The following is a 60,948-nucleotide window of genomic DNA, read 5'->3' as shown; positions in this document are numbered from 1 at the left end:
GATGGTGAAACCAATTCATGACAATAGCCAGGATGTTTCATAGTGACTTCTGGCTTACACAGCACTTTAACATATATTATTTTCTTGGACCACTAGTGCAGGGATCTTTCCTTTCTGATGGTTAGCTTGTAGCTCTCCATCATGCTCAGTTGGTTATTAGCTTGTTGCTGGCCCAGCAGATTTTAAGATATAAATAGATGCACTTGTTGTCTGCCTGATTCTTTTCCTGGAGTCAGACACATTTACCGCTGCTAGGAACCAAGGCGTTCCCTTCTTGGCTCAGGTTAAGAAGGCAGCTTTATGAGGCCTCAAGAATGCCCCTGATGGGTTTCCTATACTTCTATGGCACAGAAAAGCTCTTCAGGTCAGCACCAAAGTGCCAGAGCTCCAGGGACAGTTTGGGGTGGGGAGATGGCATATAAAGGGTTGCAGCTGTATTTCCAACTATATTACCTTGCATGACTTTCTTCTGCTCCCTCAGCTATTTTCTAATTTCAAATAGTATCCAGTGGCTAGAAGAGAGAGGGAGAAGGACGGTTTCTTTTCCATACACAACTTCCACTTCACAGCTTTTGTCTGTACTGTATAATTTTGTAATTCTCATCTTCACTTGAGATCTCTATCTGCTGCTTCCCTGCTTTCCATCCTCAAGAAGGGACTTAAATGACAGCATGTCTTCTCATTAGGAGGGCTGGACGTCTGAGGTTCATTATGGGAACTGCCTACAGGCAGAAGGTGCTGCAGTTGGTTCTTTCGAGTTCTCCCTGCTATCTAATGAGTGCCTCGCCCACAGTGAGTGTCCCAAATACTTGTTGGCCATGAATGTCTTAAAGATCTTGGAAGTTTTCAGAGATAAAGAACTCAGAAGTAAAGCAAAATAAATACCATGTTCTTGCTTTTTAAATAGAATTTTATTATGATCCTTGAAAGTATACAGAAAAAAATGAATTGTATGAACATTCATATGCCCAAATGCCACATATTTCAACAATTGTTTGCCATATATTGTGTGTGTGTGTACCGGGGATTAAACTCAGAGCACCCGACCACTGAACCACATCCCCAGCTGTGATTTGAATTTTATTTAGAGACAGGGTCTTACTGAGTTGTGTAGCACCTCGCTTTTCCTGAGGCTGGCTTTGAACTTGAGGTCCTCCTGGCCTCAGCCTCCCAAGCTGCTGGGATTAGAGGTTGTTCGCCATATTTGCTTCATCTGTTTATTTTCATCAATTTTACTGAAACACTAGAAAATAAAAGATTGACAATAGCATACTTCTCCCTAACATCTTTAAAAACTAAAGACATTCTCCTAATTGCTGTAGTACCACTACCACATCTAAAACAAGTTAACTATAACTTCCTGAAATCAATCATTACAGTTCACATTAGAACGTCCCTGTCTCCATATCTTTTGTTTTTTGGAACCAGAGTAAATAAAAGTCCACACATTGCATTTGACTCTTTCAAGTTCCTTTTGATCCAAAGCAGGAGAATCTTTCCTGTAAAGGATCAGAAATACTTAATTCCGCTCTGGAAACACAAGTCATAGACAAACAGCCATAGATAGTACTGAAAGGAATGGGCATGGCTGTGGGTGTACTATTAAAACTTTTATTAAGTTGGCTGTTGCCTAGATTTAGACCTCAGATTGTAATTTGCCTACCTGATACGGAAAAGTCCCTCTTCCCCTCATGTATTTCTTTTAAAGAATATTTTAAAATTTAAATTTAGGTTGGGTGTGGTGGTGCACACCTGTTAATCCCAGCTATTCTGGATACCGAGGCAGTAAGATTGCAAGTTTGAGGCGAGCCTGGACAGCTTAGGAAGACAGTCTCAAAATAAAATTTTAAAAGGGCTGAGGATGTAACTCTGTAATAGAGGACTTGTTTACCATTTGTGATGTCCTGGGTTCAATCACCAGTACCGAAAAAAAATTATTTTTTTTTTGTCTAAGCAATATAGACTGATAATGACATAATGAAACCAGTAGTTCTATATCCCCCACACCTCCCTTAATTCCTTAATTCTCAAGATGTGACTCCTCAGAAGCAATCATAATGAAGTTCCGTTGTGGCCTGCCCCATTTTTAATGTTACATATTCTGTATCTGATTGCTTTCTGTGATTCTGGTAGATGGGATCCAAATGTTCAATTAAATGTGTAAAGTTTTTTTTTTTTTTTTTTTGGTCTGTACTGGGGATTGACCCCAGGCCCTCTCACAGGCTGGGCAAGCTCTGTACCACTGAGCTACATCTCCAAGACCCTTTTATTTTAAGACAGGGTCTCACTAAGTTGCCCAGTCTGGCCTCAAACTTGCAATCCTGCCTCAGCCTCCCAAATTGCTGAAATTACGGGGTGCACCACCATACCCAGCCCACACTTTTTATAAGAAATTTTCTCCCTGTTGCTAAGAGAAAAGGGCACACCTAAAATCTTTGGAATATGCCAGCACACTGGGTAAAGTGTGGTGAAGATCTCTTTCAGTCCCAAATCTTCATTTGCAGCAATAGACAAGGCTGATAGCACTAGACAATCTGATTCCTTCAGCCTTTAAAATCTCTTATTCCCCTCCACTGGTACTAACAGACACATCAAATTTTTGAGGAATTTATTGTCAGTCTCCATTGTTGTCTCATTTCCACTCCTAACTCTTAAGTAATCTGACACTGAATAATCAGGGGTTGTAGTGTTTATGAGCATTTGTTCGACTTTGGTCACTTTTATAAGGGATGCCATCAAAGCTATGCTAATAACAGTGTGTCTTCCAACTTTGAAGGCTGCATTTTCTGCTATGACATGAGTTGGTATTGTAATGGTTGTCTTGACCAGCTAACCTCAGGGGTACCAACATGGTAGGCTAGGAGTTCTTGGGAGCTATATCCAAAGCTATTGCTTGGTGGCCTGCTGGGTCTTGGGTTTGGTTTAAACCACAGAATAGAAAATATCAGCCTTGAGATCCTCAGGTTCTATGAGAAAGCTCTGGTGACAGCTATTCCAACCTGTCTCTGCAACTGATTTCTAGATTCAAACCATTTATTTATTTTTAAATTACAGGATTCCCTTTAGGTTACTAAGAAAATGTTCTAACATAGAGTAGCTTGCACTTTTCAGACTCATTGGTCACTGGCCTTAGTTAGAGGCAGTTCGCCTCCATTATTCTCATACCCCACTGTTCCAATGATTTAAATGGCATCAATCAAGTTCCTTAACCTGTTATCAGCTTCCTCATGTGTAAAGCAAGCAAGATGATAATATCTGTTAGAAAGGGTTGTTAGACTTCAGTTAATTAAAGGGCTTAGATCAGTGCTGGATACAGAGTAATACTCAATAAATGTTAATTATCCTTTTAGGCTTATTACTTTGAATTTTCCAATAAGTGATGGTGGACCAGAATTACAGCTTGTTAAAAGTAGTGCAGAGCTGTACTTAAAACTGTGCAAGATGTCCACTGCACAAAACCAAGGAATCAGGAGCAGACACCTCCTAGTCATTGACTTACAATACTGACAATTTTCTGGTACTTAGCATTACAATGTGTTGAAGGGGTAGCAGCATAAGGCTAAGTGGGAGTGTATGATCTTCAATTTCAATGTTGTACTGATAAAGTGGAATTTTCTTATATATCTTGGACTACAGAATTTTAAGAGGAAATTATCCAGGTGTAAAACCACTTGATTCAAAGTAACATTTTAAAAAACTGTTTACTGTGTGCAAAACTGTGCTAGTGAGTAGCTGGGATAGATAACTGTCTTAAGATAAGCTTCTGAAATGGTGGCTTTCTAATATTGTTGGTTAAACTGAAAATCACTGAATTGAAAGCAAACTGGCACTATTTTACACTTATATTCCCTTTGTCACAGTAATTCTACGTCTAGAAAATTGTCCTTATGTGTTTGCAGTGCTGGACATGGAACCTAGGCCTTCATGCATGCTAGGCAAGTGCTGTAGCACTGAGCTACAAACCCAGCCCTATCCCATTTAAACACAAGCACATGAAGATAAATGCACAAAGTCATTCACTGCAACAAACAAAACCACAACAAAATCCAAAAATTAGTATTTCAAAGGAAAGTACTAAATAGTAGAGATGCTTGAATATTGTTTTAGTTTTTTTGCTGCTGTAACCAAAAGACGTGACAAGAACAATTAGGAGAAAATGTTTATCTGGGGGCTCACAGTTTCAGAGGTCTCAGTTCACAGATGGTCAACTCCATTCCTCAGGGCCTGAGGTAAGGCCAAGACATCATGGTGAAAGTTCAGCAGAGGAAAGCAGCTGGGAACATCACACCAGGAAGCAGATAGAGAGACTAAGCTCACAAAATATATATACCAAAGGCACACCCCCCAATGACCCACCTCCTTTAGTCACACCCTACCACTTACAGTCACCACTCAGTTAATCCCTATCAGGGGATTAATTCACTCATTGGGTTAAGACTCTCATAACCCAATTGTCTCACCTGTAATCCTTCTTGCATGTCTCCCATGTGTTTTTGGGAACACCTAATATGTAAACCATAACAAATATGAAAAAATGATGAGGCTGGTATAAGTACCAGCACATCCTTGTTTATAGTCAACCAAAATAAGTCAAGGTCATGCTTGGCCACTTAAATTTATGGGATTAGTCGTAAGTTTATCATCTCACTGGTTTCTCTCAGATACTTCTGCATTGCATGTGTGCTTTTTGCTGTATGTTGTGTGCTGTTTCAAATGCTTCCACAAACTTAAACACAACTGCTTTTCCCCTTTTATACTAAATATGCACAGAACAGTAGCAGAAACAGCACTTTAATTCAAAAAACAAATTCTAATGGGAAACAATAATTTCAAATTTGCTTTATCTATGTAGAAAGAACATTGGTCAGATTGTGTCCAGTCCCAATGTGCTTGTGGCCTGATGGTTATCTTGGGCCATAAAATTAGGTTCTAGTTTGGAGAGCTGCAAAGCTAGGGTTAGGGGTGGACGATGGAAATCTTCCTAGTAGAAGTATTATCCCTTAACTACTGTGAGCTGGGAACTTGCCAAAAATGAAAATTCTGGCCAGTTGTGGTGGTGCACACCTGTAATCCCAGCTACTTGGGAGGCTGAAGTATGAGGATTCAAGTTTGAAACTATCCTTGGCAACTTTGAGACCCTGTCTCAAAACAAAAAAAGGTCTGGGGTTATAGCTCAGTGATAAGGCACACGATTAGCAAGTGTGAGGTCCTGGGTTCAGACCCCCTCCCCTAACCCCATGTCCTCCAGGTGTTTCTAATCCCTACCAATCATTCATTGTAATTCTAAAAAATTACTAAAAAACTTCTCCTTAAAACCCACCCAAGCATCACAATTATTAACTACTCCAGATCTCCAGGAAAATCTCATTGGCATTTGCTTTAATAAATGTTTTTGAACAAAACCTGAAGCTGGGAATGGTGACACACCTACAACCAGTAATTTGGGAGATGGAAGCAAGAGGATTATAAATTTGAGGACCGCGTTTCAAAATAAAAAGGGCTGGGGATGTGGTCGAGTGGTTAAGCACCCCTAGGTTTAATCCCCAGTACCAAACCAAACCAAACCTACTGAAAATAATCATCTACAAGCACTTGTTCACCATGCACATGAAGCCCTGGGTTCAATACCCAGTACTGGGGTGGGGGAGCACCCATACAGTTGTTGTATTTAAAAAATGGTTAACAATTTTTGACTTTTGGCGATGAGTTTACAGTTACTTGCCAGAGGACAAAGCAGATAAAAAACCTGGGGTTGAACAAAACGAACAGAACACTTAAGGCCTTCAAGTTAATGGGAGCTGGGGTTGTAGCTCAGTGGTAGTATACTTGCCTAGCACAGGTGAGGCATGGATTTGATCCTCAGTACCACATAAAAAATAAAGATTAAATTCTTTATTTTTTAAAAAAATTAATGGTGTTCTTAAGGCATTTGTGGAAAAACTAGAATAACTCTAATTCTTTAATCAGAATAACACATAAACCTAGTAATTTCTCCACAAGTCATACACTCACCACTGAGCATTAAAGGCCTATCATATGCAAGGAACAATTAGTGATAGGTAAGCAGAATTCTACCATTAGAGAGTGAAGCTGTCAAGGGATGCAGAAGAAATTTTGTAAAAACTCTTCACAAATACCTGAATTCTCAAAATACCATTGCAGACAAGGAAAAGCAGGTTCTGTGAGTTTAAATTATTTGCCCTAGTACTTTCCTACTATGTGTACCCTCACCCTATACTACCTGAGAGCTTGTTAAAAATTCTGTCATGGGTCCCCAACCTCTGATTGAGCTCTGTACTTTATAAAGGTCCCTAGATGACTCCCATGCACAAAAGTTTGAGACACTTGGGCCTACCATGTCATTTTAAGTGGTACAGTTGGGATGAAGAATGAGCCTAAGTCACATATTTAAAAGTGGCATGGAGAAGCAACAAAGGGTTGAAGAGAAAATGGGCAACAAAAGAAACGTTTCTGAAAGATTACTGAGACAGAGAACTGTAATAACTTCTGAGGTTAGAGGGACAGCTTAGCCAAGGCCCTGTAAACTGATTGAGAAACCAAAAAATTGAGCAGATTACAGAAATTTAATCCAGAAAATAGAAATTTATATTTCTTAAGAGGGCAAATGGAGAAACAAAGTTTTATTTTCAATAATGCTGGTTATTTAACCCAGAGCTTTGTGCATGCCAGCCAAGTGCTCTACCACTGAGCCACATCCCTAGCCATAGAATAAATGTTTTAAACAAGGATTAATTATTTTATGTGGCTCATAGAAAAGAATTCAAATTTACTGATCAGAACTAGGTATAGCTGAGTGCAGTGGCATGAGCCTATATTCTCACCTACCTAGGAGGCTGAGGTTTAAGGATCAATTGAGTCTATGAGAAAGACCTTAAGGCTTTCAAAACTAGGATTATTCAAAACTACTGAAGTTTTAGTTAACAGGTCATCAAAGGTGTTAAAACAACTGGGTGTGGTGTGGCTTGGGAGGCCGAGGCAGGAGGATTTAGAGTTCAAAGCCAGCCTCAGCAACTTAGTGAGACCCTGTCTCTAAATAAAATATAAAAAGGGCTGGGATTGTGACTCAGTGGTTTAGTGCCCCTGGGATCAATCTCTGGTATCAAAAGAAAAAGATAGATAGCTAGATAGATAGAAAGAACGAAAGAGTTAAAAACAAAATAACATTATTTCAAATCAAGAATGTGTCTGGGATGCTTACTACTGGGTACTGGAAAATGACATTTTTTTTCCCCTCAAAGCAAAATAACCACACTATTAAAGCTAACAGCAAACTAGGAAACTAAAGGAGTGTTACTGACTTGCTTGAGGTTACAAGAAAAGCAGAGATGGAACTCAAAGCTAGTCTCTCGCTTCTAGCCTCTTCCGTCTGCCAAATGCTTTTACTGAATTGCACTTCAGCATGATGTCCACAGCAAATAAAGAGGCAAGATACAATAGTCTGATAAACTTATGACTGTCATGACTATACAGAAAACAGGTTTCTGCTGACATAATAAATACTATTTTTAAATAGTAAAGATCTTTCTCTAGTATTCTTTGTTGTAGGTTTATGCCTCATTTCTACTGATATTTTATTTTCTCCAGTTGTTTTCCTTTAGTCCAAATGATGTTTTTTTCTTTCTACTCCTGGGAATTGAACCCAGGGTATTTTAATGAATAAATTACAAACACGGTTTCTTCCTTTTCTAGAAGATATCCTGAAATGTTTTGCTCACCTAGTTTAAGATCTGAACAAGAAACAAGTCTTTATATAAATAAATACACAGAGGCAGATATGAAAAATAGTTCAAAAAGGCAAGAGAAACACATTAATGAGGTACTTAAATTGGTCCATCTAATCATAATTTTAGCCTTCCAAAAGACTGTTTCAAATTAAGCATTCCATTAACAACTTTTCAACTATAATGATCAAAACAATAATCAGATGTCAAATAAAATATAGAAGAGACCAAAGATTGACTATGTAAAATATAATGAGATCACAGACCTGCCTTAAAATACAAAGAAAATATTTTATTTGTATATCAAAGACTAACAAATGCTGACATAATAAGGTTAACAAGAGTTGACACAGACAGTTTGAAAAGCTATAGATGATTAATCACTGTTTCATTCAACCTTCTCTTCACCATTTTAGAGAGCATCTCTGGCATACTCCCAACTGAATCTTAAGCATGATGTTTCCAGGTGCCAAAATTATGTTTCCTTTCCATTAGTCCTCACTGTCTTTCTTTTTCTTCTTCTTCTTCTTTTTCTCTGGACTCTGAAAATAATCAACAAGAATGCTTTTGAAAGAGCTGCAATTGTATACATGAGGAATAACTTTTCCATAAAACAGATTGATGTCCCATGAAAACAAATTTGGAAGAAAGATTAAAATCTAAAAATATAAAAATTATGCCTATAAAAATGAGTTTTAGGGCTGGCTGGGGTGTGGCTCAGTGGTACAGGACTTGCCTTACATGCATAAGGCTCTGGGTTCAATCCCCAGCACTGTGAAAAAATAAGAAAATAAAAATAAATCATCTTCTCTTCCTTCCTCAAAGCACACCGTTTCTTGTAGTAAAAACCAAATTTGGAAATTGGTCCTTAATACGGGCACAGTGGCACAAGGCTGTAATCCCAGCAGCTTGAAAGGCTGAGAGGCAGAATTTTCAAGTTCGAAGCCAGCCTCAGAAACTCAGGGAGATCCTCTATCAAAACAAAGCAAAACAAAAATAAAACCCTAGGATCAAACCCTGGGCTTTAATAGTACAGATACAATAAGATCATTTTATTTACTTCCCCATCAATTAAAATCATTTTTAAAAATGCTTGCTCATTTCTGATAGAGAAGAGATTAAAATATGGAGACCATGCCCACACTAAGACAGTACTGGTAATTAAAAACAGACAAACATACTGGAATTGCTGTGCTGGTGCATGGCTCTTCCTCAGAAAGTGGTTCTTCTTTAATGTGTTTCTTTTTATCCTTTTTCTTCTTCTTCTTCGTAGATGTCTCTTCTTCTACTAGTACTTCTTCTTCCTCCTCCTCTTCTTCAACTGAATTGGATAAGTATAAAGACCGAACAATTAACATTCAATCAGACCTCAATCTACCCAAAACCTTATTAGCTTTTTTGGGGGGAGTAGGGGGGTGGGGGGGGATGGGATTCTGGTCAACTATTCAATATTTATATCCATCTTATAACTGGAAATGTCCTTTGAGGCCTACTTTTTCTAATACCATAAATTTTACAAATTATAAAGTTCAGAGATACATAATTTTCTCACGATCATGCAGTTATGTATAAAAATTAGGATTAAAACAAAGGTTGTAGATCAATGTCATTGTTTTGGAGAGAAGGCAACTATATTAGAAATGGTTAGAGATTTTGTGTTTTGAAGTCAGAATATCTGGAGTTATTCTATCTGACATGACTCTTGAATAATTTATCCTCTGTAAAACTCCTTATTTGCATACATAAAGTTTAAGGATGTTAGCTGGGCATTGTGGCACATTCCTCTAATTCCAGTGACTAGGAAGGCTGAAGCAGGAGGATTGCAAATTCAAAGTCAGTCACAGCAACTCATAAATATTCTAAATATTTTATTAAGAAAATAAACAGGGGTGGGGATGTTATCTCAGTGGTTAAGCACCCCTGGGTTCAACCCCTGGTACCCCAAAAAAACAAACAGAAAAGGAAATGAATGACGGTATATGTGAAAGGAAACATTCCAAGGAGACAAGAGCAAATGGTTAAGATCCCAAATATCTGGGAAGGGGTGTTGATTAAGAAATAGCAAACAGGTCAATGTGGTTGGAATAGTCAGCAAAGAGTAGAAATTAGAAGATAACACAAAGCTAACATGCTGAAGCATGTAGTGTCTCTATGGCCACTACATATTTTCAAAGTAGAACAGAGAAAATTTGGTGCAAGAATAGATTTGGGAAGAAGAGAGTTGAGGTTGACAGCCAAAATAACAAAAATTGGCACTTATGAGATGGGAAAAATTCTAGGCAAAAAATTGGGAGTATGTAAAGATTCAGTCATATTAATTTTGAAAACTTACTGTTAAAAAAAAAAGGAAGGATTTTTTTTATTGTTAAAAAAAGATAAAATCTAAAATTCAGTGATTCAAATGCTAACAATGAGTTAGGGATTTCCTCGATTTTCAATAAAGAAACAAAAGGAATTAAAATAATTGTCTGTTTTATCTATGCAGGGCTGTGTCCATATTTTTTGACACTATGTTTTTGACAACTGAGCCATTTAGAAACCAAGTTGAATTGCTGCTTTGATGTTTTACATTTTTCTAGACTAGCAGGCACTCAATAAACAAGTGCAACTAGTAAATGGGGCACTGGTTTATTAACTTCATAAGACAGCCTAGTTCTCTGGTAAGTACCTATTAAATATCACTATAATAACCACCAAGCATGCAAATCTTCTAATTTATTAAACAGTGAAGAAAACCACTGCTGTTTATCAAGTCCACTTTCATTCTTAACCATATGAGTAAAATAATCTTAGCACTCAACTTAGAAATCATTCTTTTTCTTAAAATTCTTAATTGCTAAAATAATGCATGTAGTAGGAACTATTTTAGTATACCTAGTAAAACACTTAATTGTATATATTTGAAGATATGCTTCTCATATTCCTCTGAAATCTGATGCTTTTAATAATATCCCACCTATTCCCAGGGAACATAATGGCATATTAAAACATAACTGGATTTCAGTATGAGTTCAATGGTAAAGGTGGGTACTTTTCCAAGTGAAGCCTGTAATTCTTAAGTATAAGAGTAATTAGAGGGTCTGAGGTTGTGGCTCAGTGGTAGAGCGCTCGCCTGGAATGTGAGGCACTGGGTTCGATCCTCAGTTCCACATTAAAATTAAATAAAGGTATTCTGTCCACCTACAACTAAAAAATATAAAGAAAAAGAGTAATTACAAGAGTGTATCATCATAATAGTACAAATGGCATTTAAAAATTTTAAACCAACCTTTTACTTTAATCTTGGCTTTTTTTGCTTTCTTTTCAGTTACTTCCTCCTCTTTGTCTACCTGTTCTATTTTGCGTTTTTTAGAATAGGTTGGAAGTGTGGAATCACCAGAGGGATCATAAGTCTTCACTTCACTGAAAGAGTCAAAGAATTTTAGAAAATCTCTACAAATATCTGTAACTAAAATAATTCAAGAGAAAAGAAAATGTCATTAGATAATACACAAACATACAATGTGGTTTCATTTTAGTGGCTTTGGTGTACTTTATGAGACTTGAGTTTCTAAAAGGAAAAGCATTGCTGGGCATGGTGGGACATGCCTGTAATCCCAGCAACTCTGGAGGTTGAGGCAGGAGGATTGAGAGTTCAAAGTCAGCCCCAGCAGATTATTGAGGCACTTAGCAACTCAGTGAGACGCTGTCTCTAAAATATAAAAGGGCTGGGGATGTAGTTGAATGGTTAAGCACTCCTGGGTTCAATCTCCCATACCAAAAAAAAAAAAAAAAAGTAAAGCTATAATGTATTTTTTAAAGCATTAATATTTTTAAAATAAGTTGACCACATGCAAGACAAGTGCTGAGCTAAATGAACTGTCATTTAGTAATAAATGTAGTTACTACTGTACAGGAAAACAATTAGCATAGGGAGAAGATGGAGGAAACATCTTCACTACTAACTGGAAAGCAAAAACTCAATTCCATTTTAATATTGGATAATTAAATGGAAAAAAAAAAAAAAAAAAAAGAAAACCAAAGTTAATACAAACATCTTCATCACAATATCCCAAGCGGGTAGATACAGATTGCTTAAGTTAGGCACAGTGGTTACATGCCTGTAATCCCAGCTTCTTGGGAGGTTAAGGCAAGAGAACTTCAAGTCTAAAGTCATTCTGGGCAATTTAACTAGACACTGTTTTGGGGAAAAAAAAAAAAAAAAAAGATCTGGGGGAGTAGATCTGTGGTAGAGGGTCCCTTGGATCAACCCCTAGTAACCCGCCCCCACAAAGAATATGTGGCTATTGTAAACAACTTAGAAAATTCACAATAGAAATGTTAATGTCCATAATGTATGCATTTGGCTTTTTCAAAAGCATATAGGAAAAAAATTCTTAACATGTATATTTTAATATCTACATGTATAAATAGATACATAATTATATTGCTTTCTCTGACCAACTGTAGCATAAAATTTACCATTAAAATTCTTATAGTGCCAAAAGAATCTGCAAAGTAGAATTAGGTTAATGACTAGGAGCACTCTGAAGGAACCTGATGTATGTCAGTATCCCCAAAAAATTGTACCACTCTACTTGTGTCACCACAACCTGATGAATATGGAGCATTACCTCAAATGATAACTAACACACCCCTCCATACACAAATCTTGTTGACAGTGAGATCTGTATACTTCATTATGCCTATGAACCATTTTTAGACTTATCTTCTATCTTTGTTTAAGGGTTTCACTGTGGATTAAACCTGAGTAAACTTTCTTTCTGATAAACAGCAATAATATAGAGGAACTTTAAATGAAAAATATTTACTACCAATATCTGGAAGTTACAAACTAGAAATCAGAAGTGATTAGAAACTAGAAATGGGTTGGGCATGGAGGCACATACTTATAAACCTAGTGACTCAGGAGCCGAAGGCAGGAGGATTCAAACTCTGAAACCAGCCTCAGCAATATAGTGAGGCCCTAAGCAACTTAGCAAGATTCTGTCTCAAGAAAAATAAAGAGCTCAATATGTAAGATAATGCATGTTGGCTTAATTTAGCCATTCCACAATATACATATTTGTCAAAACAACATGTACACAATATATATAATTTTTGTAATAAAGTTAAAAAAAATTAGGGGGCTAATTGGGTGCTTAAATTTATAATTAAAAAATTGCTGTTGCTGGTTGTAGTGATGCATGCCTACAATCCCAGCTATATGGGAAGCTGATGAAGGAGGACTACAAAGTTGATCAAAGCCTGGACCCTGGGCAAATTCATGAAACCTCAATAAAAGAGAAAAAAAAAAAAAAAAAAAAAAAGTCAGGGGATGTATAGGTCTGTGTGTGCATGCTGTTGATAAGTAATTAACTTTTTTAAATAAACAAACTGTTCATCCATCCCTGTAAATGTACTCACCTTTTGTGTTCATATTTTTCTGTTTTTGCTAATGCTTTTCCTGTTCCACTTATTTTTCTTATCTAAGAAGAAAAATGGAGATTACTAATAAAATTCTAAGCATAATCTCTTTATAATACCTTATGTCTAGTGAGTTCAGTGGACTAGCAGGCAGTAACATCTGATAATTTTGATACTACGAACAGCGTATCTTAATGAGAAACATGGTTCAATACATCAATTCTTGGCAAATAAGAGAAACTTAACAGCAGGCACAAAAAATATTAGACATACTAAAATGTATCACAAAACAAATTTTGCAGGTGAAGTTCATAAGAGTACTCATTGTTTAATAGTTCATGGGAAATACTGTAGGAATATTCATAGGGTGTGGTTCTTACCCCTCTGTCCTCCAAGGTTCTTAATCGGGCCTCTAATTTGGCTCTATTCTCAACTCCCATTGCAGAACTGGAATCCTCACCAAAGGCATCATAACGTATAGCCAAAACAGTTTTGGCTGCTAGCATTCGAGAAATCTAATAGAAAACATGAAGCCAGAAGCAATCAAACTATATCCCAAGTGGAGATGTAAAATCCTCAATAATTTATTCATGAAAAAAATTATAGAAAATCAGCACATTACCATTCATTCTAGAACTTTTTTTTTTTTGGTGGTGCTGGGAAATCAAACCCAGGGCCTTATGCATGCTATGCAAGCAGTTATATCAGTGAGTTATACCCACCAGCCCTCATTGCAAGATCACGATCAAAAGTATTAAGTCAAAAAAAAAAAAAAAAAAAGTATTAAGTCATATAACTCAAATCACCTACTGTATTTTTTCTTCTTTGCTACAATATAATGGCTTACTGGTTATACATGACTGCCAATACTTTGGTGGACAAAAAGATGTTCTAATTATTATTTGTGTTTAAAAACCACCTCAAAAAAAAAATCTCCTCAAACTATTCTTCCAATGTCTTTGTTTAGTTTCTCACAGGGACACTACTTCAATGCCTTGAGAGGTCCTCCAGAAAACTACATTCTTTTTCCTCATTAAACAATCTTAACTGGGACTGAGGCTGTAGTTCAGTTGTAGAATGCTCACCTAGCACACTGGATTCGATCCTCAGCACCACATAAAAATAAATAAATAAAATAAAGGTACTGTGTCTATCCACAACTAAAAAATATTTAAAAAAAAAGTCTTAACTATTTGTGAGTCCTTTTTCAAACTGATACTGTTTCACTGAACACTATTTCCATTACTGTGCTCTTAAGTTTATAAAATTTCATTTATTTCTGTTAAATTATGAATCCTACAGAAACACTGGAAGTACTTAATTTATTAGATGTTTTCATCATCTGTGAAACAGAAACAACTCCATCTGGTTATTAAAGGACTCAATGAAGTTCTAAGTATTCAGCATAGTGAATATGCTATTATTACTATTATTTTAAATTTTAAGTCAGTGTCCCTCAAAGTTGCCCAGGTTGGCCTTGAATGGGATTCTCTTGCCTCGGCCTCCTGAGAAGATGGGATTACGGGTGTGTGCCACCATGCCTGGCCTAATGTGCTATTAGTTTTAGTAGTTCATCAATGTTAGATTGGCTTTCTTGCAAAACAGTATTTTTGGTGTATCATCCACAGGTAAATTCTAGAAAAAAACTAACAGTGAAAGAAAATGGCTACAGTTGAACCAAAAACAATTTCTTCTAATCTTTTCTTTCAGGGCACAGAAATAATTTTAATTTAAATGATGCACCACTCTAAATTAAATGATAAAGACAAAAGACTGTGCAGTATAATAAGACCAGGAGAACTGTGTTTTGGGAAATAACAGTAAAGAAAGAAAAATAAAATGCCTAAGCTGTAACTCACCTTCCCTTTGTGTTTGGGACTTGTCTGGCCCACAAGTGAAGCATGATAAATAAGACCATACTTAGGGGTATCCCGTCTAGACTTGAGGGCTCTGAAAAGTGCTTTTTCTGCTCCAAGAATCTGAACTGTAGAAGCTGCATGCTTGGCCAAATTCAAAAGAGAACCTACCAAAAATAATTAGTGGTCACAAATAACACACTACCAATGTGTACAATCCATGTATTAAATAAAAGACAGTTTAATGATTATAGTTAGAGTAATAAATAAAAAATCTCATATAATGCAGGATTATGTAATCTAGGACTGAGTTCCCTGAAAATACTAATGCTTCATTTGACTCTCAGCCAGAGATTTGTGATGAATGTCTATGACAAACTGAAGGTTAAGCTTAAATTCAATGCTACTTATTTGCCTGAGATGATTATTTCTATTCCATATTCATTAGCATACCATAAGAATGACAAATACAGGGAGCTGGGGCTGTAGCTCAGTGGTAGAGAACCTGTCTCACATGTGTGAAGCACTGGGTTCAATGTGTCCATCTACAACTAAAAAATATTAAAAATAGTGGTAAATATATGAACACAAGCATTTACATCACTCTATCCCTCATTTTCTGAGATTTTGGACATCAAATATTCCATTGCTCTAGATATGTATTAAGTAGTATCACCTGTGAATATCTTAGTAGTATTAACTATGTGAAAAATTATTCTCACTTTATTTACCCTTCTTATTTCAGATATGGATTAGGAAGCAATATGCCTGGAACTATTTACTAAGATGTTTTCTTGGATTTGTTGCAAAGAATATTTTCTGTCAAAAAACCCAACCAGGGTTGGGTATGTAGCTTAGTGGTAGAGCGCTTGCACAGCATTCCAAGTACCGCCACATAAAACAAAACAAAAAAACCACTTAACACCCATTGTTAATGTTATGAACTCATTACTGGAGACATGTTTAAAGTGCAACAACTCATATTTCTGTTAATCTATGTATGCATCTCTTATCACCACAAGTTTAGATGTATCTACAAAACTGGAAGTCAAGGAAACCAGGCCAGATGATTGTGATCCTGTAGTGAAGAGCACTTGAATGGAATATTATGTCTGATTAAAGATGCAGCTAAAAGAGTTATTCTAAACACTTTGATGTAGATGATTAAAAAGACCTGTGATGGATTAAAACAATATCTCTAATATTATAAAAATAAACTGGTACTTCAACTGTACTTCAGTTCAATTATACAATGATTTTTGTTGTAGCATATCATCCTTACATTACCATATACGCATGATAAGTTTTATTATAAATTAATTCTTCAAAATATTTTTTGAAAGTAAAATATATTAAAATAGCATATTCAACAATGAAACTGACACAATTGATCGATGGCTGTTGTCATTTTTTAATAACTATATTCATCTTGGTCTGATGAGGGTTTTTGTTTCTTTTGTGGTACTGGGAACTGAACCCAGGGCCTTGTGCATGCTAGGTGAGTGCTTTACCAGTGAACTACATCTCCCAAACTCATGACTTTTTCTCTTTCCACATTTTTTTATTGGTGCATTATAGTTACAAGAAATGATGATGAGATGTGTTACATATCCACACATATACACAACATAACAATATAATTTGGCCAATATCACTGCCCAGTACTTCCCTGCTCCCTCCTACCTTATTGTCCCTTCTACTACTCTCCTTTTGATTTTCATGCCCAAACTCATGACTTTTTCTTTTCTTCTTTTTTTAGGCAATGTTGAGGACTGAACCCAGGGTTCACTACTACTGAGCTACATCCCCAACGCTTTTTCCTTTTTTGAGACAGGGTCTTGCTAAACTGTTCAGGCTGGCCTTGAACTTGTAATCCTCCTGCCTCAGTCTACTGAGTAGCTGGGATTGCAGGTGTGTACCACTCTGCCTGGCTCTGTGTTAAGTTTTTAATATTATGAAAATGATAACTATATTCTTTTGTAATCATCTGATTTTCTGATGAACCATAGAAAATACCTGAAAATGGACCACAAGTGTCTCAGAAGAGGTAGTGACTAAAGATGCCTTCATTACCCAAAAGGAAATCAGGCAAACAAACAAAAAAATCATCATTGAACACTTGGCCGTTACTCTTAAAGATCAAAACCCAGAAAAATTAACTTTAAATACTCATGTTTACAAATTACATTAAAACTGTCACCTGCATGAGCAATAAGCCGTGCTCCAACTAATTCCCCAACCATGACTGTAACATTGGGTGCAATGGCCATCATTCGATTTTGTAGATATTCATACAGCTGAGTTCTATATTCCGAGATTTCAATCACCTAACAAAAGGAATAAAATGAGTAAGTCACAAATACCTATGAGTAAAATAGTGTGAAATTTACATGACTAAAACACTGGATTCCAACAGCTGGGCATAGTGGCATGTGCCTCTAGCCCAATTACTCAGGAGACTGAAGCAGATAGTCATATAAGGTTAGGAGTTCGAGGCCAGTGTGGGTTACATAGTGAGACCCTGTCTCAAATTAAAAAGGGCTAGATTATCAAAGAACAGTTGCTTGACTCTAGGCAAATTTACTCTTTTTTTTTTTTTTTGGGTGCTGGGGATTGAACCCAGGGCCTTGTGCTTACAAGGCAAGCACTCTACCAACTGAGCTATCTCCCCAGCCCTGGCAAATTTACTCTTAAGATCAGTTTTCTATAAAATCGCTTCTGTAAGGCTGTAATTAGACAAATTATGTAAACCACTTTCAGTACACCTTCTGGAAAAAATGTGTCGATACTATTCTAATAGTTTTCAGAATATTCCAAAGCTAGACACTTGTATCATCCTATCTGTGATTATTTTGTACATATTATCTTCAAATTTTGGGGGAAAAAAATTGCCAAGGGCTATAAACACAAAACTCCAATAACTCAAGCCACATTTCACGGACTCCTTAATAAATATGCCAGTAGTGCAAATTACTTCATTCCAGTATGTACTCCCCCCTGTAAGTATACCAAATAAGATGGCATCAGATGAGGTAGTGACTGAACACCTTCATATTGTTATCAGGTGAACAACAAGTGTAAAAATCATCATTGCCATCAGAAAATTATTACAGAGCTGGATACACTCAGCTGGATTCACTATGGATATAATTTACCTGGGTACAAAGATGCAGGATATTGCAAATATCTTCTTCAGAAACCTCTGTTCCCATAGATATCTCTGCAGCTGCCTTCACTTCAGCTTCAACTTCTTCTGGCAGCAGTTCAGACAGTGTGGCAGAGGCATAGTTCTTCCTATCACCTACGTGTTTGCAGAGGATGAGGGAGAATCACTCTTTTCAACAAATTACATAAAATCCACCACATGGTCAAAAGAAAAAGTAGACATAAGCCAATGAAAAGGATGCCTAAATGAAACAATAAGTAAGTTGGACCTACTAGTTTTCCTGATGTAAAGACTTGATTTTAGAGATAAATATCCCTCCACCATCTACCTCCAAAATATAATTGTGGTAAAAATAAGACAAAACATTCCATGAAAACTTAGTTCAAAAAGGTAGCAAAATTAAGTACAGGATTAATAATAATGTAAATTTTATATGAAAGATGGGGTCATTAATTTTGAGGATAGTAACATGAGACAAGAAATTCTTGTTTATTAGTAACTGTCAGGTCCCTCTACTCTTATAGTATTACTATGGTAATTGTACAGTACAGAATATAATACCAACAATATAGACAGCTATACTACTGTTAATATTAGTCACTGTTAATTATATAGTTAATATTAACAATATATTGTTAATATATTACAGGATGCCCCCAGTTTACAATTGCCCCTATTATTAATGAGCTCACCTTAAGAACTACTTAAAGAAAAACTCTGTTATATAGGCCATCAAATCAAAATTGATTTTAACTCTGAAATCTAACAGATAAGTTAATAAAATTTATGTTCCGACATGCAACCAAATTTACTTATTTTCAATGTCTTTAAGGATAAACAAATTTCTCACCAACTTTCTGTAAACACTTGCAGTATGTCAAATTATCTGAAATAATTTTTCCTAATTCAGGGAAATGCCAGCCATACCACTCTCTACATCGCATAATGTAGTTGTTTAGTTCTTTATCCAAGTCATCTAACAAGGCTGTAGATAAAAATGAGGGGGGGGGGAGAAACTTATGAGAAGTTTATTACAGTATAATATATGTAGTAACATAAAATTCACCTTTAATCATATTCAAAAGTACAAACCAGTGGCATTAAGTACACTCACAATATTTACATTCCATTTCAAAAAAAATTTTCATTATATGGAACTGAAAATTGCACATCCATCAAAACATAACTGTCTATTATGACCTTCCCAAGTCCCTACTAATGTATATACTACTTTGTCTCCATGAATTTGTCTATTCTAGAACTTCATGTAAGTGGAATCTTGTATTATCTATCCTTTTATGTTTGGTCTATCACAAGGTTCATACACAAAAGTTTATACACACTGTAAAATGTATCTGATATAGAATGTATCTAATGTGACCTTTCATTGTAAGTACAAATAATAGTTTTATGTATCCATTCATCTGTTAATGGATATTTTGGTTTTTTCCATCTTTGGCTATTGTGAATAATATTGCTATAAACATGGGTATAACAATATAGGGCGCAGGGTCCCTAACTTCAATTCTCTTGGTTATGTATAAAGGAATATAATCACCACTTAACAGCGATTTAAAAAATTGGAATAGGCTATAACGATGTTCCTAAAAATTGTCCTCCACGGAGAACAACAAATCATTAAAAAGCTAAGTGAAAAAGGCCACCACATAGATCCTACCCTAGTTTTCACATTATTCATAAAGAAAACAAATAGCTTCTATAGGAAGAAAAACTATGAAAAACAAAGAAACAGATCAGATCTTGCCATGTACTATACTTACAAATTGCCTGAACAATCATTGTATCCACCTTATCAGCACTAAACTTTAATCTGTATCGAGACAAGCTGAGGAGGAGAAAATAGCAAATTAGCAAAGCACTTAAATTAACATCTTAGGTATGCTGCAACATGCCTATAATCCAATGACTCAGGAGGCTGAGGCAGGAGGACCTCAAGTTCAAGGCCAGCCTGGGAAACTTAGCAAGACCCTGTCTCAAAATAAAAATAAAAAGTGTTGGGGATGTAGATGGGTAGTAAAAGTACCCTTGTGTTCAATTTCTAGTAGTGGCAAAAAAAAAAAAAAAAAAAAAAAAAAAAAATTAAAAAAAAATTAAAAAAAAAAAAATTTACATCTTAAAAAAAATTTAAATCCAAATCTCTGTCCTCAGTTATACTGTTTTCAGTTTTTCTAAGCAGAAAACCAAATTAAATACAAATGCTCTGTGAAAGATCACAAGACACACAATTAATAAGTACATCTGTCTTGCAACAACCTGTACTTCTATAACATGAATAAGTTTCTATGTGAATAACAAAATAATGTTGTGTAGAGTGAAAGTCATATTGGCTCATGTGATTTTTTTTTGCAGCACATCAAGACTTTATACCACCTCATGTAAGAAATATTGTAGTCTCTTAACATCTGAAAACAAAGCTACAGAACAATTTCTTAATCTTGGCAATATTTAAAATAATTATTACTTATAGGAGGGTGCCATGCTGTGCTTTGTAGTACATTTTCAGCATCCCTGATATTTACCAATTAGATGTTGGTATTATACATTATTCCATCAATTGTGGTAACTGAAAATATCTCTAGACAGATATCCCAGGGGAATATCTGATTGTCCTTCAGAGAACCACTGCTATACATGTGGTTGTTTAATCCTAAATGTGGGTAATGATCCAGTTTTACTACTTGTTCTATCTTAGAAAAAGCTCATTTAAAATTCTTCCTGGCCTTTGCTCTCAACTATAACCCAGCAGCTTCAACCTTTTCATTAGTCTATGTTCACTCCTCTCCTTACTCTGTAGGAAATCAAAGTTAGGGCCTCACAAATGCTAGACCAGCCCTATGCTCACCTTTTAAAATTTATATGTATAGACTACTATTATTGTAGTACTTCTTTCTTTGCAGGGATTGAACTGAGGTGTGCTCTACCACTAAGCTACGTCCCCAGCCTTTTTATTTTCAGACAAGGTCTCATTAAATTGTCCAGGCTGGCCTCCAACTTGCAATCCTCCTGCCTAGCCTCTGGCATTGCTAGAATTATAGGCATTTGCCACTACACCCAGTCTGTAGTATTTCTTTAATATAAACTTAACAAGTATATTTAACTGTGCTGTTTAGAATTATCATATTTTAAATTTGTTCTTTTTAGATATACATGACAGTAGGGTATATTGTGACACTGACTTATTCTAATTAGCATACCATTCTTGTGATTGTACATGAGGTGGAGTTACACTGGTCGTGTATTCATTCTTTCTACTGTCTTTCCTATTCCACCCCCTACACCTTCCCTTTGTAATTTTCTTTATCTAATCCAATGAACTTCGGTTCTTCCCCCTCCCCCTTATCGTGTGTTAACATCCTCATATCAGAGAACATTTGACCTTTAGTTTTTTGGGATTAGCTCATTTCACTTACCATAGTCTCCAGTTCCATCCATTTCATTCTTCCTTAGGGTTAAGTAATATTCCACTGTGTGTACATACCACATGTAGAAACATTTTTTTATTTTTTTTATTTTTGGCGGTACTGGGGATCGAACTCAGGTCCTTGTACTTGCGAGGCAAGCACTCTACCAGCTGAGCTATCTCCCCAGTCCAAGAAACATTTTTTTTTTTTTTTTTTTTTTGGGTGCTGGGGATCGAACCTAGGACCTTGTGTTTGCAAGGCAAGCACTCTACCGATTGAGCTATCTCCCCAGCCCCCCAAGAAACATTTTTAAAAATCTATTTTTAGTTGTTATTGGACCTTAATTAATTAATTAATATGCAGTGCTGAGAATCACACCCAGTGCCTCACACACTAGGCAAGCGCTCTACCACTAGGCTACAACCCTAGCTTACAGAATCATTTTTGATAGTGCTCTAATTATACAGTTACATAGATCTTAAGTATTCTACATATATAATACTTTACTTCCTTCACAAACTTTTTTTTTAGTATGATATCACAGAATATTAAGCTTTTGGTGAACACGGCACAGCAGCAATGTGCATGATAACAGAGTTCTGGTTTTAAACATGGGAGGGTTAAGGTGCCCTCTTCTAAAAGTTCATTAAAAACCAGTGTAAAACAATCAACACTGACACACACAGACACAAAATGGAAGGAGACCATAGCAGATATGAAAATTCTGGGAAGTGGCAGTGGGTGGAGGCACAGCACATGACTTAGCAGAGATAAAAGAAAATGAGGGATCCAACTAGAAGGGTAAAGAATTCCTATGATGAAATTTTAAGAGCCCAGGCAATAGAGCCAGGAAGCATGGGTTCAAATCCTAGCTTTATCACTTATCAATTTTACTATTCCTCGGTATCAGTTTCTTCATGAGATTAATACTACCATCACCCTCATAAGGTTGTTATGACGATTAAGTTAATATTTGTAACATTTTTATGTAAGCTGACTTTATTTTCCAGTAATTCTCACCTGTGGGCCAATCCAAGACACATGGCTGACATTTCACGTGGTTCTACCCCAGGGATTAATCCATCCATTTGTGATCGGATTCCCCTCATAAGTTCATTAACAACAGGACTATGGATACAACTGAGATTCAGTTTTTCCTACAAGAATAAGAACATTTCTATTAAATAAAGAAAAAAGATTTCCTGAAATTATTCCTTATATATTAAAATAGTACCAATTTAAGCACATGCATTTTCAGTTTGATGAAGTTAAGTTTCTTAAATGTTCACAGAAACATACTTGAGTATATTATGAATAGAAGTCAAACTTCTTGGGAGACAGCTTGGTTGTATGAATTAAAAACTGCAGATGATGAATATAATTTGACTTAGTTTTGTTTCTCTGTTTTTGCTCTAAGGATCTTTCCTTACTTTGTTATTTACCTTTAAAATGTAATTAATTAAAAATAAAAGTATGGGGGGAAATTAACAGAATGAATCAAACACCATTACCCTATGTAAATGTATGATTACACAAATGGTACGCCTCTACTTCATGTACAACCAGAGAAACATATTGTACCCCATTTGTTTACAATAATAAAAAAAAAAGTATAAAAGTAATACAATTTTAAAAAGTATAAAATAAAAGTATAAAGATTACAATGAAGCCCCCACACTTGTAATTCCAATGGCTTGGGAGGTTGAGGCAGGAGGATTGTCAAATTCAAATTACTCACAAATGGGATATTTTTTTTTCCCTGCAAACCTTTGTATTTCTATTGTGCAGTATATTTGCTAGCTACTTCACACAGATCTACATAGTTCTAGTCTATCTCATGCAAAAAAAACAATAGGCATGCAAAACACATTTAAGAATAATATATGGCTGGGTACACTGGCACATGCCTGTAATCCCAGCAATTTGAGAAGCTGAGGCAGGAGGATTCTAAGTTTCAGACTAACCTCAGCAACTTAGCAAGACCCTGTCTCAAAATAAAAAAAAAAATATATAGGACTGGGGATGTGACTTAGTGGTTAAGTGGTTCTGGGTTTAACCCCCAGTACATCTCCTCCAAATTTGGTATGTTATACATATGATAATCTATATAAAAATTTACTAAATAAATAATTTAAAAAGATACCCATCAGGGTGCTGGGATTGTGGCTCGGTGGTAGAGTACTTGCCCAGTATGTGAGGCACTTCACCCACAACTAAAAATTTATGTTTGGGGCGGGGGGGGGGGGGGGGATACCCATCATCTCACCAGTTCAGCAATATGCCCTTCTGCATGCCTTTGTAGGTATTCTTATACCACAGGTATGAACACTCATACTATTTACTATATTATAGTCTCTCAGGCTTTCATTCTCTAGAGTACAATGTCTACATGCAGAACTCAGCTTGGAATTAGAATACTTCAGTGCATAGGATACTGAAAACATCTGTTTCCTCCTAATGTGCTAAAAGTTATAGTTTTTAATGGAAAGTATAAAATTAAGCCTATGGGTACTTTAAAGGATATAGAGATTGAAATCATCAAGGAAAATCTCACTGCCTAACAGTATTAGAAGTAATCTATTTAAATGAACTTCTTAAATTAACCATTGTGACTTATTAAAGCTCTTAAATCTTTAGCACCTTGCTGCCATTTCACACAGTTCTTTCCTAACTTCATGAATCAGAGGTATGTTTTATGATCACAGTAATTAGCCTGTAGCAGAAATATTTACTATAACTACTAAACATCAATCCTATCTTGAATGGATCTCAAACTGTTCTGCTTTTTAACTTTGGTATGCTAGTTTTCCAGTCTTTCTTTCCATTCTCACTTTTGTTTTATTTTTAGCAAGTATCCCCTACTGAAGATTTCTAATAAACACATTTAAAAAATAAAATCATGACCACAATTTTGTTGAAACAAAAATGTGGCTAAATAAATATAGTACAGCAGGATATGCATAGGGTATAACAGATTACGAGTAGCAGGGATAGGACTAATTCATTTTTCTTGTTAATCTGTATTTTCTACAATGAACAGGAGTTACATGTGTGGTTCTGCTATCCTAGTGGAAATTATTATGTAGTTTAGAAAAAAAATATAATATGAGTACTTAAGACAAACAACTTATAAAGGCTAGGCTTTACATTGGCATCCTGTGACATCAGACTTGCAGGCATGAAAGAAAATCATGACTTTACATTCATTCATCCAAACATTTATTTTGGTGTTTGGGGGTCTAACACAGGGTTTTGTGCATGCTCAGCACATACTCTATCATACAGCCATACCTTCCCCACCCCTACTTTTACCTTTATGACTCCTCCTAGTTTAGCATCAGCCACAGCCAGAGGTTCATGCGCTTCTTTAACTATTTTCTTCAGAACTTTCTTCAACTGCTTATTGATTTTGCCCTCCATCAGAGCTGTGAATGCTTTTCAGGAAAAAGAAAAACACAAGTTACCTCAGATTTTAACTGCAAGAACTTATCTTAAAATTTAAAGCTAAACAAATAATTCCTTTTGAAAGGCCCAAATTTAATGTTATTTCTGAAACAAAATAATCAATGTGAATGTTTTATAAATTACATATTTTATAGGAAGGGCCTATCTTTATGTCATACAAATGTTCTCATAAACTCTGGGAGAGGATTGTAAAATCTGAGATTCACTCTCCTGTCATTTCACATGGGCTTATCTCCCGGACTGCAAAATACCCTAAAATCCTATCAAAATGGATATTTTAAAAAAGGGGGGCAGGGAGGCTCTGCAACAGTGTAAGCATGTTTGAGTGGGAAGGAAGCCTTCTTTTTGGTAATCCCCAAACCAGATTAGGTCAATGCTCGGAAACCTCATGTTCTAACCAACCCTTTCTTAGATGTATACTTCCATCTTCCAGACCCACATGGACTTAATACCTTGTCTGACATTTGTCTGAGGTTAAAAGTATGCCTGGCAGGAAGAAAGATCTGTCAGTTTCTAATGTCAAGCAGTTTGCTTTATCAGCCAGGTACGTGCTCTTCCCTCCTGATCCCATCTCATCCATTTGAATTACAAGTCCATTCCATCAGTTATCTGGGAAGATTAAAGGTGAGGACAAAAAGCATCTGGCTCTCACATAGCTTTTGCAGGGTCAGCTACACTTGAAGATGCTAGCCACTTTTGCCAAATTCTGAACTCTTATAATTTGTACATTGACTCATTAAAATCTACCCTTCTAAGAGTCTTCTTTGTATGCTAGTAATCCCAGTGATTCAGGAAGCTGAGGCCCTAAGCAATTTTAGTGAGACCCTGTCTCAAAATAAAAAAATAAAAAGGGTTAGGGATATATCTCAGTGGTAGAGGGAAAAAAAGAGAAAGAGAAAGAGAGAAAGAGAGAGAGAGAGAGAGAGAGAGAGAGAGAGAGAGAGGGGGCAAGTTCTTCCTTATATATATCTTTCCTTAAGTAAGGTTGAGTTGGGGAGTTCGGTTTGATATGCAGCATTACATACCTCCTACCTACACACATAGAAAAACCTCCTTAATTGAAAAGTTCAAATTTAACTTCCTGCTTCCTATTCTTAATCTTCTGTATCATCTAGTGTTCACCCTCATTTCTTATAAGTTAAGAATTTCTACTCTAGGTCTATTCTAATTTTTATACTTATCTTCCCTTCACCAAAATATTATTATACTTACTATAAAAAAAAATATGACCAAGAGTAAAAATAAGCCTCTCCATCCAAATGGCACATGTGATCTTTTGGGACCAATACAGAATCTTGGTTTTACACTCCAGTGGACTCTTTTAAAGCTATGGGATTTAAAATGTATACTGTGGCATCTACAGATACCAAATTTGGTAATGTCATATCAAAACTGGGATGAAGCAGCCCTCAGTATTACAAAACAAAACTCCAAAAAACAAACAAAAAAATGGCATTGTTACATGCAGTGGAAATCTAACTCTTAGAAAAGGATTCTATTCTCTTGATAAGGGGATGTTTCCCTTTCTAATAAAAATAGGAAAAAGTGCCACAGGTTTCTATGACTGGATTCCTTAGGGAACTTACTCTTTGATTCGCTTACCCCAAAATATTGATTCTAAACCCTCTACAGCTAGATGCTGTCCTGGAATCTAAGATTATGTTAGTTTAGAGCGGTCTCTACCTTGTGGAGGTTAGACCATGGCAACCTGACTTTTTTAATTTTTGGTGGTTCTGAGAACTGAACCCAGAACCCAATACATGCAAAATGTACACTCTACTACTGAGGTACTTTACCAGAGATTTGATTCTGATAACAATGTGGAGTGATGAGTACAAATTTGAGAGTTACTATGTGATAAATCTATTAGCTATTAGTAGTAAAATCTTGCTTTGCATTTGGACAAAGATTGGGCTCATCCATTTAATGTGTTTAATAAAAGCTGGTCAAAGTATTCCCAAAACATTAGAGATGATATGAAAAAAAGAATTCATAAGAAGACACTAGGGAATCAAGGACGCAACACTTCATAATTCAAGGAGGAGCTGATAATACCATGATCTATGCAAACAATGCCCCCTACTGTTGGGAGTATAGCTAACAATATCGTTTGAGATTTTACCAAATTTTTACCCATACTTAAAGCTATGATGAACAGATCTTTTACAGAATTCTCCAGGGCAACAATATCACCGTTGTGCTACATGTCTGTGGAAGGCTCTAATTACTATCCATGAAGGAGCCTCAGAACTACTTATTTAAAAAATAAAGAAATAGCCAGAGTGGGCAGTGGTGTAGGAATGTAATCCCAGCAACTCTCAGGAGGATCCCAAGTTCAAGGCCAGTTACAGCAACTTAGTGACAACTTGTCTCAAAATAAAAATAAAAGGATTGGGGATATGAATCAGTGGTAAAGCACCTCTGGGTTCAATCCCCAATACCAAAAACAAAAAACCAAAAAACCCTGCTCTCATTATTGGATCCTCCTTTAGCTTATCCCTCTGCAAGGAAAAGTGGTCCAATAATATTTATTTCCAATTTTCACTCAGAATCATTATTTTTTCTCATGGCTGATGAACAAATTATTGTCTGTCAAATTCTTACCTAATTTTAATATTCTTCCCTACAGACCTTCATTTTCTTTTATCACCCAAGGAGTTGGCTGATTTGCAATTCAGAACTTCAGCAACTTTATCTGTCCTTCCTCTTTTTTGCTAACCTAATATAAACAAAACTCTTGTGCCCCTCTGTAGTTTATTTTTAAAATTAAAAAAAAAAAAAAAAAACAACCTTTATTAGTTTTCCTTATCTAAACTAAAAATGTACATCCCTGGAGAGCCTTATTATTTATTTATTTATTTATTTTTTCAATTATGAATCCCAGCTATTCTCAAAACTATCAGAGAGCTGTGTACTTGACCACATTACCTTGGTCCCTTGTAGAACAGCTTTTACTGAATTGTGCTTCAGCATTATGCTGTTGGTTTCCACAGGGAGATCAATTTAACCACTTCTCACCTCTCATCACCAGCCCTATGGTGAAAAAAGCTAACTCAATGTTGTCTCAGTGGTAGTGACGAATTTGATTTAGATCACTTAAATTCAGTTCCATTAAAAGAATGCATCATTGACAACATTGAATAGGGTTAACTCAGGCAACTGAAGCAAAACAACCTTTTAATAAGGAAAATGAACTACCAATTGGCATCAACATTACCAAAACAAGCAAGCTTCTAGTGTCTTACTTTACCTGCTAATGCTTCTGCTGTATCCTGAAATTTCTCAAAATGCTTTAGCTTTACTCTAGAATTTAAAAGAAAAGAAATATTATGGAAGCACATTATTCTACGAAAGTCATGAGAAAAAGGTTGGTGTTTCCAAAGCACGGATCAATAAAAGAAATTTGCCTGTCACTGGGAATCAAAGTTAGAATATTCTTCATAAAGCGACCAATTATTCTAAATGTTGGGCTAGCAATGTCTGAACTGGTACAAAGTAAAGTCATACACTTTGAAGGAAACTTAGGTCAAAAACAAACACATTGAAGCTTCAACATAATCCTTGCTGCTTAAAGTTGGACAAAGGTGACTTTTACTACACAGCACAGAACTGACCCAAGGAAAAAATATTTAAATCCCTCTTAGGGAAGTTATTTTAAGACATTCATTTGTCTACCCAGTACAAATGTCTTTTAAAAAGTTTACTGTCACATTTATCTTTTTTTTTTTGGTTCCTTTTGTCCCCTACATGTTTATGTGCAGATTTACAATTTATGTAGAAAGAAATGTATACATGTATTCATAGTTGTCTCAGTGGTAGTGACGAATATTTGAGCTAGATCACTTAGATTCAGCAACTAGTAATACATCATTGACAACCATGAATTACATTAACCCAGCAAAGGATGACCCTCAAAAAAGGAAAATCAGTCTTCTATTTGCCTGAAACGGTTTTGTTTAAAAAAAAAATTGTAAGTATTAACACTTACTAATTGTATGTATTACAGTGTTAACTTAAATAAGATTTTCTTACCTGACAAGGGAACATGCTGGTGATCTCTTAAAAACACTTAAAAATATAAAAACTTGAGGGAAAAGTAATAATTTCATCTTTTTTTCTGCCCCACTATCCCCTGCATTTATCTTTCTTTTTTTAAAAAAGTATTTTTTAGTTGCAGATGGACACAATACCTTTATTTAATTATGTGAGCTGAGGACTGAAGCCAGGGCCTCACACATGCGAGACAAGAACTCTACTGCTGAGCCACAACCCCAGCCCCACATTTGTCTTTTGAAGTGGCATTTGTTCATCTCTCTCAATAATTGTAGATAAACAGACACTGCAAAAAATGGGATCACATTAAACAAACTACCCTGAAGCTTGCTTCTCAGAGTTTGATGAACATCTCTCTGAACTGTCAAGAGACAGTTCACAAACCTGTAATCCCAGTGGCTGGGGAGGCTGAGACAGGAGGATCTCAAGTTCAAAGCCAGTCTCAGCAAAAGTGAGGTGCTAAGCAACTCAGTGAGACTGTCTCTAAATAAAATACAAAATTGGGCTGGGGATGTGATTCAGTGGTTGAGTGCCCTGAGTTCAATCCCAGGTACCCCTCCCCCAAAAGAGAGATTTATGCAACAATATCATTACTGATGGACATTTAGGCTCTTTTTAAATTTGGGGGTTTTTCTACTACAAATGCTACAATCTGTATTTTGCTACTTTCATTGTTCAGTATGCCCTTTCTTTGGGTTTAACACTCTTCTGCAATAGTACCAAGTTTCTCCTTGGGACTGGAGGTGTAGCAGAGTGGTAGAATGTATTCTTAGCATACATGAGGCCCTGAATTCAATCTTCAGCACATATCCTCCTCCAAAAAGAAAAGTTTCCTTTTACTCTTTTGTGTTTTTGTCAGCAGTAACAGAGGTATTATCAAATATCCTTTGACATCCACAGACATAATCACATACAGATCCTTCCCAATCTGTAAGTATGAAGAGGGTCAGTGAGGTTCTTTCTAGGACCACATTTATCAAATGGGGCATTTCACAAGTTGAATCAGAGATGGCGGGATAACTACATTGACTCTACCTTAAGGAAATGCGAACTGTCTCTCTTATTACTCGTTTCTTCAGCTGAGCTATCAGTTATACTCTACTCTCTTGCTAAGAAATCTTGAGAGTCCAGTATACCTTTCTAGGATTTACTAGTTAATTCTTTTACTATACCAGAGAGAGCTAAGAAATAGAAGTCATGAAGAATGAATATGCTAAGTTAAAAAACATTCTAACATCAATGCAGAGAAACCAAGCAAATCGATATTCCATGCTTTGTACAATTACTTTTAACAGAAATTTATACTTCACATCAACTGTTTTCAAATACCTATAAAATATTCATTTTGGGGTACTGTTCACTCTGCAAATAATACAAATAAGCTGAGATGGTCTATTTTCCAAATAAAACATCCATAATAATTAGGCTTATATTACTATTGATCATAAAGCAGATTTCAAAACAAAAAACTGAATAACACTATACAAATGGGGGAGGAGGACATGAACTTAAATGATTTTTTTTATTTAAAATTTTTAAAGTTGTCAATGGATATATATTCAGTGCTGAGAACTGAACCCAGGGCCTCACACATGCCAGGCAAGTGCTCTACCACTCAGCCACAACTCCAGCCCCAATCTTAAATATTACCTATTAAATTCTTAGTTTCAAGATTACTTACATTTTATTTGCTTTCTCTGGAGTTTCAAATTCTTTCCACAAACTATCAACCTCTTGAAGTTTCTTCTCATTTAGAACCTGCAATAAAACATTTAAATAGTTTTCTTCAAATGGACCAGCTCAGGCAAGTGCTACATTCTTCAAGTACTATACATTATAAAATAAGGGCGGTGAAGGCTATTTTTCTAACTGAAATAATGAACTAGGTTTTTATGCAGTACAAACTTTTGATCAAATTACCAGTTCATGCTGGATCTAGCTGGGGTCTTTGAGAACCTTCAAGCTGTTCATGCATACTTTCAGGAGTCACACTATGCACTTATCTTTGCATATAAAAATGAATTATACCATCATTTTTGCTTTGAGAATGTCTAACTTTTCCTTTTAAATACTTCAGAGAACATTATCTTTCAGCTGGTGCAGTGGTACAAGCCTGTAATCCCAGCAACTCAGGAAGATGAGGCTGGATTGCCGGTTTAAAGCTAGTCTCAGCAACTTGGCAATACCCTGCCTCAAAATTTAAAATTAAAATAAAAGGGGGTTGGGGATGTGGCTCACAGGTAAAGCACCCCTGGGTTCAATCCCCTGTACCAAAACAAAAAGATCTTTGTACCTACATATGTTATGTTCTACAGGACAAGTTACTGAAAGTGGAGTTAACTGATCATGTAAAACAGGCTTATCTTGACAGATGTGGCCACATTACTTTTAAGAGATTTTATCGGTTTCACTTAAATCAAGGGAGTAAATAAAAGCCACGTACTGTGGCCTGTGCCTGCAATTCCCCAGCTACTCCAGAGGTTGAGGCAGAAGGACTGAGTTCAAGGTCAGTCTCAACAACTTAGTGAAACTCAAAATGAGAGGGAAAAAAAAAAAAAAAAGTGAGCAATATGGTTCAGAGGTATAGCACTCTTGAGTTAAACCCCTATACCACAAAACGAAAACAAAAACAAAAACAAAAACAAAACAACAACAACAAAAAACAGTATTATGAAGTGTGTAAAACTTTTTTCAGATGAGCAGGGCAAGATAATTTTAAAGATTTGTTGTTCAAATTAATTAGACATATTTATAGAATTTGAAAAGTTGGTTGAAATAAATCAAACAAAATATTAAAGGAACCACAAGTTATGGAGCTGTAAACATTACAAAGTATACTGTTGGTATAAAAAAACAAAAACCCCCACAAAACTATAAGCTATAATAGTTCCATTTTGCAAAACATGAAGCTTTATAATCTAAAAACATTCAACCAAATTTCATGACTGCACTAAAATATTTACTGAAGTTTTTTTTAAAAAGGTGGTTCACGGAGTACTCTCAACTTTTCAAAATTATTCAGTGACTATAAGAATGATAACCAAAGGTCACCAATTGTCAAGAGGATGTGTATCAAATAAGGGATATGACTAACGAGTAAGATTCACATTTTTTTCCCTAGCTGAAAAGAAATGTATTTGAAGATAACATTTGGGTAACAAAATTGGCATATTTAGAAGATATTATCACCACTCTTAAATTGAAGTTAAAATAAAAAAGGAAGTATAAAATCATGGTGAGTCATGCCTAACCAAAAGGTTTACAAAGACTTTATTAGGGCAAACAAAACCTTGGCTATTATGTTCCCAACCGTTATATAACATATGGAAGATAACATTACTAATAAAGAGTATGAACAAAAGAATAACATTTTATTTTACATTTGCCTCAAATTTTTAACCATTCACTTTAAATAGGGAAATTTCAAACACCTGTAGGCAAAATTCATTTTAAATTCTGCTTTGGATTAAGACAGTAATAATTTCCATTTCTAAGTAGAATCAGTATATAGCTACTGTAACCATTAAAATCTTTAGTACTGCTATTTATACTGTTTGCTATTTTTAAACATGTCTATTATCTTACAGACACATATTGATACTAACCTCTCCCCTGCTATGTGAAAATATTCACAGTAAAAATCAGAAAAGAAAAATCTTTCCATAATGTGCCAAAAATGACCAGAGCATCCTTGGAAAGATCACCAGTATCAGTATATCAAAAACTATCTTTCTTAATTTTCATTTTTTTATAGCACAACTTATATATATATTTCAAATGGACAAAAAATTAGTATCATTTACAGTTATCTTAAGATAAACTGCCTTTGAATGGCGGCTTCCTTTCCAGCACTCTGAGTCTACAAGATGTATCTAGAAAATTTACTATGGTGGAAAATGAAGACTGCTTGAATCGAATGGGGGCTGTGGTTTTCTTTTTGATTAATTGCTGTAGCACTGTCCTTCTGGCGGCTGAGGAAGTTCCACGTTTTCTTTAGACACCATTAGGCGCCCTAGCTCTTGCAGAACGACCTTGATGCTGTACGAACTCTGCCATTTTGCTAGCACTGATATGGCCCGTGGGTCTACCATTCCATTAGAACTATTAACTCCATTCATATTAATTTCGTTACAAATCTTACAAAGGGGGGTGCTTCTGGGTATTTAGGTCCACATTCTATTTTAAGGCTGTATGTTCGGTTTTCATAAATTGTTCTTGGAGGCCCAATTATCATCCCTGTCCATCTCGTAAGTGTATGTCTTCGTCATCTTCAGGACCCCAGCTAACTGTGCCATCTCCTACTCCTTTCTGGCCTTCTTTGAGTTCTTCCAACAGTCGGAAATTGCGAGGGACTTTTACTCCCGAGCCCGTGGTGGCTGCCATCTTGCGTCGCTGTCGCTCGAAGGCCGGCCCCTTCTTCTCCCCGCCCCCCCCACCAAGTCGCCGGGCGCTGGCGCGCAGGCGCCAAATTTTCATTTTTGATTTGGGATTTTCTATTTTACTTTATAGTTGATGCTAACTTTTTAAGTTTCACTTCATCACAGACAATGTGGACAAGTAATTTTTATGAAACTTGAGTACAGGATATAAACCAATAATATAGTATAACATGCAAATTGAATAGTATAACATGCAAATTACTCAAAAAGGTACCAATTGATAAATGCAATATGGAATAACTTCAAAAACTTTATGCCAAGTGAAAAAAGCCAAACACAAAGATCAAAACACTACTGCATTTACATGAACTCTCTTAAAAAAGACACAATTACACAGACGAAAAGTTGATCAGTGGTTGCTTAGAGCTGGCACTACCTTGAAAATAGGCATAAGATAGATTCCATCTTACTCCAGTCAGAGTGGCAATTATCAAGAATACAAGTAACAATAAATGTTGGCGAGGATGGGGGGAAAAAGGTACACTCATACATTGCTGATCTGCAAATTGGTACAACCACTATGGAAAGCAGTATGGAGATTCCTCAGAAAACTTGGAATGGAACCATCATCTGACACAGCTATCCCACTCCTCAGTTTATACCCAAAGGACTTAAAATCAGCATACTACAGTGAAGAAGTCACATCAATGTTTATAGCAGCTCAATTCATAATAGCTAAACTATGGAACCAACCTAGGTGCCTTCAACAGATGAATGGATAAAGAAAATGTGGTATATATACACAATGGAATATTTCTCAGTTAAAAAAAAAAAGGAGTATCTATGATTTTTGTCAGTAAATGCATGGAACTGGAGACTCATGCTAAGTGAAATAAGCCAATCCCCTTTAACCAAAGGATGTACAAAGGATGTATATTCTTTCTGATATGCAGATGCTAACATACAAGGAGAGGCGGGAATAGAAGTTCAGTGGCTTAGACAAAAGGGAGGGGATACAATAAGATAGCAGAATGAATCGAACACAACTTTCCTATGTTTATATATGAATAAACCACCAGTGAAACTCCACTTCATCATGTACAAGAAGAATGGGATCCTAATTGGAATGGGTCGTACTCCATGTATGTATAATATGTCAAAATACACTCTACAGTCATGTATATCTAAAAAAGTTGTTTTTAAAGAAAAAAGAAAATAGGCAGAAGAGGCTCCTGGGATGATGTAAGAGGGATGGCACAACTGCATTCCACCCCCTTAAAACATATCAGGTGAGTTATATAGCATGTAAAGTACATTCAACACAGCTGGAAAAAAGTATTATTCAGTAATTTGGCTGTATGCAAGCATTTGGTATGTGCACCAGAAATGTTCCTCTCCAAAGTCTAAGAAGATGAAGAAACATAATGCTATGCTATATATCTGCACTGTACAATGTGACCACTAAAATTAAAATTAATAAAAAAAATTGAAAAATCTCCTGTGGCCTGGGGATATAGCTCAGCCCTAAGCATGTATGATTCCCTCCCTGTGTTCAATTCCCAGTTTCACTCACCCCTGCCCCCATATAATCCCCTCATACTAACCACATTACAAGTATAAAAGTTAAACACTGGCTAGTAGTAGCTACTATGTTGCACAGCACAGCTAAAGGTCTGGGATTAGCAATACTAACAGCTGTCTTTTCATCATGCCCCTTGTGATACAGATTGAGTTTTGGTAACATTCTAGAACTATATTGGTTGTAAGTAATTATAAGAAGTAACTATACTGGTCAGGCATAATCCCAGCAGTTTGGGAGGCTGAGGCAGGAGAATCACAAGTTAAATTTACAAGAGCCTAAGTAACTTGGTGAGACCCTGTCTCTAAATAAAATATAAAAAGAACTGGGCATGTAGCTCAATGGTGAAGAACCCATGGGTTCAATCCCTAGTACCCTGCCCCCAAAGTAACTATAATAGTTCCTATAACAGTCCTTGCATTTGTACATAGAAAAACCCTTTGAAGGTGGTGGTGGGGGGGCTAGAAACTGAACACAGGGCCTCTATAAGCCACACCCCCAGCCCTGTATAATCTTCTTAATGAACAATAAACTATGGAAACTGCTTTTACTATACATGGAATTATACATGTACACTGGGTTGTATATTAAACATATTCTGCATAAATTAAGGTGGAAAAACTTCTTAAAAGCATTCTCAAAACATGAACTTTCTTGTAATCAATATAATTTTATACCCCAGATTTTGAAAGATTGGGAAGCTAAAAAACATGTACTGTATGTCTACCTTTTTGGTAATTCACATACTATAAAATATTTACCTTCTGAAAGCGCATAATTTGTTTCACAAAATTGTGCAATCATTACTGTTATTTAACTTCAGAACATTCTGTTTGTTTATTTTATTCAGAAGGAATAAAAAACTAATATTAGTTTCAAAAATTATAAAATAATCAGTATTTCTATATAGTCAAGCCCAACTTTAGGTTTCATAAGCCTCATTAATTTTGAACAGTAACTTACAGAGATATAACACTGAAAACTGTAATATAACACTTATCTTTATAGGCCAGGGTATTCATTAATATAAATAAGAAATTCACCAAAAGACATGGTTGTATACTTTGTTTTATGACCCAGATCTAGAAATTAGACAATTAATAAACCAATTCCTCTTCATACCATCAGAGGCAGCCAGTGGACCGTGCAAACTTGCTTCCTCCTAATGTCCAGTTCAGGATAGCATTAAAATCAATTCAGGACAGACACTGATTCAAAGTATGACAGACCATATGAGTAAGAGAATTTAGGAATTTAGATTCTAGAGGCTGGAGAAAAGCAAAATAAACACATTTCAGAGCTCTAACGGGAAATAAGGCTCTTAAAAGTTCCTTAAAATTGCTAATATTGCACTTACAGATTACTCCAATGACAAGAAAAAAAAGCCAAGCTGTCTTTTGGCTTTGAATTATTATTTTATTTGTTTTCTTAAAAAATAAGTATCTGGGGGCTATGGCTGTGGCTGTGGCTGAGTGGTAGAGCGCACTAGACTCAGATGTGTGAAGCACTGGGTTCGATCCTCAGCACCACATAAAAATAAATACATCAAATAAGGGTATCCTGCCCATCTACAACTAAAAAAATATTTCTAAAAATAAGTATCTGATATAACAAATACACACAGAAGTATGTTTTCAAATGTCAGAAGTTAAGCTCTGTACTTTCTGATTTCTACCACAAATAAACTTGAGTTTTTTGACTGACAACTGGAACTGTACATGTTCTCTTTTGTTTGCTACCAAAGATTGAACTCAGGGGCACTCAACCACCGAGGCACATCGCCAGCCCTTTTTTGTATTTTACTTAGAGACAAAGTCTCGCTGAGTTTCTTAAGGTCTCATTAAATTGCTGAGGCTGGCGATCCTCCTGCCTCAGCCTACCAAGTCTCTAGGATCACAGGCGTGCGCCACCGCACCCGGCTGTACATGTTTTATCTAACACTTTTGTCTTATATCAACATATACACCTAAAATATGAAAACTTTGTTTTTCGTTGCTAGGGTTGAAGAGCTCCTGCCTGGCATATGTAAAGCACTCAACCTACCTCGTTCCTTCTAACACCTTAATAGAACTCCACTAAACTCATGTCCCATTGTTCAACCATTTTCGTGTTGATTCCAAACTTTTCCCATTAAAACAACCAAGTCTCATATTGGTATCACCAGCCCAGACTTCTCCTCTAATCTTCAAACCTGAAATTCTGAAGAGTCCTATCTACACAATTCATTACCAAGTCTAAAAGACAACCTAAGTTTCACATAGCCCAGATCCACAAATCTCCAGCACCCGTACCCCCAAACAGCCTTCACACTTAACCGTCTTAAATCAAAACCCACATGCAATCCATCAGCCAACTGTCAGTTCTACCTTTAAGATTCCTCAATGTTCCCTCCATAACAACTTTCAAGTCAAGCAATCTAAACTTGTTTGAATTAATGCAAAAATATTCTTGCTTCCCTCCCTGTAATCTAGTCTTCACACAGAATAACCTTTTTTAAAAGACAAATTACATCAAGTTACTCCTCTGTTTAAAAGCTTCCCAGCATTCCTCAAAGAACCCCAAATAAGATCCGATCTCTTTAACATAAATGCAGAACTCCAGACACGGCTGCTGTCCACCTCTTCAACTAAACCAAATTCTCTAAGGCAGAGAATTCTCTAAGGGTCGCCCAAACGGCAGGGCCACGTGCTTACCGCAACACCGGACCCTCAGGCTTTCCACTTCCTTTCCGAGCCCGGGGACCTATAAGGTACCCACACGATCCTCGGAGCTTTCGGTCTCTCCGTAAGGCTTATCCCTCTTCTCGCCTGTTCAACACAGGCCTTCCCCACCAACGGCTCAGTCTCCCACCTACCTTAAAGATGGCGTAGCCAACCGACGTTTCAAATAGCACCAACATAGTGAAGCCGGGTCAGGGCGCCACGCGGCCCACCACGAGCTCTTGTACCAGTGCAAAAAAAAAAAAACCCACCAACTTTGCAGCCACAAAAGGACCGCTAGGCCGAAGCTTAGAGCACAAACGTCCACGTCTTCCCGTAAAGGATCAGACCACGCCGCCTAAAACGTTCCACGTTGGACTGCATGGGGAACGCAGGTACGCGCGTCTCCTCCTCCGAGGGTTCTGGGATATCTACGTCACTTCCGACAGGAGACTGCCGCATAGCATGCAGTCACTTCCGGAATGTTCCCGCCATAGGAGGTGGCGTAGTGGGCCTTGAGAATACCGCGAGATGTGTTAAGGCTCCGAATGCGCTTTGACGCAACCAGGCTGGGCTATTAAAGGGAAAAGAGTTCGCGTTTTATTATTTTTAAATCTCGCCACGCCGTAACGGATATGTTTTACCTTGAAAGAAGTGTGGAACCGTCTCGCAGCGTGTCTGTTTTAGGCATCTGGATTTGAAGTGCTAGATAGTGCTGTTGGGTTTCCTCCCTTTCAAGCTTGCCTTGAAGGGAACGCCGTGAGTGGCACCGTGACGGTATCTGCGGGTATTCTTGTTCTCCTCTGTCTGTCCAAACTGATTATTAGCACAGATTTCTTTCAAATATATGTAAACTTCTCCTGTTTTTTTTTTTTTCTATATTTTTAAAAATGACTCCAGGGTATGAATTTAGACCTTGTCTCCTTGCCTCAATGTAATTTGCTTTTCTGGGACCTTTCCTTAGTGTTCTTGTTTAAATACCCCAGGTTTTCCACAAGTCTGGCTTCTAATCGTTGAAATTTCCTTCCTCACTTACCAAACCCTCTGTTCAGATTACCTGTGAACATTAAACTGAAACCTGCTGAAGGTTGTGGGACACTAAGTAATTTGCTTTTTCTCCAACTCCACAACCTGGGATCAAAAGAAAATAATGTCCTGATTTGAATAATAGAAAAGATGAAAGTGAGGGGAAATCAAAGGATAGGGGGATCTAGAGAGCAGACTGGAGAGTGATTGATTATAGCCGTAGCTATAATCCAGTGTGGTCAGGGTGTCAAGAGAAATCAAAATAGCTCCAGAATGATGGATGAAGTGGACGCACTATATCTCTTTATAGTATTGTTTATCTTCACGATATTTTTCTGTTTGGTCTCCTTAACAAAAGCACCATTTACTGCAGAGTGGAATCTATATGTTAACACTTTTTGTGTGTCCAGTTGTTTTTTTGTTGTTGTTTTGTTTTTTTGTGGTGCTGGGGATTGAACCCAGGGCCTTGTACGTGGGAGGCAAGTACTGTACCAACTGAGCTATATCCCCAGCCCTATGTGTCCATATAGAGCATTATGTTGTGCTAATCATGAACCAGGATCTCATTAGGTAATTCTAAAATTTTAATGAATGAATGCCTGCAGGAAGTAAAATTTTTTTCCTTGCATGTAAATCTTTGCATCATTTATCTAAAATAAAATGAAACCACTTATTCAATGAAATCTCTACCATGCATCTCCTAGAATTTGTCCTTGCATACTGCCATTTACATAATCACCTCAATATGATGTTTCAGAGCTGGCTCTGATTTTGGATTTGGATCTCAGCCAAATACAATAATTGTCTGAAAATTCCCTGTTGCAAGGGAAAAATGAGAGTCTTAATACTTTATTAAACATAGTTCTAGGTCAAGGGGAGATAGCACAGAGAAGTATAAGGGAGAAAATATGGATGAGTATAGATAACAAGGCCTTGTAATTTTATTCCTGGGCTGAGGGTTTAGCTCTGATACAGCATTTGCTTGCATGTATGAGGCCCAGGGTTCAATCCCCAGGGTTGGGGGGGGGGGATGGATATATATATATATTTATAGATATATCTATATATATAGATATATAGATATAGATACATCTGCCTAACATGGCGAAATGGCAGTAAGAAAACACATGGTTCTTCTGTTTTCTCAGTACACTTCATCTCCATCCCTGTGCAACTAGAATATAGGTTCCATAAAATTTGTCACTGAATCCCTGGTAGTATGCTAGTTTCTGGCATATTTAGGAATTTCTTAAATGTGACTAGCAAATGAATAAATGAGTGAGTAGAATGAATGAATTGGAGGTTTACATTATTTCAAGGGGCTAGTAGAAGTTTCAGGTACTTTTTGAGACTTTCTGAGTAGCAAAAGATATCATTATGCTCAGAGATCTCCCATATATCTAGTAAAAGGTAGAGAATGATCTGGTTGGTGAACATCTTTTGCATATACAATAGATATTTGACTGTCTATTTTGTGCCAGGCACTAAGGACCTAGCAGTATGTGTGGGAGGTGGGGGCATGGGACACACACACACACATTTCAAAAACCTCCAAACTTCATGGGATTTATATTCTAGTGAAGTGGAACAGAAAACCAAAAAGTAAAATACCTATTACATTAGATGAAACTATATACTATATAGGCACTGCCCACATCGTTGCACATCTTCTCCATGTCACCACCTTCAGGGGTAACATCCCTTTCCAGCTTCCAGGGAAGCAACTTTTGTGCTTCCTATCTTGTTCTTTCTGAGGTGTTGGCCATTTGTGACCTACTTTTTCTTTTGGCTAAAGTCCTTTCCTTTCTTTCAGAGCCCATGGGTGCTTGGAGGGGACAGAGGCAACTAGGAGATATATATAGATATAGATATAGATATAGATATAGATATAGATTTTTTTTTTTTTTTTTTTTTTTTTTTTTTTTTTGCGGTGCTGGGGAATCGAACCCAGGGCCTTATATTTGCAAGGCAAGCACTCTACCGACTGAGCTATCTCCCCAGCCCCCAATTAGGATATATGTTGGAAGATGAACAGAAACAGGCTCTAACCTCTGACCATTTGTTCTCTTCTCTTTCTCTTTCTTTCTCTCTCTCTCTCTCTCTCTCTCTCTCTCTCTCTCTCTCTCTCTCCCTCTCTCTCTATGTATGTTTGTGTGCCAGGGATTGAATCCTTAGGGCCTTGCTAAGTTGCTGTGGCTGTCTTTGAACTTGTGATCTTCCTGCCTCAGCCTCCCCAGCTACTGGGATTATAGGAGTGTGTGTGCTGGGATGTGTGATGGTTTCCTCACATGACTCTTACCTCTCTCTCCAGTCCTGCATTTTCCAAGGTCTTCCTGCCATCAGACCAGTTCTTGTATGAACCTCAGTGTCTTTCTCTTACTTTACTGTATGGATTCTATGCAAATCAATAGTATCTGTTTCAGTTTAGTTCCTTTTCAGTTAAAATGTTTGCTGAACATTCAGATGGAAAAGTTTGGAGGCTAGTCTACCCAGACAACACAGAGGATGTGGGTGAGCTATATTGCCTAATCCTACAAAGCAGCACAAGAAGATCTTGTCTCTGACTACCTAAAACATACTAACATCCTTTCATCAGTTTCTTATGAGCTCGAATCATTTCCTCTGAACAAGTCAACTCTGGGTATGTAGCCAAAATTGAGTTTCTGGTCTTTCTTGGTCACATCGTGGTATAGCCCTGAACAGACTATGATTTGACCTCTAACTTTGACATTACCATCTCTGTTAATCCCTTGCCCTTAGGGAGTTTATAATATCTCTTTCAAAAATAAGATTTATGGATTGTGGTTATAGCTCAGTGGTAGAGCACTTGTGTGGCATGTGTGACACACTGGGTTCAATCCTCAGCACCACATAAAAAAATAAAGGCATTGTGTCCATCTACAACTAAAAAAAATTTAAAAAATAAGATTTATGCATATTAAACATAAGACACTTTTAAAGGATAACTTGTTTATATGCCTACTACATATTAGGTACTAAATATTTTTTCTGGTCAAAGACATGGAATCCCTGACCTCAAGAAAGCTAAATGATTGGTGGAGAAAACAGACTAGCACAATGCAATTGTAATACAGCAGAAGGAAGCCTTATTGCCTACCTGTTATATCCTATGTATCCTTATATTTTATCCTATCAAATCTCTGCTTTACCTCTTATTACTTATGGGTCTGTGACACCGTGAGTAAATGATTTAACTTCCCTGGTACTTTACTTCTGTATAGAATAAGAGTAACATCTACCTCACAAGTGTTCTTGTGGGCTGGGGTTGTAGCTCAGTGGGAGAGGGCTTGCCTGGCATTTTCAATGCACTGAGTTTGATTCTCAGCACCACATATAAGTAAGTAAAATAAAGGTCCATTGACAACTAAAAAAAATTAAAAAAAAAACAATTGTTATTGTGTCTTTTAAACAAGATAAAATTTTGATTGACATAATTTAAATGTTCACTAAATAGCCACCATTACCATGTAATTAATTTAAGACAATAATTTAAATAGACCAAAGGAGAGATTTATCAAAAAAGAAACTAAAATGTAGAACAAAATCCACCAAGAGTTTAACATATACCTCATCCTACTCTCAGGAAGCGTACATGTGCACACACATATACCCCTTTGCACTTTGAGAAAACAAAACCAGCATCTAGTTTTAGATTCTAAATTAAATGAAATTTTGAGCTTTCCTATAAATTCCTGATTCTCAAACAATAACAATAACAACTCTATCTCTAACTTTTACAATGGAAATATCTGAAGATATAGGAAAACTTTAGAGGTAAAATAATCTTGTAACAAATTGCTATTCTTCTATTAACAGATGTTAACTTGGAGGCTACGTGGATATTTTTCTTTAAATATACATCTTGTCTGTTCTGCTTTGTGGTGAGCAAGTTCTTTTTTCCAAGTGCAGGAATCGAACCCAAGGGCTATATGCATAAGAGACAAACACTCTACCACAGAACTATACCCTCAGTCCCTAGTAAACTATTTTATTACTGGCCTCCTAAACAACTTTCTTGCAAGTAAATTTCTAAGTAATTCTTTTATCTTTTCGTCTTTTTTTGGCAATTTTTTTATTCCATTGAGACCCAAGAGGATTCACCTGTCAGTCTTGAGGAAGCTGCATTGTCAGAGAAGAGCATTGCATAGGCTTTTTTCATCTATATATATAATTTTTCTGGTTCTTGAGCTAATGCTTTATGACAGTAGAACTTTAAAACTGTGTGTGTATGTGTGTGTGTGTGTGTGTGTGTGTGTGGTGTTGAGACAGTATTTTTGCTGTGTTACTCAGGCTGGAGTCCAACTTGGACCCAAGTGATCCTCCTACCTCAGCCTTCTAAGTAGCTGGGACTATAGGTGTGTTCCACTGTACTTGGTTTCTTTATGTGTTTCTGAATCTGTTTTTGATTAATGACCAGGTCTGGATCTACTTCTGATTTTGATTTGTGTGTGACTGTTGGTGGAAGCAACATGGAATCTGGCATTTATTTGTTTGTTTATGAGGACCATTTAGGCTCTACCAGATGGCAGACAGACATAAGGAATCTAGTCACTGTTGAATAGCAAAGGTCAGGGTATCTGACTAACTTTTTATGTTTGTTTTCATTTTGAGACATGGTCTTGCTAAGTTGCTTTGTCTCTTTGTTCTGTTAATTTGTCTCTTACCTCTTTGTTTGTCCCGGCATTCTCTGTGTTATTTGTCTATAGGTCATTTTGTTAATTAGCTAAAAAAGCATTTTATATGTCTATAAACAAAAAACAGCTCTTTGAAATCTGTAACTACTATAACCAATTGGTGAATTTTGTGTTTTATAATTTCTCCCTCCCCGCAAAAGAAAGATACCTTTTATAATACCTCACTTAAATTTTTGTTTCTTTAGTTACATACTCTCTGAAAACTATTGGGACTTAATTGGTCATAATTATATATTATTTGTATGTAATCAAAAAGATCACCATAAAAGGAGAAAATACATACAAAAAAGGAAAAATGGAGCTGGGTGTGATGGTGCATGCCTGTAATCCCAGAAGCTCCAGGGGCTGAGGTAGGAGGATGGCAACTTCAAAGCCAGCCTCAGCAGCTTAGCAAGGCCCTGAGCAACTTAGCAAGACCATGTCTCAAAATAAAAAAATAAAACAGGCTGGGGTTGTGGTTCAGTGGTTAAGGGCCCCTGGGTTTAATCACTGGTACCAAACATAAATAAATAAATAAATAAACATAAAAGGAAAAATTGAAGCTGTTTTCATAATGGTGTGTAGTAAATACTTTGGTCTTGCCCAAAGAAGGGTATAGCCTATACCCTCAGCTTTGGGGAGATAACTTACATCATACCTGATATGAGTGTTTAGGGTAGGAGCTGGTCACAACAGATATGCCAGAAAGATCAATCATGTGGTCCTAACAGGTAGGAACTGGGGTTTATGACGTTTTCAGCCAAACTGGAGACAGAATTCAACTAGGTAGGTAATCAGTCAATCAATCACACCTATGTGAACTCCAATAAAAACTCTGAGCATTTAAACTCAAGTGAACTTCTCTGGTTGGCATACTCTATCCAGATTGTCATACATCATTGCTGGGAGGGTAATATACCCTGACTCCATGGGATAGAATAATGGAAACTTTGAGTTTATTCAGGCTGCTATAACAGGATACCATAAATGGGGAGACATAAACAACAGAAATTTACTTCTTCAGTTCTGGAGGTTAGAGTCTAAGATCAAGGTGCCCACAGACCCAGGTTCACAGGGGCTGTCTTTTTTTGTAAGCTCACATGGCAGAAGTAGGAAGAAAGTTCTCTGGGATTTTCTTTTTCTTTTTTTTATTTTTGTAGATTTAGATAGACCTTTTTTTTTTATTCGTTTATTTATGTGTGGTACTGAGAATCGAACCCAGTGCCTCATGCATGCTAGGTAAGCACTCCACCACTGAGCCACAACCCCAACTCTGGGATTTTCTTTATAAAGGAATAATCCTATTCAAGAAGGCTCTGCTTTTTTGATCTAATCACCTCCGAAAAGCCCCACTTCTAAATACATCACATTGGGGATTACATTATAATGTGAATTTTGGTAGGATACAGTTAGTTGATAGAACAACTTTTCCAGGTTTTGCCCTATGCACCTTTCTCTTAACCGATTTTGATCTGTATCCTTTTCCTGTTGTTGGGACTAATGACACGTTAACTAACTCAGGCTGACTTCTTTCTCCCTGGCGAGTGAGCAAGATCAAGGCCTCAAAGGCGGTTTCAAAGGTTCATGACGATAAACCGGACCACCGTCAGGGATTGGTTAACAACAGTTCCCCGAACGTGATCAGCTCGTGCTTGCCATATAGTCCAATGGGACTCTCGCCTGCGTGAACACCCCTGCCTTGCTGACCTTTAAGCTGATTGGTTCCCGCCTAGCCCCCACCCTACATAAAAGCTGTGTGATTTCCTCAATAAACGAGTTCCTGCTGTGACTGGTCTCCCTGATGCATCTGATTGTCCTCCACCAGGAAGGCTGGGAGCGGGCGGTCAGTCGGCCCTACCTTTCCCGGTCTGACCTTGTTGGGGAGTGTCCCCTTCCCTTGTCGCTGGTCGAGAAGAGCAAGGGGACTTAAGACCCTGACATCCTGTAATAAATTATAACCATAAGTATAACAGCTTTCAGTGATTCTGTCAGTACTTGTAGCAAATTTTTGAACTCCACGCATATGAATTTAGAACAAAGAAGAGAGAATCTTAAAGGAATTTACTTTTATATAATAATTATTTGAATAAGCCTGAATGTATGATGAGTGGAAATTGAAATGGAGTATGACTTTTTGCTTCTGATTTGTTGGAAGATTTTATTATTATTTGGGAAATGTAAAGGGTTCTGGAGGCATTATTTTTTTTTTCTCTTTTTTTGAAGAAAAAGTAGGAAAGTCCCATAGAAATACAAATGAACTAAATCATGGTGTGAGGAGAAGCTCCATGTATGGATGAAACACAAATCCTAAAGGCATGCCCCTAGAGGATCCATAATTTGACAGGTACTACAAAACACAGCACAAAATGACATAGGGAGAGATTCATTATAAAATTCTTCAGTCAGAACAGAAAAAATAAAATGAAATAAAATTCTTCAGTCAGCCTAGATGCCCATCAATAGTCAAATGGATTAAGAAAATGTGGTATGTATACACAATAAACTCTTAGCCATAAAGAAGAATGAATTTATGGCATTTGCCAGTAAATGGATGGAAATGGAGAACATCATGCTCATTGAAATAAGCCAGACTCAGAAAATCAAGGGTTGAATGTTTGCACTCATATGTGGAATTCAGAGCAAAATAAGGGAAAGAAGGGAGTGGGGGTGGGGGATTGAAAATTATAAAGATATAGAGAAGATCAGTGGAGTAGGAGATAGAAAGGGAGCGAGGAGGGAAGGGAAAGGGGAGGAAATGTGGAATTAGTTTGATAGAATCACATTATATGCATGTTTTATAAATATACCACAGGGAATTTCACCTTTATGTAGATGTAGAAAGTACCAATCAAAAATAAATGAGCAAAACAAAGAACTGTAGAGGAAGGAGAATAGGGGGACGTGGGAGGGGAATGAAAGGGGATAGGAACAGGAAATAAAATCAAATTCCAAGCATGTATGATTTTGTCAAAATGAACCCAAATGCTGTCTGCTGTGTATAATAGTAATGCTCTGGCAACAAACAAAACAAAAAATCCCAAAAACAATACAGGTGATCAACAAATACATGAAAAAGTGCTCATCATCCCTAGTAATTAGAGAAATGCAAATTAAAACCACTCTAAGATTTTTATCTAACTCTAATTAGAATGGCTATTATCAAGAATGCAAGCAATAATAAATGTTGGCGTGGATGTGGGGAAAGAGACACACTCATACATTGCTGGTGGAGTTGCAAATTGGTGCAGCCACTCTGGAAAGCAGTATGGAGATTCCTCAGAAAGCTTGGAATGGACCCACTATTTGACCCAGCTATCCCACTCCTTGGTTTATACCCAAAGGACTTAAAATCAGCATACTACAGTGATGCAGCCACATCAATGTTCATAGCAGCTCAATTCACAATAGCTAGATTTTGTAACCAATTGAGATGCCCTTTGATTGATGAATGGAAAAAGAAACTGTGGTATATATACACAATGGAATATTACTCAGCCATAAAAAGAATAAAATTATGGCATTTGCTGGTAAATGGATGAAGTTGGAAAATATCATGCTAAATGAAATAGGCCAAGCCCAAAAAGCCAAAGGCTGAATGTTTGATAAGTGTAAGATGATATATAACAAGGGGGCTGGGGGGGAGAGAAGAATGAAAGAACTTTGGATGATATAGAGGAAAATGGGTGGAAATTGGTGAGGAAAAGAAATAGTAGAATGAAACAGACAGTGTTACCCTATGTGTATATATATATATATATATATATATATATATATATATATATGATTACATGCATGGTGTGAATCTACATTGTGTACAACCATAGAAATGAAAAGTTATACTCCATTTGTGTACAATGAATCAATATGGAATCTGTAAAAATAAAAAAAAAATTAATAAAAAAAATAAATAAAAAATAAAAAAGTAAAAGACCCCCAAAACAAAACAAAACAAAAATTCCCCAAAATTCAGAAATCCGTAGCTTGTCTAAGGTAAAATTCTTGTGTATATGTTTTGATGTGGGATGGAACCCAGGGTCTTACACATGCTAAGCAAGCACTCTACCACTGAGCTACAACTCCAACACTTAAAAATTTTATTTTGCGGAAGGGTCTTGGTAAATTTCCCAGGTTGGGTTTGGACTTGCCATCCTCCTGCCTCAGCCTCCCCAGTAGCTGGGATTGTAGGTGTGTGCCACCATACCCGTGGTAGGTAAGATTCTTGCATTGTATGAGTGTGCTATATTGCCTAAGAAAATACATCAGAATACTTTTGCCTATCTCCAGAAAAATATTAGTAAATCATATAAATTTATCTTAAGTTTCATAGAGCTTTTGTTTTGATGGCTTATAGCATTAATTATGTATATGATTTATGTACATACCTTGTCCCCTGACAAGACTTTTCAATAGTTTTGTTCTCAAATTCAAATCCCAAATTCAAAATAACAAAATTTTCCAGATGTTTTTTATACCTAAGCTTTATTTGAAGTTTTCTAGATAGTAATGGATAACCACCAAGGTGTTCCATTCTACCTTTTTAAATCATTATATTTGATGTTCTCCATATTTATAATTATTTTAATACTACTATGAAAGTTCTTTATTTTTCAAAATTCACAAATTTCATAACTAGAATGGGCTCTAACTCAGTGATAGAGAACTTGCTTAGCATGTGGGAAGCCCTGAATTCAATCACAGTACTACCAAAAACCCACTCTTTTTTGAGAAATGTTAGATAAAAAATAAAAGTCCAACTTCTACAAGTTAATTTATATAATTACAATGATAATTATTGATTTTTTCCAGGTTTCATTCACTTTTTTTTTTTTTTTTTTTGTATAAAAACTCTTATGTTGTAGCCATAGGTGGAGCCTGGATCCTCTGTACAGAGACTCTGGTGTGAGTTTTCACAGGATGGTCAGTGAATTCCTGATAGGGAGATTTGGTGAACAGTTTCTCTCCAGAGATCGGGAGTCAAATAGCTGTATGTCTTGGAGATGGCATCAAAGTGACCTTAGCAAAATTGCCCAAGGTGGCAGTGCAGCCCCTGGCAGAAGAGTAGTAGTCATCAATACCAGCCATCAGCAGCAGCTTCTTGGGCACAGGGGCTGAGACAATGCCAGTACCTCTGGGGGCAGGGATGAGCCGCACCAGCACAGAACCATAACGTCCAGTCACCTTGTAAGGGACAGTGTGGGACTTGCCAATCTTGTTCCCCCAGTAGCCTCTCCGCACAGGAACAATGGAGAGCTTGGCCAGGATGATGGCCCCTCAGATAGCAGTGGCTACCTCCTTGGAGCACTTTACTCCCAGTCCAACATGACCATTGTAGTCCCCGATAGCGGCAAATGCCTTGAACCTGGTCTGCTGGCCAGCACCAGTCTGCTTCTGTACAGGCATGATCTTCAAAACCTCATCCCTGAGTGACCCACCCCCCCCAGGAAAAAGTCCATAATCTCAGACTCTTTGATGGACAAAGAGAAGAGGTAGATCTCCTCTAAGGACTTGATCTTCATGACCTTGACCAGGCAGCCCAGCTTGGTGACCGGGATCCACTCCTTGTCTTTGGCCTTGCCTCCACAAGCGCCGTGACCCCGACCTCAGAGACTGCTGCCAAAGCCTCCTCTGAAGCCACCAGGGCCACCCATTCCGCCCCCCCCCCCAAGGCCCTCCGGGCCCTCCGGCTGCACCAGCGTCATTTGCCATTTGGTGTTTTCCCAGAGAAGAAGCATTATTGATATATTTCAGTAATTACGTACTTTCACAACTGAATAGATACACACTTATAGTCAGATATAATGACAGTTTATTAGTTTTCCATTGTAGTTGCAAGAAATTACCACAAATTTGCTAGCTCAAAACAACACCAATTTATTATCTTATAGTTCTAGATGTTAGATGTGAGAAATGGGCCTCAGTGGACTAAAATCAATGTGTTGGCAGGGCATCCAGCACATGAAGACTTTAGAGGAGGATCCCTTTTCTTGCCTTTTCCAACTTCTACAGTATTATGGACTGAACATTTGTGTCTCCCCAGAATTCATATATCTAAATTCACCTATTTCATCCACCCACCAGAATTCATATGATGAAGCCCTAATCCCTAATGTGATGGTATTTGGATGGAGAGACTTTGGGAGAAAATTAGGTTTAAATTAGGTCATGAAGGAAGAGCCCCCATGATAGGATTAGTACCTTTATAAGAAAGGTAACATACTAATGGGTTATGTACAGGTGGCACACACCTGTAATCCCAGTAACCCAGGAGGCTGAGGCAGGAGGATTATAAATCCAAAGCCAACCTCAGCAATTTATTCAGGCCTTAAGCAATTTAGCAAGAACCTGTCTCAAAATAAAAAATGAAAAAGGGTTGGGGACATGGCTTAGTGGCTAAGTGCCCCTGGATTCAATCCCTGATACCAAAAAGAAGAAAACAAAACAAAACAAAACAAACACATAGAACTCGATTGCTTCCTGCCACAATACAGCAAGAAGGCAAATAAGCCAGAAATATAGCCCTCACAAAGAATCAAATCTCCTAGTACCTGATATTGGAATTCTCAACCCCCAGAACTTTTAAGAAATAAATGTTTATTGTCTAAGTCACTCAACCCATGACATTTTGTTATAGCAGGGTGAATAGATTAAGGCAGCAGGTTCCTGCATTTCTGAGTTCATGGCCCTCTTTGTCACTTTTTTGACTTGAACTCTGTTGCTTCCTCCTTTCACTTATAAAGGATCCTTGTGATGACATTGGACACATAGATAATTCAGGATAGTCTCCTCACCGCAAGACCCTTAATTTTATCTTATCTGTAAAGTCACTTGCCATATAAGGTAACATACTAATGGGTTCTGGGAGTTAGGCATGGTAATCTTTGGCGAGGAGCATTATTCAGCCTAAAATATATAGGCACTATAACTGTCAACAAATGATTGTTCTCTGCTTTATTTTATTTTTTTTAAATTTATTTTATTTTTTTGTGGTGCTGGGGATTGAACCCAGCGCCTTGTGCTTGCGAGGCAGGCACTCTACCAACCGAGCTATATCCCCAGCCCCTCTGCTTTATTTTTGAACCCAGGGACGTTCAACCACCAAGTCATACCCCCCGCCAGCTCATTTTTTAAAAATTTTGAGACAGGGTCACTCTAAGTTGCCCAGGCTGGCCTCTAATGTGTGATCCTCCTGCCTCAGTCTTGTGAGTTGCTGGGATTACTGGTGTGGTGTGTGACACCATACCTGGCCAATTATTCTTTTAAAAAAGAAGAATCATTTTATTTCTAGTTACCTAGAAATAATGTGGTAATTTACAACACTATCCATTTTTTAAACAATGTATTCTGATATATGTAGAAGTGAAATGATGTCTGGAGTTCTCTTTAAAATAATTCAGGAGATAGCAAGGAGAAGGAGGAAAAGGAGGAGGAGGAGAGTAAGAAGAAAGTGAAGAAAGTGGACAAAGTCTTGATTTTTTAAATCTGAATGATGGTATTTGGAGATTAGAAAAGGTGCCAAAGGACCTATGATTTGAATCTTGCTAAATAGAAAGCAGTGATCCTTGTAAAGGGCCAAGGTGTTGCACACCTATAATCTCAGCGGATCAGGAGGCTGAGGTAAGGGGTACTCAAATTCAAAGCCAGCCTCAGCAACTAAACAAGGCCCTAAGCAACTTAGCAAGACCCTATCTCAAGATAAAGAACAAAGGGCTAGGGATGTGACTCAGTGGTTAAGCACCCTTGGGTTCAATCCTGGGTCCCCCCCAAAAAAGGCAAGGACAAGATAGGGGATGAGATGATCTTCTATTCTGAGAGAGCAGCAATGCACTAGTCATTAAATTTATTTATTTATTTTTTTAATTTCATGATGCTTTAACATCTTGGAACTTTGAGAATTCAGGGAGGGACTGGTCATTTCTGGGTTAACCAATTCCTAGAGATGGTAAAGGATTTTTCTGAGAGCATGCCTTTGATATGCATACCAATTGTTTTAGTTAGCTTTTTCCTTGCTGTAACCAAAAGACCTGATAAGAACAATTTTAGGGGTAGAAAAGCTTATTTTGGGACTCATAGTTTCAGAGGTCTCAGTCCATAGACAACCAGCTTTATTCCTGAGGGGGAAGTGAGGCTGAACATCATGGTAGAAGAGTGTGATGGAGGAAAGTGACTCAGGACATTATGATCAGGAAGCAGAGAGAGAGATTCCACTCACCAGGGATAAAATATATACCCCAAAGTCACATCCCTAGGGACTACCTCCTCCAGCCACACCCTACATGCCTTCGATCACAACCAAGTTTATCCCTATCAGGGAATTAATGTACCAATTAGGTTAAACCTTTTATAACCCAATAATTTCATTTCTAAACTCTCTTGCATTGACTCATATATGAAATTTGGGGGGACATCTAATATTGATACCATAACACCAACCAATCCTGCAGTCTGGAACACTATTATCCTGCCCTAATTCAGCCCATGTCTAGGTATCAGACAAGTAGGGACCACTCTGGTAGCTCAGAGGTCTCTGAATTATTCAAACAGTACAATCTTAAACATGCTTAGCTTGCTAACCTTGTCTTGCCTGTGTCCTTCCAGTGAAAACCACAATAAAATCTCCTGCCCAAGGTTTCCTCTCACTCCATCTCTTAATCTAATGTCAGTGACTGCATGACGTGCTGTACCTGCCACATCTAGGAAACTCTGAGTTTAAAAACCACTTCCTGGGAGATCCAAGATGACGGACTCAAGGGAGGCTGTGTTCCTTGTCGCTCCAATTTCAAGCAGAGAATATCTGTTTCTCGATTGCTCACTGACTGGTGCCTATCATCCCCCACTGCCTGCCTCTTGCCTGCCCATGGCCTGCCTTTCACCTACCCATCACCCACCTCCTGAGGTCCACCCATTGATCGTCCACCAGTAGCCAGTAGACGGAACGCAGAATGCCGGTGGATTACCAGCTGCCTGCTGTTCACTGGAAGTCCACTGTCACAGTACCTGCAGGTTTGGTTACACATGGCTGCCACCATTTTGAGACAACAGCCAGGATCTGTAGGACCCCTGGCCAGACTGACTGAGCCCCATCTCCAGGACCCCTCCGCCCAGCCAACCACTCCCTGCCTCCAGGACCCCCAGACTGGCTGATTGTGCCCCACCTCCAGGACCCCTCAAAAAGACTGATCACACCCTGCCTCCAGGACTGCCAGCTGATCACGCCCACACCCCAAGCTGCAGCTCCCCAATTGCCAACATATGTGGAAGCCAGAGCAGCCATCTTGGATTATCATGGAAGCGGTAACTCCCATCTTTAGGTGGGGCAAATCCCATCCTGAGATGCCTGCTGGAGACTGGAAGCTCATGGTAAGGTACCTCTCATACATCAGGCTACTGAAGACTGGGAGGTATGAATACTTTATGATGTTATAGTGTATATATATATTTTTTCTTTTTTTCTCTTTTTGATCCTTTTTGAAAAATTTTAAGTTTTTATTTCATTACTTTTCTCACTCTATTTTCCTTTTGTTTACCTGTTTCCTCAAAGTCTCTTTCTCCCTTTTCTCATGCTAACAATCAACTTCTTTTGTTTACATTTTCACTCTTTCTAAAATCTAGAACTTTTATGTACTTTTTTCTTATCCCATTAACAGCTACATCCTCTTTGTCCTCCATTAGAAACTGCAGACCTTATTGTAAGTCTATTTGTTATACTGTAGATAATGATTGAACTCACTCTGGTTATTATGACAATACTGTTAATGTTGTCATAGGGGCTATTTGGTTTAGGGCTGCATATTGTCTGTACTGGGCACTGCTAACATTGATCTCCCACTTAAAGAAAAGGTTTTTGAAACCTAAAGTTCACTATAAGCCTATGGAGGGAAACTACAATATCCCAGATCTGCCCTGCTAGAAGGCAAGATACATGAATAACATGAAAAAACAAGAAAAGAAAATGATCAAAACAAACCTAGATTCTATATCGATAGAATCCAGTGACAGTATGTTAGAAGAAATGTCAGAAGAGGAGTTTAGAATTTACATAATTAAAATGATTTGAGAAGCAAAGGATGAGATAAGAGAGCAAATACAGGCAATGAATGATCATACCAATAAGCAGTTGAAAGAGCAACTGCAGGAGCTGAAGAAATAGCTCCTCTTGGAGGATGTGCAAGGACCACAGTTCGAATCCCCAGCGCTGTAGAGGAAAGAGCAACTGCAGGAAGCAAAAAATCATTTCAACAAAGAGATAAAGTTTCTCAAAAACAAACAAACAAAACCCAAATGGAAATTCTTGAAATGAAGGAAACAATAAACCAAATAAAAAACTCAATAGAAAGCATCACCAACAGACTAGACCACTTGGAAGACAGAACCTCAGACAATGAAGACAAAATATTTAATCTTGAAAATAAAGTTGAACAGAGAAGATGGTAAGAAATCATGAATGGCACCTCCAAGAACTATGGGACATCATGAAAAGACCAAATTTAAGAATTATTGGAATTGAGGAAGGCACAGATATACAAACCAAAGGAATGAAGAACCTATTCAATGAAATAATAGCAGAAAATTTCCCAAACCTGAAGAATGAAATGGAAAATCAAATACAAGAGGCTTACAAAACATCAAATACACACAATTACAACAGATCCACACCAAGGCACATTATAATTAAAATGAAAATGCCTAACATACAAAATAGAAATAGGATTTTGAAGGCTGCAAGAGAAAAGCATCAGATTACATATAGGGGGAAACCAATACAGATATCAGCAGATTTCTCAGTCCAGACTCTAAAAGCTAGAAGGGCCTGGAACAACATATTTCAAGCTCTGAAAGAACATGTTTGACAACCAAGAATCCTATACCCAGCAAAACTAACCTTCAGATTTGAGGATGAAATAAAATCCTTCCATGATGAACAAAAGTTAAAAGAATTTACAAATAGAAAACCTGCACTATAGAATATTCTCAACAAAATATTCCATGAAGAGGAAATGAAAAACAACAAGGTATATCAGTAAAGGGAGGAACTACATTAAAGGAAAAACCAGTCAAAGGAGAAACCAAGCCAAGTTAAAAACCAAAATAAACCCAAATGACTGGGAATACAAATCATATCTCAATAATAACCCTGAATGTTAATGGCCTAAACTCATCAATCAAAAGACATAGCATGGCAGAATGGATTAAAAAGAAAGACCCAACAATATGCTGCCTCAAGAGACTCATTTCATAGAAAAAGACATCCATAGACTAAAGGTGAAAGGATGGGAAAAAACATACCACACACACGGACTCAGTAAAAAAGCAGGTGTTTCCATCCTTATATCAGACGAAGTGGAGTTAAGCCAAAGTTAGTCAGAAGGGATAAAGAAGGACATTTCATACTGCTTAAGGGAACCACAAATCAGGAAGACATAACCATTGTAAATATTTATGCCCAAACAATAGCGTATCCATGTACATCAAACAAATCCTCAGTTTCAGGAATCGAATAGACCACAACACAATAATTCTGGGTGACTTTAACATACTGCTGTCACCATTGGACAGATCTTCCAAACAAAAACTAAAGAAAGAAAGAATAGAACTCAATAATGCAATCAATAACTTAAACTTAACAGACATATATAGAATATTTCATCCATCAACGAGAGAATTCACTTTCTTCTCAGCAGCACATGGAATCTTCTTGGAAATAGATCATATGCTGTGCCACAAAGCAGCCCTTAGTAAATACAAAAAAATAGAGATACTGCCTTTTGTTCTATCAGATCATAATGGAATGAAATTAGAAATCAATGATAAAATTAAAAAACAGAAACCACTCTAACACCTGAAGACTAAATAATACACTATTGAATGAAGCACGGATAATAGAAGACACCAGGGAGGAGATAAAAAAAATACTTAGAGGTAAATAAGAATGATGATGCAATGTATCAAAATCTCTGAGACATTATAAAAGCAATAATAAAGGAAAATTCATTGCATGGAGCATATTCAAGAAAAGAATAAAAAGTCAATAACTAAATGATCTAACACTACATCTCAAAGCCCTAGAAAAAGAAGAACAGAACAACACTAAAAGTAGTAGAACACAGGAAATAATTAAAATCAGAGCTGAAATCAGTGAAATTGAAACAAAAGAAATAATTCAAAAAATTGACAAAACAAAAAGTTGGTTCTTTGAAAAAGTAAACAAAATAGACAAACCCTTAGCCATACTAACAAAGAGAAGGAGAGAGAAAACTCAAATTACTAGAATTCGTGATGAAAAAGGAAATATCACGACAGACACCACTGGAATATTTAACATAATGAGACACTACTTTGAAAAACTATACTTCAACAAGATAGAAAATACTAAAGAGATTGACAAATTTCTAGAGACATATGCTCCTCCCAAACTGAACCAGGAGGACATACAAAATTTAAACAGATCGATTTCAAGCAGTGAAATAGAAGAAGCCACCAAAAGCCTACCAACCAAGAAAAGTCCAGGACCAGACACATTCTCAGCTGAGTTCTACAAGACCTTCAAAGAAGAACTCATTCCAATATTTCTTGAAGTATTCCAGGAAATAGAAAAGGAGGGAACCCTTCCAAACTCATTCGATGAAGCTAGTATCACCCTCATACCCAAACCAAAGACACATCAAAGAAAGAAAACTTTAGACCAACATCTCTGATGAATATAGATGCAAAAATCCTTAACAAAATCCTGGCAAATCACATCCAAAAACATATTAAGAAGATAGTGCACCATGATCAAGTGGGGTTCATCCTGGGAATGCAAAGTTGGTTCAACATCCGGAAATCAATAAATATAATTCATCATATCAATAGACTTAAGGTTAAGAATCATATGATTATTTCAATTGATGCAGAGAAAGCGTTCTACAAAATACAACACCCCTTCATGCTCAAAACACTAGAAAAAATAGGGATAGGAGGAACATAACTGAACATCGTAAAGGCTATTTATGATAAACTCACTACTAACTTTATTCTTAAGGAAGAAAAACTGAAAGTATTCCCTTTAAAAACTGGAACAAGACAGAGATATCCTCTTTCACCACTTGTATTCAACATCATCTTTGAAATACTAGCCAGAACAATTAGACTAAAGAAATTAAAGGGATACGAATAGGAAAAGAGAAACTCAAGCTGTCACTATTTGCTGTTGACATTATTCTCTATTTAGAGGATCAAAAAAACTCCACCAGAAAACATCTAGACTTCATAAATGAATTCAGCAAAATAGCAGGATATAAAGTCAACACATATAAATCTAAAGTGTTTTTATACATAAACAATGAAACATCTGAAAGGGAAATGAGGAAAACAACTCTGTTCACAATAGCCTAAAAAATAAATAAATAAATAAATAAAATACTTGGGAATCAATCTAACCAGAGAGATAAAAGATCTCTACAATGAAAACTACAGAACATTAAAAAAAAGAAATTGAAGAAGACCTTAGAAGATGGAAAGATCTCCCATGTTCTTGGATTGGCCGAAATAATATTGTCAAAATGGCCATACTTCCAAAGGTGCTATACAATTAAAATTCCAATGACATTTCTCATAGAAATAGAAAAGGCAATCATGAAATTCATCTGGAAGAACAAAAGACCCAGAATAGCCAAAGCAATCCTGGACAGGAAGAGTGATGCAGGAAGTATCACAATACCAGACCTTAAACTCTACTATAGAGCAATAGTAACAAAAATGGCATGGTATTGGCCCCAAAATAGACAAGTAGACCAATGGTACAGGATAGAAGACACAGAGACAGACCCACATAAGTACAGTTATCTCATAGTAGACAAAGGTGCCACAAATTTACAATGGAGAAAAGATAGCCTCTTTAACAAATGATGCTGGCAAAACTGGAAATCCATATGCAGTAAAATGTAATTAAACCTCTGTCTCTCACCCTGTACAAAATTCAACTTGAAATGAATCAAGGATCTAGAAATTAGACTTGAGACCCTTCACCAAATAGAAGAAAAAGTAGGCCCGAATCTCCATCACGTTGGCTTCCTTAACAGGACCCTCATAGTGCAAGAAATAATTGCAAGAATCAATAAATGGGATAGATTCAAACTAAAAAGTTTTTTCTCAGCACAGGACATAATCAATAATGTGAAAAGAGAGCCCACAGAGTGGGAGAAAATCTTTTCCACACACACTTCAGACAAAGCAGTAATCACCAAAGTTTATAAAGAACTTTAAAAACTTTACAACCAAAATACAAAGAACCCAATCAATAAATGGGTTAAGGAACTGGGAAGACACTTCACAGAACAAGATATACAGGTGACCAACAAATATATGAAAAAGTGCTCATCATCCCTGATAATTAGAGAAATGCAAATTAAAACCACCCTAAGATTTCATCTAACTCCAATTAGAATGGCTATTATCAAGAACACAAGCAATAATAAATGTTGGCGTGGATGTGGGGAAAGAGACACACTCATACATTGTGGGTGGAGTTGCAAATTGGTGCAGCCACTCTGGAAAGCAGTATGGAGATTCTTCAGAAAGCTTGGAATGGACCCACTATTTGACCCAGCTATCCCACTCCTTGGTTTATACCCAAAGGACTTAAAATCAGCATACTACAGTGATGCAGCCACATCAATGTTCATAGCAGCTCAATTCACAATAGCTAGATTTTGGAACCAATTGAGATGCCCTTTGATTGATGAATGGAAAAAGAAACTGTGGTATATATACACAATGGAATATTACTCAGCCATAAAGAAGAATAAAATTATACTATTTGATGGTAAATAATGTAGAATAAATAGAAGTTGGAAAATATCATGCTAAGTGAAATAGGCCAAGCCCAAAAAACCAAAGGCCAAATGTTTTCTCTGATAAGTGTATGATGATATCTAACAAGGGGGGCGTTGTGGGGAGAAGAGATGAATGGAGGAACTTTGGATGGTGTAGAGGAAAATGGGGTGGGAGTGGGTGGGGGATGGAAAGATAGAATAAACAGACAGTATTACCCTATGTATATAAATGATTACATGAATGGTGTGAATCTACATCGTGTACAACCATAGAAATGAAAAATTGTACCCCATTTGTGTACAATGAATCAATATGCAGTCTGTAAAAATAAAAAATATTTTAATAAAAAAAGTATACACACACAAAAAAAATTTCTTCCTTCATGAAAGTAATTTTTTTTGTATGTCTTCCTTCATCTGATTAAAGCAAATCCTGGGTGTATTTTAAGACAAATAAAATAAAATTATGTGATGAGTTAGAAAAATCCTCTAGAATGTAGGCTTTATGAAGGTAGAGGCTTTCTCTGATTTGTTAATGGCTTAAAGTAAATTTAAAAATACAAAAACAAAAAATAACTAACTATACATCATTAACACAGCAGGTCATGGTAATCTGCAATGAATTTGATATCAGTGGATGAAAGATGGTATACCCAGAGATGCAGTAGTAGAACACTTGGCAACGTTGTCGCCTGAGGTTACTTGAGCAGCAGACCATGTGTCCACGGAGTCAGCAATCCTGGAGGAAGGGAATAGAAAATAGAAACTTCATATGATTATTTTTAACAGTGTTTGGCAAGATATTAAAATGATGAGATGAGATCAGGAAAGACTTTGTGGACTTAGAAATAGAAGGAAATAGAATAAAAAACTGGAGACTTGGCTGTGGGAATTGCTGACTGCTTCTAGAGCCCATGCTGTGTTTGGATAAATGTCCCCCAAAGACCTGTGTGTCAAAGCCTTGTTCCCTAAAGTGTTGTTTCCTAGCCTGTAGTGCTGTTGGGAATTGGGAATTGGTAGAACCTTTAAGAGACTGAGCTTTGTGAGAGGAAGTTAGGCCATTGGGGCTGTGTCCCAGAAGGGGATTGTGGGACAGTGGTCTCCTAGAAGAGATGGCAGTCTTATTCTCTCCCTTTTTCTCCCCAACCACCATGAAGTGAGCAACTTCCTTCACCACACATTTCCCACCATGCTGTTCTACCTCACCACCGGCCCAAAAGCAATGGGGCCAAGTGAACACAGATAAAATCTCCAAAACTAAGCGAAAATAAGAATTTCCTTGTGGGGAGCCATCCATGCCTAGCAAAATCAGACTTGGTTGAGCCATGGGATACAGAGGCCTGACTACCAGGAACTGGCAGCCATGAGAGACTGTTCCAGACCACCGGGGAGTAGGTAGCCCTGTATGGGAGAGGTTTATGGTCTGGGGACAAGCTACCTCCCTAAGCAAATGACTTACCTAACTCCACCCTGTCCTGTTCCTCACAGAAGCCTCTCCTGGTCTTGGCCCCTTTACCTATGCAACTATGAGTAAAGGGGAGGTGGGCTATTCCATCTTGTCAGAGACCAGATCTGGAGTGGCCTGATATATCATGCCCCCTCCCATTTGAAAAGAGTATTGGCTCCTTTTGTGTTTATTGCATGGTCCTTTGGCAGTTAACCCTTCCCTCATCTACGCTGGACTGGCTTGAAACCCCCACATTTCCTTTTTTTTTTTTTTTTAGGTACTGAGTATTGAATCCGAGGGTGGTTTACCACTGAGCTACATCCCCACTCCTTTTATATTTTTTATTTTGAGACAGGGTCAAGCTACATTGGTAAGGGTCTCAAACTTGCAATCCTTGTGCTTCAGCCTCCCAAGTCCCTGGGATTACAGGTATACACCACTGCACCTGGCAAAATTTTCTGTTTCTATGTTGAATATCTTGGGTAGTTTTTTTAAAAAACAGTAATGGAAAGCTGACTGACATAGGAAGCTACACCATCACTAGGCAACAGGAATTTCCCAGCTTCACACAATGTCATGTGTGTGTCCAGTCATTAACTATAATATTATGTGAAACATGCCTATAAATCATATTAAGAATTATATGGACAAATAACAACTGAGGAGAGAACTAGTGAATTGAAGATAAGTTAGGAAAAATCCAGACTAAAAAATTATTTTTATTTTTCTAACATAAAAACTCCTCTATGTATCTTTTTGTATTAAAATGCTGTATTTGGAATTTATGTACCATCTTTAATTTTTTATCAAGGTGAAATTCACATACCATATGGTTATCCATTTTAAGTGTACAGTTCATTCACATATGGTACATTTATTATGCTGTGCAACTACCACTTCTTTCTAGTTTAAGAATTATTTTCATCACCCCAGCAGAATGCCTTGTATCTAATAACTAATTACTCTCAAATTTTCATTCCTTCTATCCCCTGGCAACTCTAATCTGTTTCAGTCTCTATGGAGTTATCTATTTAATGTAGTTCATGTAAAAGGAATCACATGCCAGGCACAATGGCACCCACCTGTAATTCCAGCTACTTGGGAAATTAAAGCAGGAGGATTGCAAGCTACAGTTCAGCCTTGACAACTTAGTAAGACCCCATCTCAAAATAAAAAATAAAAAGGGATGAGGGATGCAGCTCAG

At 37.0% G+C, this 60,948-nt stretch overlaps 1 protein-coding gene, 4 non-coding genes and 2 pseudogenes across 7 annotated transcripts; all 7 read right to left on the bottom strand.

Moving 5' to 3' along the window:
• Window positions 1–4,368: 4,368 nt before the first annotated feature.
• Window positions 4,369–38,180, bottom strand: Nop58 (NOP58 ribonucleoprotein). 3 transcript variants are annotated; one of them, XM_047545737.1, is made up of 15 exons: window positions 37,923–38,180; window positions 30,792–30,868; window positions 28,308–28,360; window positions 24,905–25,026; window positions 22,613–22,749; window positions 19,952–20,016; window positions 19,021–19,155; window positions 18,160–18,305; window positions 17,205–17,331; window positions 15,008–15,171; window positions 13,529–13,663; window positions 13,149–13,210; window positions 11,011–11,144; window positions 8,924–9,063; window positions 4,369–8,284 (listed from the first exon to the last, which is right to left on the bottom strand). In XM_047545737.1, the coding sequence occupies exons 1-15, from the start codon at window positions 37,965–37,967 to the stop codon at window positions 8,234–8,236; spliced, it is 1,593 nt and encodes a 530-aa protein (XP_047401693.1). In that variant the 5' UTR covers window positions 37,968–38,180; the 3' UTR covers window positions 4,369–8,233. The 3 variants fall into 3 exon arrangements, with proteins under 3 accessions (XP_047401693.1, XP_047401695.1, XP_047401696.1); XM_047545739.1 differs by lacking the exon at window positions 37,923–38,180 and adding an exon at window positions 27,986–28,090 and having other exon boundaries at window positions 30,792–30,849; XM_047545740.1 differs by lacking the exons at window positions 28,308–28,360; window positions 30,792–30,868; window positions 37,923–38,180 and adding an exon at window positions 25,510–25,774.
• On the bottom strand, window positions 17,038–17,123 carry LOC124981576 (small nucleolar RNA SNORD11). The gene has a single exon (XR_007108081.1). It is a non-coding gene; the product is annotated as a small nucleolar RNA SNORD11 (small nucleolar RNA).
• Window positions 18,020–18,103, bottom strand: LOC124981577 (small nucleolar RNA SNORD11B). Its single transcript, XR_007108082.1, has one exon. It is a non-coding gene; the product is annotated as a small nucleolar RNA SNORD11B (small nucleolar RNA).
• LOC124981562 (small nucleolar RNA SNORD70) lies at window positions 28,110–28,198 on the bottom strand. Its single transcript, XR_007108068.1, has one exon. It is a non-coding gene; the product is annotated as a small nucleolar RNA SNORD70 (small nucleolar RNA).
• Window positions 28,855–28,941, bottom strand: LOC124981563 (small nucleolar RNA SNORD70). The gene has a single exon (XR_007108069.1). It is a non-coding gene; the product is annotated as a small nucleolar RNA SNORD70 (small nucleolar RNA).
• Window positions 33,052–33,501, bottom strand: LOC124980309 (ubiquitin-conjugating enzyme E2 variant 1-like; annotated as a pseudogene).
• A 10,155-nt stretch (window positions 38,181–48,335) lies between the features above and the next one.
• On the bottom strand, window positions 48,336–49,193 carry LOC124980414 (40S ribosomal protein S2-like; annotated as a pseudogene).
• Window positions 49,194–60,948: the final 11,755 nt, after the last annotated feature.

This window comes from Sciurus carolinensis, chromosome 3 (genome assembly GCF_902686445.1).
Source record: "Sciurus carolinensis chromosome 3, mSciCar1.2, whole genome shotgun sequence".
Lineage (NCBI taxonomy): Eukaryota > Metazoa > Chordata > Mammalia > Rodentia > Sciuridae > Sciurus > Sciurus carolinensis.
The sequence above is the reverse complement of the archived record's forward strand: the minus strand, read 5'-3'. Positions and strand labels throughout refer to the sequence as shown.

Bases quoted from the DNA above. Each gene is read 5' to 3' on its own strand.
- Nop58 (XM_047545737.1), bottom strand. From the start codon at position 37,967: ATGTTGGTGCTATTTGAAACGTCGGTTGGCTACGCCATCTTTAAG. The intron at 20,017-22,612 runs GTGAGAATTACT...TCTCCTCCTCAG, and splicing joins TGTCTTGGATTGGCCCACAG to CTTGTCTCGATACAGATTAA. The intron at 13,211-13,528 runs GTAAGAACCACA...TTTTCTTCTTAG, and splicing joins GAACCTTGGAGGACAGAGGG to ATAAGAAAAATAAGTGGAAC.